Source organism: Prenolepis imparis, unplaced genomic scaffold, assembly GCF_030444845.1.
Source record: "Prenolepis imparis isolate NDT839.2.m4 unplaced genomic scaffold, iyPreImpa1.0 SCAF_16, whole genome shotgun sequence".
Taxonomy (NCBI): domain Eukaryota; kingdom Metazoa; phylum Arthropoda; class Insecta; order Hymenoptera; family Formicidae; genus Prenolepis; species Prenolepis imparis.
This window is the reverse complement of record NW_028141174.1, coordinates 1764250-1836338: the sequence shown is the minus strand read 5'-3', so window position 1 is coordinate 1836338 and position 72089 is coordinate 1764250. Positions and strand designations below refer to the sequence as shown.

Below are 72089 nucleotides of genomic sequence, written 5' to 3'. Positions count from 1 at the left end.
CCTTTGATTTACTAGCGATACAAAAATTAATTATTATTATATTTATTTTTAAATTTATTTAAATTTTTAATATTTAAATTAAATTATTATTAATCTTCACATTTACAATATATTTACTTTATTATAACTTTTCTTAAAATTTATGACTTACTTTTGGCTGGGGAAATTTTTCGGCTTTCATCAAAATAGTTCTCAGCAGTTTGCAACGGTCCTGAAAACAAGGCAACAATGTTATTATAGCGATACATATTTCGATACGTGTAGTTATTATCATCAAAGGACACGGAAAAAAAATATACTAACTTTTCGCATTTGTGGCCAGTATTCGCGAAGTCATACTTAATGGCGTTTGTGGAGAGACGTTTCTGGGTGTTGAGGTCCTCGGAGGAACGAGAGTTGGTGTGGGAGTCAGTAACGGTGGAGAAGCATCAATGGTAGTCTGCATCAAAGGAGAATTATCAGTGAAAAATGCCCCAAAGCACTGTTGCTATCATCCTCGTGTGGCTCAAATGTTTCATAGTTTTCACTTTCAGCAACGTATGGCAATGAACTCACAGTCCTGAAATAAATATATATTTATATATACATACCCAGTGAAAACAGAAAGTCAATGATATCAATTTGACGTCATATTGACCAAAATTTGATCAATATGACGTCATATTGACATCATTTTGACTAGGCTGTTTTCACAGGGTATAGCACCCTATGTGAGTGTATCGAACATGAAAAGTTGTCTTCTATATCTATTTTCCTTGACAAAATGACAAAAAAAAGTGAAACATTTTTGCACATTGAAGAGAAAGAACTTACTGCCGTGTCTCAAGAAAGTCGTTTAAAAATGTCATGAGGTCGTAAAATCTGAACTTGGGCTTCTTTTGTCCACTAGCAGCATTGGCTGCCGATCCACTGGGAATGTAGCCTTTGACTTTCTTGCGAGCTTTTGTGTAATTATCTCTCAAATATTTCCAGCGAGCCTTCGCCTCCTCTGGATTAAAAGCCCCTAAAAATTTAATTTCATTATTTAATTATAATATATAAAATATTTGCATATGTATTCACAAAAGATATTAATAGTACTTCCTAGAGTGTTAGACACTTCTGCCCACAACGCATTTTTCCGCAAATTGCTCCTTTCATTAGCAGATATGCGATAGTCGTAGAGTCCCTTCCTTGCCTTCACTGCTTCGATCAAAAGTTCGTCCAAAGAATCTGCACATGCAGAACCTTCTGCAGTCTTTGTATTCTCTTGGATTATTTAACAAATAAATACATTTAATTATTATGATACAATAAAATAATACAATAAAATATTTGCAAAGAATACAAGAATGCAGTAAACATACTGTCATAACATATTGTCACAACATAATTGTCATCTACAAATATGCGATCCTTATCCTCTACATAATGCTTGAAACATTCATGCTCGACAAAATTAGTAGTGAAATTGAAAAGCCATCCACAATAGCCGCATTTGTGCTAAAAGGATTCAGCATGCAATGTAAAAAATAATGCATTAAGATGTTCATATTGCTTAAAATTCTCAAAAATTCATGCATATTAAACAAGAAAATAAATATACGTTAAATATTGGAGAAAGAGAAAACAGATTTCAAATGCAAAAAGTGCGAACCTACTTATAGACAATTGTAACCTTGAAATTTTTTATCACATGCCGTAAGCATAGATCGGTTATTATAATCGAACGCTATTAAGCTTTATATAATAAATTCGATATTTGTTAACTTACCCTGATTTGATTATTCTTGTTCATATATTTATCTTAAAACGTTGACGTATGTAATAAATAATTGAGTATGGGATAAATAATTGACGAACGCCACACAATACGCATATATCAGCGTTTCTTCCGCCAAAAATTGGATTCGGCGTAACGATCATAGCGTAAAAAGCATAAAATAACTAGGCGGAAGCTGATACTCAAATGAGACGATGTGATTGGTCGGCGCAAGTTACCGCAAGTTACGCTTACGCAAGTTACGCCCCATGTGACGGCACCCTAACAGAAAACGCGCAACACTTCTGATTACGCGCATTCGTTACGCGATACGCGATACGCGGAAAATAGGTGCCATGGGACGCCACCCTAAGACTTGATTTCTTTCCTTTATTCCTTGGCTATATTCTTCGTGCGAATCTTAATTTAATGTCAGGTTATTATATAAGGAAGTAACGGCGGTTCTATCAAGGATTTAATTGAAGAAAGACGTATCTCACTATTAGAAAATAATATGTAGCTTTTAATTGATTAATATTGACAGCATTTCAGAGAGTCACTATTTATTGGTGACTCTTGTAAACTTATCAATTAATGTTCGTATTTAAACAAAATCATATTAGCCTAGTTATTATAACTATTAGAAACGAATGTCTGTAAGACTTAGCCGAAATGTATTATTATACTGCAAAAGAACTTCCTAACTGATTTCGGAAGAATCAAAGAGCTAACATGGAGTGTTGCTACTACGAAAAGCAAAAGGGGAGGTTAATCCGCTGTTCTAATTTCTCTAGAGCGAATACGACTGTGTCGTCCGAATGGTAGCTATGCTCCTACTGCTCCATGATTCTTCCCAGGGTTGCCAGATGTTCTCGATGAGAAATAGCCGAAATCTTCGTGTAAAGTAGCCCAAAATCGCCTTGTATACCAACCAATCAGATCCAAGCTTGTCGATTGTCGTGCGTATGAAAACACTATTAGGGTCATTCCACATTAGGTTGCAAATGTTCTCGTTGTCAGTTGACAATTGCAGATTGACCAATCAGAGCAAAGCAACTTGTCAGCTGATTGGTCAATCCACAACTGTCAACTAGCAAATAGCAAAGAGAATATTTGCAACCTGGGTATCAATTCTGTAACTTTTATCAAAGTGAAAACGTAAAAAGTGAAAAATTTCCGCCAATCACGCATTGATTTCAAAATGAATTCAATGTGTGATTGGAGGAAATTTTTCACTTTTCACGTTTTCACTTTGATAAAAGACGAAAAATTGTATCGCGTGCCGTAAGCTTTACTATTAGGATTTTGAAAAATTCAATTAGTAGAAGTACATATGTAAAATTATACGTTAAAATGTTATTTGTTTTTGTCATACCACTAAACTCCGGCAAGGCTTGCCATGATTCTTTATACTTCTTTTCGTATTTGCCAAACTTTTCCATTGTATATCAAAACTCAGCTCATACAAATATACAATAATATGTAATATATATCTACGATCTTCCACCTATATTAATTGTTAAGCTATTGTTGCTAAACAACGGACACTTTCCGCAATCGTTATCGTGATCATGATTTCCGGCAATCCATTCGCCGAATCAAGCAACGCGATTGGTCGAATCTTTATAGTATGGTTACGTTTACAATTATGGAAAGTGTGTAGAACGGACCTCAGCTGATAACGGTGAAGTCCCGAGTCCCGTCGGTAATACGTATATGTTACCACACTCGAAACTAGATAAAACTCGAATAAAGGGTGTGTTCGGCATACAGATTTTCTAGGGATTTTCAACTTTTTAGTTAAACCCCGAACAAATTCCAAACGCATCCGTAGTTACTTCAGCAGACGACATGCCTTGTAACGAACATTTATAAAAATTAGAAAAAAATCTTGTAAATATAGGAGCCCAAAATCGTAAAAGTGAGATTTTAGATAGCCCATTTGGGCGACAGGCGATTTCTTAAATTTTTTGTCGTCATTTCGTTTGGCGAGATAGCCCAAATGGCGATAAATCGCCTAATCTGGCAACCCTGTCGAGGTGAATCACCTCAAAAGGTTTTTTCGGAGAGGGTTCGATTTGCGACTCTCCTTCAAATCTATTGACTGCTGAATTTGCTAACAGACAAACAACACAATTGTTGATATACTCTTATTTTTTTTCGCATTGACGGAAACCAATACGTTTCGTAAATACCTTGGTAGGTTTTTTCTAGTCCGCTATGCGCCATTTCGTCATGGTGTGTTTTTATAATATTATTTATCATCGATTCGGGCACCGCGAAGCGAGCACGTTCTGTTTCTTTTCGGTAAACTAAACCGTCGATAAGTTCGAATTTTTTGTTTTCACCAAACTCTAATTGTTTGGCAATTTCTTTTAAACGCGGATCTTCTAATTGATGAAATTCTAATTCCCTTTCTAGCGGAAGGATTTCTAAGTAATAAATCTGGCGGCTCAACGCGTCTACATAGACCATCTTTTTACCCGCGCGATGCTCTACTTTAAAATTATAATTTTGTAGCAACAGAGTCCAACGTGCAATTCTCGGATTTAAGTTAGCTTTAGTTATTGCGTATACCAAAGCGTTGCAATCCGTAACAACCGTAAAACTTAGACCATATAGATATATGTGGAAACGCTCGATTGCTCGTACTATTGCGAGCATTTCTAGCTCGAAGCTATGATAATTGGCTTCTGCTTTATTTGTAGCTTGGCTGAAATACGCTACAGGAGCCCAATTATTATCTTTTTGTTTTTGAAGCAGGATTGCTCCGAATCCCTTCGAACTTGCGTCTGTGTGGAGTTCGGTCGGCGCCGAAGGATTGTAAAGTCGCAATACTGGATAAGCTACTAATTCGCTTTTCAAACTTTCAAAAGCTTTCACACATTCATCGTTGAAATCAAACTTTACTTTTTTTAACAGATTATATAAAGGTTTTGCCTTTTGTGCGTAATTATGTATGAACTTTCTAAAGTAATTACTTAGACCTAAAAAGCTTTGTACTTGATGTACACTGTTTGGACGAGGGAAAGTTTTTATTGCGGTTACGTGACGATCACTCATCGTGATTCGATTATGTGAGATCACGTATCCGAGATATTCGATTTGTTTTTTCAAGAATTTACATTTTTTGTAATTAAGTTCAAAGCCGTACTTTTTTAGCTCAAATAAAACTTCTTGTAAGATTGTTAAATTTTCATCGACTGATTTTGATGCAATTAAAATGTCATCTATATATATTAAAATTTTATCTTCCCTCAACAACTTTTGTAGTATTTGAACTATACGCTTTTGAAATTCTGCCGGTGCCTCTGAGTAACCGAAGGGTAATCGAAGATATTCATACTGCCCGTCGGGCGTCGCGAACGAAAAGAATTTGGTCGAATCTGGATGGACTTTAATTTGATGAAATCCATCTTTTAGATCTAATAGCGTAGAAACCATTTTATCTCCGAGTTTCGTGAGACAGTCCTCAATTATCGGAAATGGGTATTTTTGTTTTATGACTCGTGCATTCAGTGGACGTAAATCCACACACAATCTCAAATTGCCGTTTTTCTTTTTAACGGGCACTATACGTGCACAGTACGGGGATACGCTTGTTTTAATTATTCTGCGCTCTAACAAGTCGTCAGTGATTTCTCTTATCTGTTGCCTCTCGATAAGTGCAAATTTTCTCGGCGCGTATGCGTACGTAGTCGTGTCTTTTAAGTTCACTGAAACGAAATAATCATCTTCGACACGCGGTATCATTGCATTTTCGGCCTCGAGTACAATATTTTTTAATCGCTCTTTAGTCGGTGGATCAAAATCTGTTTCAGTTTCATCGATAATTGATTCGGCGCAAACATCGGTATAACACACATCGGTTTGCATTAATAATTGCGTAAAAGTAGGGCCGGTTTTTTCCGCGTAATAAATCAGCGTTAACTCGTGATCTTCGAACAGATCGCGTTCAATTACTATATCAATGTCCGCGAAATCCGGACCAACGACATGTAATGTTATTTCAAACGATTTATCCGGGAAATTTTCAAAACTAATATTAGATTTTATTTTTCCTAAAATATTTATCGGAGTTTTTGTTAGTGCATTGAATTTACGCTCGACCGGTTCTAAAACGTCTGCGGATAGACCAAAAATTTTTTCTAAATTGCTAGTTGCAATAAACGAAACCGGGCTCCCCGTATCTAGCAATGCATTTAACTCACACGCGATATTGTCAATGCTATTTATCTTAACTAATGGACCATTTATACATAACTTGGCTTTACATTTCTCCGTCTCGATGACTGTCGCAGAGGTGGTCTGCGCAGCCGGTGATGTCTTCGCCGTCGGAGCCTGGTATGCGCTTGCCGTCGGCGGGCGGTCCTTCTTCTTCAGCTTCGGGCATTCGGCCTTCCAATGACCCGAACCCTTGCAATAGTTGCAGACACGGTCTGCGTTCCGGCAGTCTTGTTGAAGGTGCCCCTTTTTGCCGCACATCTTGCAAGTGATTTCCATGCCTTTTCCATTTTTGTGTTGATTGAACGTCTTCTTTTCGCAATCGGCCATTCCAGCCGTTATTCTTCGCCTTTAAAAACTTGTCAAGAGAATGGGACGTCAGCGTTAAGGCAGCAGCCCTTAAAGAGCTCTGCTGGATTCCTCCGATGAGTAGGCTAACTACATCGGTTGTTGGCAGATTCAATCTGTGTATTAGCGTCAGTTTGTCCATCGAATATTGATCAAACGATTCTTTGTGCGAAAGCCATCGTCGGGCTTCAATCTTCTGCATGGCAGAGGTAAAGGAGACTTGTCTATCGAAAATCTTGATAATTTCCTGCTTCAGCCTGATCCAGGATTCTAACACATCTCCTGCTTGCATATCGTACCATGCTTTGGCGGTTTTCGTCAACTTACTTGAGGCCGCTAAGAGGGTTACGTCGTCCGTCGCTCTGTGGATCCGTGCGACCTTGTCCACTCTTTGCGTCCACACCAGTACGTTCTCGTCGTCCGTACCTCCGTATTCCGGGATTTGCGGCGTCAATAATGTTACTGCTTGAGCAGGAGAAGAGGTAGTTAATGCCGGCGGACGTACCGGCTCCATGTCTTCCCGCTCTTGTGCTGGCTCCGTAAGATTTGATGTGGATCGACTAGCTAGTGTCCTTATTTCCTCCATCATATACCGCTGTTGCGCTAAACATATGTTTAGCGTCTCCGCTATTTGGTGTATGGTGCTTTGCTCCTGAGTTTGGGAAGCTGGATCTACACTCGCCGACGTAGACCGTTCCGACGGCCCACTGTTCGTTTTGGATTTTGAGCTTGTGGTGGTTCCTCGTGACGCTTTGGATTGTGTCAGCTTCTTCATGGGGCTGTTCTGCTCCAAATGCGTCATGATAGAGTCTATCATTTTATTCCGATCCGATACAAGATGTAGCTGGTACTTTATTGCTTCCTCTCGTAGTTGGTCGTTGATCAACGTTTCTAAACGCTCGCGCTCCATTTTTGCTGTCTGGTTCGCCTTCGCTCTGGTGTTGACCATAAACGATCACTACTGTTTTAATTCTCGATAGCAACGAATCTAAAGTCTCTGCTAAACTGCACGCACTCACTATTTTTATTTATTTTATATTTAAAGAAAATGCAAAGTACGTCTATGGCGAGGGCGAATTTGCCTCGGAGCAATAGTCAATGTTCACCTGAGGAAAGAGGGTCGTAATCCCACTTCTGAATTTTGTAAGACTTGATTTCTTTCCTTTATTCCTTGGCTATATTCTTCGTGCGAATCTTAATTTAATGTCAGGTTATTATATAAGGAAGTAACGGCGGTTCAAGGATTTAATTGAAGGAAGACGTATCTCACTATTAGAAAATAATATGTAGCTTTTAATTGATTAATATTGACAGCATTTCAGAGAGTCACTATTTATTGGTGACTCTTGTAAACTTATCAATTAATGTTCGTATTTAAACAAAATCATATTAGCCTAGTTATTATAACTATTAGAAACGAATGTCTGTAAGACTTGGCCGAAATGTATTATTATACTGCAAAAGAACTTCCTAACTGATTTCGGAAGAATCAAAGAGCTAACATGGAGTGTTGCTACCACGAAAAGCAAAAGGGGAGGTTAATCCGCTGTTCTAATTTCTCTAGAGCGAATACGACTGTGTCGTCCGAATGGTAGCTATGCTCCTACTGCTCCACAATGATTCTTCCTCGAGCCTCTTCGAGTTCGATAATCTCTCTCTCCGGCAATCGATGTGAGCGCTGTAGTAGGGGTACAGGAGCGTAGTTAGGCCTATTTCTATCTGATTTCTTACAGTAACTCGTTAGCTCTACTCCCCAGACAGCACAGAATATCCAATGGACGTCCAGTTTTGGTTTTTATTTAGTCCAAATGTCCATGGATATAATATGAATGTTTTAAGAATATCCATTATTAGACGTTCAAAGTATATTATATTTAGACGTTTTAAAAACATTCATTTTACGTACAGCACAGAACATTTCATTTACATTGCAGCAATATTATAATCTTACAAGTTGCAACGTAATATTGGAGAGACATTATAAGAACATGTAACTGTAATATTTTAAACGAAATATTGCTGTAACATTCCAAAAATATTATAAAAACAGTATTCATTAATCATTAGTTCTTTTATTTACCGCTATGTGACGCACGAGGCGCTATCTTTCCCGTATTTAAGATTTGTTATGAGAATTATATATAAAGCTTGCAAATATTGAATATTAAGATTATATAATACGCGAATATCTAAGTATTACGGATAAACAAAATGAACTTACATAGTTTCAACAATTTTTTTTCTTGTTTCTTTTGGATGTTTGCAAGATTTCTGCAATTTTTTGATGCTGTATGTGTACTAAAATAGGTATATTCAGTACTCTAAACTCTAAACATATAAATTTACATATATACCTACACCTATCTACTATAAAATATACGTTCAATGTTCGAAGCAGGTCCAATTTTAGTTCGTTTAATCCTTAAAATGGCCATGTTTCGATTGTCCAGAAAAATAACACTGGACATTTCTAAAATGTCCTAAAGATGTCGAAGGCTCTAATATGGATGTTATAAATACGTACAAAACGTCCAATATGTACATTTTTAATACGTTTTTAAAACGTCACTGTGCTGTCTGGGTCCAATACAGAGCCGAATCGATTGGAGTAACAGCAGCTCAAGCACCTTTTGTTATAAAAATTTAATATTTGCTCTTAAAAAGTTCAAAATAAATATTTTCATATTTTAAATAAAATTTTATAAAATAATTTTTAAAAAAAATGTAAAAAAATAAATTATTTATATTTTATTATATAATTTTTGGCAGTTTCGATTTTATATTACATTTATATTTGACGTCGACCGTCAGGATGCTGCATTGAGAATTTAGCATCTTATTCATGTTATTTTATATTAATTATTTTAGTTGTTATAATATGTCAAATTTCTGTATTTTCACCTATAATGGTCGAATCTTGAAATTAAGAGTTTTGACATTTAATGTAGGTATAAATAACTTGGATCTTATTAATTATATAAGATTATATACTGAAGATTCAGTTTATTATTCTTTTCCATTGATAAATTAACAATATTGACTTATGCGATACATGATAATTTTGAATTTAGACCTATTTTGGTCGAATTATGAATTTCGTGTATTTGGCACTTTTGGATAATATATAATGGCTCTATTTAATTATTTAAACGAGATGCTGCAGTAAGAATTTAGCATCTTATTCATGTTATTTTATATTAATTATTTTGGTTTGTAGGATATGTGAAATTTTTGTATTTTCACCTATAATGGTAGAATATTAAAATAAAGGGTTTTGACATTTAATGTGGGTATAAATAACTTGGATCTTATTAATTATATAAGATTATATACTGAAGATTCAGTTTATTATTCTTTTCCATTGATAAATTTACAATATTGACTTATGCGATACATGAGAATTTTGAATTTATACCTACTTTGGTCGAATTATGAATTTCGTGTATTTGGCACTTTTGGATAATATATAATGGCTCTACTTAATTATTTAAACGAGATGCAGTGAGAATTCAGCATCTTATTCATGTTATTAGATATCCATTATTTTAGATGTTGGGATATGTGAAATTTCTGTAATTTCACCTATAATGGTCGAATCTCGAAATTAAGGGTTTTGACATTTAATGTAGGTATAAATAACTTGGATCTTATTAATTATATAAGATTATATACTGAAGATTCAGTTTATTATTCTTTTCCATTGATAAATTAACAATATTGACTTATGCTGTTTGGCGCTCACTTTAGTTAATTAATAAGTAATTAGAAATAATTTAGATGTAAGGTTAATAAATATAGATTTACTATATGTTATCGATTGTCACGAGAAGTCGATGGATCGCGATCGGCTGTGTAATCAATAATTCGACTCACTTATCGGTGCTGCCATCGTCGATCCACCGATGATACCTCGTGAAGAATTTGCGAGCTTTTTGCTGGGTCTGCTACACGCTTGCAGGAAGACGATTGGAACTCACTCTCGCACGGACCGCTCTCGTACTCACTTGCGACACGGAGCTCTCGCATTGTGGATGTCCGCTCTTTAGTCTACGACAATTACGCATAGAATTCCTGCTTGCTTGCTTGCCTGTGCTTTTACCTTGCCTGATAGCATTGCTGCATGGACTCAAAGCAAAGAAGGACGAGAATTCTAAAGTTTCGAAAAGCCACGAGGACCGAACAGCGAGATCCCAGGTATGCACCGTGCGGTGAGTCGCAATCGCTCGCTAATTATTTGCTATATATTTAACAATTGTCGCGCTTTGTCGCTTGTCGCTTTTGCTAATTCTTACCGAAAGTTATTCTCGATTTACTATTCGCGAGCCGCTAAGTCTTATACCCTTCGCGTGTAAAATTGCTCGATACAGTCCATGATTTAAATAGAATAAAATCGCAACTATCGCTTTAGGAGGAGACTTGAACACACCCTCCAAACATTGGTCCTTCGAGCCGGATTTCTTCACTTAAAAAAAAAAAAAAAAAAAATTGATTTTCGAATGTTAGTACTATTTAACACCGACCTCTCGTTGCTCGATTTTACCTTGTATTTTCTTCTCGCTCTCTCTCGCTCGTTTTTTTTGTCGCGGCATTCCAGAGTTTTGAGTGTGTCAATATTTTCGTTGAGAGCTACACTCGGTTCGCTCTAATATCGAAATCTTGCTAACATAACTTGCGATATCATAAATCACTGCGTTCAACTCGATTGTTGCGTGCGTTTATTATTTGATCCTTACATTATTGTTGCTAGATTTGCTACTATTTTTCGCCACTATTATTGCTATTAATTTTGCTATTATTTTTTGCTACTATTTGCATTATGAGTATTATTCGCTCTAAATTCTCGCTATTATTACGGGCTATTATTTTGCGATTTATCTGCTAGTATTTTTTTGCTACATTTGGATGCTATTTGATACGGCTTGATATCTTGTGTATTACTTTAAGTTTATTATATATATATATATATATATATATATATATATATATCTTATATTTATTGCCACTGCTATATTGTGATTATTACTTGCTATCATTATCTGCGCATTTATTGTATTGTTACTTGATCGGATTGCTGTTATTATTTGTTGCTTTTGAAAAATTATTGATTCTTATATTATTATATTATTGATTATTACAATTGTTAACTGCAATTGAAATTGAGTAAGAATTATAGAATTATATCGATTATTAATTTGATTGCTCTGGCATTCACTGGTATAATTACTTTCGCATCTCGGGAATTATATTTTGGAAGCGAATTCCAAAGAATTGATTTTGATACTCGTAAATCAGTCCTGAACATTTCGTCTATTCATGTCTTGCTTTTGCGAACATTCTTAGTGTTATTTGCATCATTGTAAAGAGGCATATCTTCTATCCAGAGTATTCATGAATTGTCATCAATTATAATATTCTCATAATATATTGCGCACTCTTATAATATAATATTGTTGTATATTTATGTATATATGTATCTCTATATTTTCTTGTGTTAATTTGTCGTTCTTTACAGCATTCTTATTTAGTAGTTGGAATTTTCCAAAATTTGTTCTGCTCGCTCGACGCCTGTAATCTCGCGTTCTCTCGAGCCTCGCGCGCGTGTTTACGTTTTTTCTATCCTTTCTCTCGCCGTAGTCTTCACCGTGCAAGAGCTCGCTCGTCCAGGATCTATTATCTTACAGTTTATATTATTTACACCGCATATATTTCCGAGATCGTTCTCGTGAATTCGGTCCTTTCTCGCTTTCATTCGAACTGAGATAAATTTCGTAATTTGTGCTCCTGAATCTCGAACGATAATTACCGAACATCTATCTGGTCGACTTCTTGGCACGAATGTTTATATTGGACTGTCGATTGATTTTGATTTGGGTCGAAAAATTGAGTCGATATCGTCGCGTGATACGTTGACTTAAATATTTCTAATTCACGATGACAAAAAATGCTCAGATCAAACGCGAATTGTGCGTTAGGCGTTTGTCGGAAATTTTTGACACCGCGGTAAAGGCTGAAGCGGACCCTCTGTATAAAACCGCATTTTTTGCGTGCTATCCGGATGTAGACACCCTTATCGAGGATTTCGAGATCGCTCATTTGAAATTGCTTCAGGATGCTACGGCAGATTTCGAGACTGAGGATAAAGTTCGGGCGCGCTTTGATAAAATGCGTTATCGCATAAAAACGGCATATCACACGTTCGTAAGTGAGCCTCGATCCTCAACAACTGAAACTCCCTCGGCTAATTCAGCATCAAAAATCAAGCTACCTAAGATATCTTTACCGCGTTTTTCGGGAGATCTTACGCTTTGGCCCTCCTTTTTCGCGCTTTTTAACCGGTCGATTCATAATAACACGCAACTCGACGCGATTGACAAATATCAATATTTGCTTGCCTCCTTAAGCGGGGACGCGCTTAATGTGGTTAAAAATCTGCCTCTATCTGCGGACCACTATGAGATCGCGTACGATTCTTTAGTCGGTAGATATCAGAATAAACGTAAGTTGGCCAGTCATTACTGGCGTTCAGTCGTAACTGCAAAATCGTTGAAGGCGGATTCGTCCGACTCGCTACGTCAGCTCTTAGATACGTTTAATGAAAATTTGAGAGCTTTGCAGTTAATGTATTTCCCTACGGAGACGTGGGATTTTATATTGCTAAACCTATTGTTAGACAAAATCACTCCTTCGTTGCGCGAGAAGTTCGAAGCAGAGCATCGCGAAGTTGAAATCCCACGATATGAGCAGCTAACTACGTTTTTGAACGATTACTGTCGAGTTTTCGCGTCTTTATCGAGTGCGCCAATAAAGACGGGCAAATCGGAGGGAAGGTCCGCGTCATCTGTTTCCTCGTTTGTGACTAGTACCGTAGATTGTCTTATTTGTAAAGAATCTCATGGCCTTGCAAAATGTCCTGGGTTTTTGAAATTGTCGGCCAAGGATAGATACTCCAAGGCGAAGAATCTGAGGTTGTGCCTGAATTGTCTTCATTCGGGGCATCAGGTAAGCAAATGTCCATCTAGTTGGACCTGTCGTTCGTGCAAAGCAAAGCACCATACGCTTTTGCATTTTGAGCCTCGTTCTACGGAGGCTACTATGACCGCCGTCGCCTCTTTATCGGAAACAGCATCGTCCTTCTTGACTGCTACGACTGCCACTGAAACAGTACCATCGCTCGTGACCATGGCTAGCATCTCCTGTTCTAAACCTGTCGTTCTATTATCGACTGTTAAAGCTGAGATTGCTGACGTACATGGCAATTTTTCTCCGGTCCGTATTCTTTTAGACTGCGCGAGTCAATCTAACTTTATTACCGAGAGTTGCGTCCAAAGAGGCGGGTTTAGTCGTACGCCTAGTCAGATGGTAGTGGTCGCGTTGAATGATGTCAAGGCCGCCACCACCAAGGGTAGCACTTCTTTCGTGCTTCGCGTCAGAGATCGAGATGATATCCGGATTCCAATAGAAGCTACGATACTCTCTCGTATCTCTTCTCAGTTACCTAGTGGCAAGGTAGAGTTAAGGTCGTGGAAACATTTAGAAGGGTTATCGCTAGCGGATCCCGACTACTATCGACCAGGTCGAATCGACATTTTGCTAGAGGCCGAAAATTTTGTATCATATCTTCGAGATGGCCATCGTAAAGGAAAGGTAGGAGAACCAGATGCCCTTAATACTATATTCGGATGGGTATTGATGGGCGCGGTCTCTTCGGTGGCATCGCAGCCCGTGCATTCCTTTGTGACCTCGCTGGGGACTCTGGATACTACTATCCGAAAGTTCTGGGAGGTAGAGGAGATTCCGTACAACGCGCCGGCATCAAAGGAGGACCAGTTTTGTGAAGAATTGTTCGCGCATACTACTCGTAGAGATGGTCTCGGTAGATTTGTAGTTCGGTATCCCTTTTCACAGAAGTCACCTTGTTTCGTCGATTCGCGCCAAATTGCTCTTAATCGATTTCGATCACTCGAGCGCCGCTTCAAATCCGACGAGGCCTTCCAGTTGCAGTACTTGGCGTTTATGCGAGAGTATTTTGAATTGGGCCACATGGAGCTTATTCCTCAACCGTTTCCGGTGGACGGTGAAGTTTATTACTTGCCGCATCATGGTGTCATAAAGCTTGATAGTGAAACTACTAAATTGAGGATAGTTTTCGACGCTTCCTCAAAGGGCTCTAATGGGTTGTCGCTTAATCAGACACTTTTGAGTGGACCAAAGTTGCAGCAGGATATCTCGGCCATCTTGATTCGCTTCCGCATTGGATCTGTGGCCCTGACCGCAGATGTCAAACAGATGTTTCGACAGATCCAGGTTGAACCTTCGCAATGTGACTGTCAGCGGATCGTGTGGCGATTTTCGGATTCCGAACCTATAGCGGATTATAGATTACGAACCGTAAATAACCTTCGGGATCGCTTCCTCTCCGTATTTAGCGATTCGATGCTTGCTTCAGTTATCGGAGGAGAGCAAGGAAAGTCACCCTTTAGCGTCTCTGGCCTTGCGATCATCCTTATACGTCGACGATATTGTGTTCACTCCATCGAGGAGGCTCTCGCGCTTCGAGATCAATTACAGGACTTGCTCCAAGTGCGGGTCTTTCCTTGAGAAAGTGGGCTACTAGCCATCCTGCCGTGTTAAAGGATATCGCGTCGGAGCATTGCAGCGATTCGATGTTATCTTTCGACTCTGGTGAAAATTATTTTCTGAATGTGCTTGGACTTCGATGGTATGCGCCTTCAGATTGTTTTGCATTTCAGGTTCACCCCTTAAATAGAGAGTGCTCAAAGCGGGTCATCCTATCGGAGTTGGCGCGAATTTTTGACCCCTTGGGATTTCTGGCGCCTCTCACTTTCGCTGCCAAGCTGCTCATCCAACGATTATGGACGCTAGGCTTGGACTGGGACGTTCAACCTCCTACTGATATTTGTCAATAGTGGGCTAGGTATGAACTTGAGCTGGGGGAGCTAGCCTCTTTGCGGATACCTCGATCTCTCGCGTTTGATGGTGTGCTGCGTGGGGAGATTCATGGTTTTTGCGACGCCAGTGAACGCGGTTACGGGCCGTCGTTTATTTGCGTGTCGATACGATCACTCGGGTCATTATTCGCCTGCTTACCGCTAAATCGAAGGTCGCTCCGCTTAAGTCTCTCACCATGCCACGCTTGGAATTATGCGCGGCTCTATTACTCTCGGAATTGATTAAGTATTTGCAACAGGTACTCAAGGATCGGTTCACTTTGGACTCCGTACACGCCTGGTCGGATTCAATGGTGACCCTTGCTTGAATTCGGTCATCTTCACATCGGTGGAAGACTTTTATTCGTAATCGCGTGGCACGGATACAGGAGAATCTCGCTGTTGCTGCTTGGGGTCATGTCGGGACTGACTCTAATCCCGCTGATCATTGCTCACGTGGATTGTTTCCTCGGGAACTTGTGGCCTGCGACCTATGGTGGAAGGGGCCCGATTGGCTGAGGGATTTTCAACCACGCAATGAACTCGATACTGATTCTGTTGTTTTACCGGAAGCTGCGACGGCTTCGGTTGCATTTCTCACTAGCGTTTTGTCGTCTCCATTCGAACTCTTGTTGTCGAGATTCTCGTCGTTGGAGAAGATCTGTCGTATCGTAGTTTACTGTCATCGTTTTGTTAGTAATTGCCGAAAAGTTCCGATTCCAAGTAGTGCGGCTGTCGATCAATTGGAATCTCATTCCGCTCTACTCTTGCTGGTTAAGTACGTGCAAACTGAAAGCTTCTCGGTGGAGCTACAAGCGTTGGAAAGCAAAAAGAGGGTTTCCCGGGATCTTCGCAAACTTGTTCCCTTTCTTGATTCGCGCGGAATCCTCAGGGTGGGCGGAAGGATAGTAAACTCGATCTTGCCATACGATCCGGCATTGTTACCGAACCGACATCGTCTTACGGAGCTTCTGATTGAGAGCACTCATCAACAGCATATGCATCCTGGCAGGCGTACTCTGCAGTATCTATTAGCTCAAAACTTCTGGGTGTTGGGAGTGCAGCGAGCGATCAAGCGAGTTCTCTCGAAATGCTATCGTTGCTTCCGGGCAAGCCCTCGTATTGCTCAGCCTTCCATGGCCTCTCTACCCTCCGAGCGAGTCAATCAGGTCAAGCCTTTCTCCATTACGGGCGTGGATTTCGCTGGCCCCTTTTTGGTGTCGCCTCGTCGAGCTCGCGGAACTACCTCGTTTAAAGTGTATGTTTGCTTGTTCGTGTGTTTTGCAGTTAAGGCCGTCCATTTAGAAATCGCCTTTTCTTTGAGTACGGACTCATTCTTGGCCGCCTTGCGGCGTTTTGTTGCTCGGCGCGGAAGGTGCTCGCTCATCTTTAGTGATTGCGGTACCAATTTTGTCGGTGCGCACCGCGAACTGTTAAGATATATGGAATTGGTTACCGAAAGTGAGAAAATCAGGTGGTCATTTAATCCGCCTTCGGCGCCTCATTTTGGAGGCCTGTGGGAGGCGGGAGTAAAATCATTCAAGACACATCTCAAGCGCGTAGTGTGTGATCAACTCCTCTCGATAGAAGAGTTCTCCACCATTCTTGCTCAGGTAGAAGCTGTTCTTAATTCCAGGCCTCTCTGCCCAGTGAGTACCGATCCAAACGATCTTGCGGTCCTCTCGCCAGGACACTTTCTGACCACCGAACCTCTCGTTTCACTTCCGAGTCCCGATCTAGCATCTGTGCCATTGGGTCGATTAGATAGGTGGCAACTCATTCAGCGGATGCATCGAGATTTTTGGAAACGATGGCATCTCGAGTATTTGCAAACTGTACAGCAGCGTCCTAAGTGGCTCAATCCTGGGGCGCCCGTTTCGGAAGGCGCTTTGGTTCTCTTAAAGGAGGCCAACGCGTCTCCGTTGCATTGGAAGCGCGGGCGGATTGTATCTCTGTATCCCGGTCGCGATGGGATATCTCGGGTAGCCACGGTGAGGACAGCGGACGGATTATTGACTCGTCCTCTGGTGATACTGTGCCCTCTGCCGATGGGCAACTCACCGGAGAAAAATATAAATTGAGAGTTCTTAAAAATAAGTCTTATTTTGGTGGGCGGTATGTTTGGCGCTCACTTTAGTTAATTAATAAGTAATTAGAAATAATTTAGATGTAAGGTTAATAAATATAGATTTACTATATGTTATCGATTGTCACGAGAAGTCGGTGGATCGCGATCGGCTGTGTAATCAATAATTCGATTCACTTATCGGTGCTGCCATCGTCGATCCACCGATGATACCTCGTGAAGAATTTGCGAGCTTTTTGCTGGGTCTGCTACACGCTTGCAGGGAGACGATTGGAACTCACTCTCGCACGGACCGCTCTCGTACTCACTTGCGACACGGAGCTCTCGCACTGTGGATGTCCGCTCTGTTGTCTACGACAATTACGCATAGAATTCCTGCTTGCTTGCTTGCCTGTGCTTTTACCTTGCCTGATAGCATTGCTGCATGGACTCAAAGCAAAGAAGGACGAGAATTCTAAAGTTTCGAGAAGCCACGAGGACCGAACAGCGAGATCCCAGGTATGCACCGTGCGGTGAGTCGCAATCGCTCGCTAATTATTTACTATATATTTAACAATTGTCGCGCTTTGTCGCTTGTCGCTTTTGCTAATTCTTACCGAAAGTTATTCTCGATTTACTATTCGCGAGCCGCTAAGTCTTATACCCTTCGCGTGTAAAATTGCTCGATACAGTCCATGATTTAAATAGAATAAAATCGCAACTATCGCTTTAGGAGGAGACTTGAACACACCCTCCAAACATATGCGATACATGAGAATTTTGAATTTAGACCTATTTTGGTCGAATTATGAATTTCATGTATTTTGCACTTTTGAATAATATATAATGGCTCTACTTCATGATTTATACGAGATGCTGCTGTGAGAATTCAGCATCTTATTCATGTTATTAGATATCCATTATTTTAGATGTTGGGATATGTGAAATTTCTGTATTTTCACCTATAATGGTCGAATCTTGAAATTAAGGGTTTTGACATTTAATTTAGGTATAAATAACTTGGATCTTATTAATTATATAAGATTATATACTGAAGATTCAGTTTATTATTCTTTTCCATTGATAAATTAACAATATTGACTTATGCGATACATGAGAATTTTGAGTTTGTACCTACTTTGGTCGAATTATGAATTTCGTGTATTTGGCACTTTTGGATAATATATAATGGCTCTACTTAATTATTTAAACGAGATGCTGCAGTGAGAATTCAGCATCTTATTCATGTTATTAGATATCCATTACTTTAGATGTTGGGATATGTGAAATTTATGTATTTTTACCTATAATGGTCGAATCTTGAAATAAAGTGTTTCGACATAAAATTGATGTATAAATAACTTGGATCTTATTAATTATATAAGATTATATACTATAGACTCATATTATTATTCTTTTCCATTGATAAATATACAATATTGTATTATGCGATACATGATAATTTTGAATTTATACCTATTTTGGTCGAATTATGAATTTCGTGTATTTGGCACTTTTGGATATTATATAATGGCTCTACTTAATTATTTAAACGAGATGCTGCAGTGAGAATTCAGCATCTTATTCATGTTATTAGATATCTATTATTTTAGATGTTGGGATATGTGAAATTTATGTATTTTCACCTATAATGGTCGAATCTTGAAATAAAATGTTTCGACATTAAATAGATGTATAAATAACTTGGATCTTATAAATTATATAAGATTATATACTGTAGACTCATATTATTATTCTTTTCCATTGATAAATATACAATATTGTATTATGCGATACATGATAATTTTGAATTTATACCTATTTTGGTCGAATTATGAATTTCGTGTATTTGGCACTTTTGGATATTATATAATGGCTCTAATTAATTATTTAAACGATATGCTGCAGTGAGATTTCAGCATCTTATTCATGTTATTATATTTCCATTATTTTAGATGTTGGCCCACCTAGCATACCCACGTCAAAATAACGTGAAAAACTGGTGATTATTGGTCCAATGACGTCAAATGACAAAATAAAAACTAAAATAAAACGTCTTTTTTGTAACGTTTTAAAAATGTACAAAATGTGACGTTATAAAGACGTTCTATTTTTATGTTAAGTCGCGCGCGCAGCTTTAAGACGTACAGCGCTACCACGCAGAGCATTCTGCGCAACACATATGCGCGACTTTCAATTGTTGCGTATGTTTCCCTCTCTGTTGACTGGCGACAGTTCTGCCGAGTCATTAATTTTGCTTTTTCTTCTATCTCACACATTGTATGGTGTTTTTTAAGTAAAATAATAAAAATTTGTGATAGTGTGTGTGAATAGTTAAAGCTTGTTAGGTAAGTTTTGATAAAATAAATACTGTCATTTATGTAGCGAGAAACGATGACCTAACCTAAATAGTATGGAATCTATTCTGGGATCTTAAATATATATATATTTTGATGGCTTGATACTATTCTGAAGATATACACATATATCTATGCCCTCCGTTTTGTGCTATTTGGATGAGATCAATCCTCCATCAACATGAAATCATCAACGTCAATATTTTATTGTTACATCGCACTTTTGAATCAATATACATTTCTGACTGAGTTTTGTATATTTTTTTTATTTATATATATATCTCTCGCTTTTAATTAAACCTAGCTTTTTTACATTTTTGCACAACAAATACTAATTATTTTATCTTTTTATTTTATTATTAGCCATGACATTTATTGCAGTTGAATTTATAACTAATGACGATGATTTTGTAATGGGTATAGCCCATAATTCTTGGCTGTCAGGAGCTCAAAATAAAGTTTGGTGGCCTCCCTACAAATCAGGTCAAAGAATAAATAAAGCTTTAATAAAAGCCGAAATACCAGATAAAGAGAAGTGGGAACTGTATGCAATAAGACGATTACTTTTTAAACATGGTTTGTTGTTATTAAATTTTTGCTAGTGTTTTCTTTTTAATATTTATATGCTTTCTATAAATGTTTAATTTTTAATTTTTATCAATATTTTTTGTTTTTACTTTATTAATATTTATTATATTTTTAGATGATTTAGATAGAGTAAACAAAAAACTGCAAAAAATTGAAAATAATAATGATACAGAAGCACCATCTTCATCAGAAATAGAATGCAAACGAAAAAGGAAGCCTAATAAGCGGTACCAAAGTATTACATCGAGTGAAGATGAAGAGATTCCATCAATTTTGTCTCGACCTGAAAAAATTTTTCGATCTGAAAAAAGAACGAACGATGTAACTAGATTAAACGATATAGTTTGTTCTTCCGCATCTTCGAATTCATTCGAAAATATCGACATTGCAGATGATCATGTTTCTCATTCAACTTCAAATCTTGAAACAGGTTTGCATGCATTTTGTATATTTATAATCCCCAAAATTAAATATTATCAATGATTTATAATAAATAAAGTTTATATAATATTTTTATTGCATTGGAGCACACTTTTGAGATTTTGATAATTTTTAGATTTTATTACAAATGGAAAGGCAAACCGTCCTAGTTTAGGTTTGTATTAATAATTTTTTTTATAAGAGATGTCACACAGATATAACATTCTAATGTTTTGTAGATAAAATTTACTACCAGATCTTTAAACTCCAAGAACAAGTAAAAGAAGTTGTTGGGCTACTAAAACAATCAAAAACTTCGGGAATATGTAATACTCTTCTTGATGATATTCCAGTACAATTACCATTAAAAACAAACAACGAACTTCAAATATTGGAAAATTATTTGAATATACGTAGCAATCAAAACACTCTAGTATGATTTTTTTGTTAATTATGATATAAAAATTGTAAAAAAAATACTGTATATATTGTTATACTCTATATATGTATATTAATATACTATTTTGTTAGGCCTCTTTTTTATCTACTTTGAGTGGAAGTAACATCACATCACAAACCAACAAAATTTTACGTTACGTCTTAACAAATGAACTGGCATGCAACTACAACTTTGCCGGACAGAGGCAAAATAATAAAATTGCTTTCTTTAATCTTACGTTAAAATCTGTGATAATTTGTGTAAATTTCTTTAAGTGATAATTATATATAATTGCAAATATGTTTAACGTTTAATAATTGTTCAATGTTTAATATTTTATAGGTGCAATACAGCTAAGGTCAACAAACGCTACAACAAATGATATAGAGAATGCAATAAAAGTGTGGCTTAAGCATGCAAAGCAGCGCTTGGAGGATGAAAGGAAAAGACGGGTTTGTTAAGCAAGCTTTTTTTAACATTATATATTTCTAATTTTTATTCTTTTTACTTTTATAATTCTAACAATATGCCAAAGATTCATAAAGAAAAAGAGTTTGTTGGTCGCCGACAACAATATAGAAGGGCTAAAAATGCATTTATTAAAGAAATAATAATAAGTCAACACGTTGAATATAGTGATTTAAATGTTTCTGATAATAGTAATACGGATAATAATGTTTCTGTAGTGAAAAATGTTAATATTCAATCACTTTTATCTGAAAAAAGTTTAGTTTGTTATGAAAACATAAATGAACCGTTCAGAAATGATTTATCAAATGTTGTGTGCCTCGAGCAAGGCACTGGGGTTGCGCCGAATTAAGGATGAGGATCCTCGGGTCGATCAGGACTTCGCGGGACGTTAGGAGGATTATAATCTCTTCTTTTGTTTAAATACACTTTTATTTCTGATTAAATTTGGTTTCACTTTATTTCTCGTCCTTTCTTTAAATATATATATATATATATATATATATATATATATATATATATATATATTCGCGTAACATTCGATGTTTGGCTAACGAGCGTTTATTAGTAATTCTTCTTAATGATTCAGATTTTTATTAGTGAGTCTCGTCCTGATGTTCCGGATTCTTATTAGCGACCACGTCTTGATGTTTAGGAATTGTATTCGAGACTGCCTTCGCGGGCGGGCTCTCCGTCTTATATCTTCTTTTGTTCTTTGATTTTCAACGGGCGAGGCCCTTGGAAACAAGTCCCCGATTGGTTAACAATACTCACGCGTTTTTGGTCTAAATGCAAGCGAAGCAGGTCGAAGTCCCTGGCCTTCGCTTGCAGCTCGCGATTTCCGTGCTTCGTGCGTATTTCGCTGCGTTAGCATTTTCGTTCGACGAGCGTTTGGCGAGAGCGCTCGTTTATAAGTAAAAATGTTTTACAATATTATTATTCCTAATAACTACTGGTTATAGTTCGGGCTATAACACAAATAATAATGATGATATCATCAATAATGATAATATTGATATTAATGATATTGATAATGATAATATTAGTAATAGCAACAATAGTGATGATCTGAAATTAAAGCTAATACATTGGGCTACTGTTAAATATAATATTAGTCGATCAGCTCTTACGGATTTACTTCATATATTAGTATCATATCACCCTGAACTCCCATTAGACAGTCGTACATTACTAGAAACTCCAGTTTCTACTCAAATAATATCTTTAGGTACAGGTGAATTTTGTTACATTGGTTTAGAAAATGCACTAAAAAAAGTTTTGAGATCTGTAAACTGCCAATTTAAAAAATTAGAACTTTGTTTTAATGTAGATGGAATTCCATTATTTAGAAGTTCGAAAATACAGCTGTGGCCTATTTTAGGCCAAATAAAAAATTTTAAATGTAGACCTTTTGTTGTAGCTTTATTTTCTGGAAAATCTAAGCCAAAACCAATTGATCAATATTTAAATAATTTTGTGACTGAATTGAATACCTTTCTACAAAATGGATTTGTTTTTAATGGAAAATTTTTTGAAATTAAAGTGCATAGTTTTGTCTGTGACGCACCAGCACGTGCATTTTTAAAAAGCATTAAGTCACATACAGGGTATTCTTGTTGTGAAAAATGTATTGAGGGTGGCCAATATTATAAAAATAAAATAGTTTTATTGAACACTAATGCTCAAAAGCGCACAAATGAAATGTTTCGAAAACAAGACGACAATGAACATCATTTAGGTGAAACCCCCTTATTAAAATTACCCATTGATTTAATTAAATGTTTTCCTATTGACTATATGCATAACATTTGTTTAGGTATTATGAGGAAATTGCTAAATACATGGCTTAAAGGTCCCTTACATGTCCGATTGTCACAACGTAGTGTAAACATTATTTCTGATCGAATAATTAATTTAAAAATTAATGTGCCAATTGAGTTCAACCGTAAACCACGGTCATTAGACGAGCTACCACATTGGAAAGCCACAGAATTTAGACTGTTTCTATTATATATAGGACCTTTTGTATTACAAAATATATTAGATGCTGCTGTTTATGAAAATTTTTTGTTAATTCACTTTTTCGTATCTATATTAATATCGGATATTCATATAAAAAATTTTGGAATTCCTTTTGTACAAAATATGATCAATGTTTTTATTGAACATTGTAAAAATTTATATGGTTTAGAATTTCTCGTTTATAATGTTCATATTATGTCACATTTATGTGATGATGTTAATGTGTTTGATTCTTTAGATAAATTTTCAGCATTTTCTTTTGAGTCATATTTAGGTCAACTTAAAAAACTTGTAAAATCTCCAAAAAACGTTCTTCAACAAATTCATCGTCGTCTTGCCGAAATAAATCTTGCCGAAATAAATTTACCTATTAATAATTTTACCCAAAATAATATAGAAAAATTAGAATATGAACATGTATTAGGTCCTTTAATAAATTCAAATCATTATAACTGCAAAAAACAATTTAAAAAATTATACTTTAAGGATATAACTTTAACAATTTATTCATATAATAATTCAGATTGTTATTGTAGCTTTGTTAATGGAAATATAGTGGTTCAAATACATAATATAGTTGTTACAACAAAAGGTCAAATTTATATTATTGGAAAACAATTTCTTGAATATAAAAATTTATATTCTTATCCATGTCAGTCTTCTGAATTGAACATTTTTATTATCAAAAATTTGTCTAATACTTTTAAACTTTGGTCAATTAATAATTTCTTTAGTAAATGCATCGTTTATCCTTATAATAATATTTCTTTTGTATCGTTACCAATAATTCATAGTTTGAGTAATTGAATAGAAAGTAAATTAAGTTATAAAAATAGTACAAAAACATATTTTGCTTTATAATACTTTTATTTTTACATATATCTGTATGAAATATAGACGGCACTATTATAAGTTTATACTTTTCATTTCTTTTTCTATCCCTAACAAATAATGTATTGTTTTTAGTTTTTTATGTAAATCATATAGATATATAATATATACGATAAGAATATGTCTTTTGTAAAAATTTGTTTTAAACGTACAAAAAATATGTTTAAATTTAAATAGAATTAATATATTTATAAATGTTATTAATATGTATTTTATTGCTCAATAAAAATGTATTTTATAGTGTCATTTTATATTTCAATGTTTTAATCCTTCACGTTATTAAAATGTCATTAAAACGTCACTAAAAAATCAAAAATGGGTCACAATATCACGTTTTTTTTACGTTTTGAAATGTCGTCATCGGTCCGTGACATTAGTCCGTCATTTTTGTGTCATTTTCACGTCATTACATTGGTCATTTTTGGTCATTCCCTGACCAATTTCTAACGTCATTTTGACGTATGTCTGCTAGCTGGGGGGTTATGTGAAATTTCTGTATTTTCACCTATAATGGCAGAATCTTAAAATAAAGGGTTTTGATATCTAATTGAGGTATAAATAACTAGCATCTTATTAATTATATAAGATTATATACTGAAGATTCAGTTTATTATTCTTTTCCATTGATAAATATACAATATTGATTTATGCGATACATGATAAATTTGAATTTATACCCATTTTGGTCGAATTATGAATTTCATGTATTTGGCACTTGTGGATAGTATATAATGGCTCTACTTCATGATTTATACGAGATGCTGCAGTTAGAATTCATCATCTTATTCATGTTATTAGATATCCATTATTTTCGATGTTGAGATATGTGAAATTTCTGTATTTTCACCTATAATGGTCGAATCTTGAAATAAAGGGTTTTGACATTAAATTGTGGCATATATAACTTTGATCTTACAAGTTATACAAGATATTATATGTAGGATTCTGTTATATATTCATTTTGACTGTTTCATATATAAAAATGATTTCTGCGTTACATGTAATTTATAAATTTATACCTATATTGGTCGAATAATTAATTACAAGGATTTGATAATTTTTGAAAGTATATAACAATCAAATCTTACTATTCATATAAGTAGTAATACTATGCCGGTTCTAACACAGTGGCAATGAGGGGGGGGCGAGGGGCGAGGGGAACCCATGGCGCGGGGGAATGACGTCACGCGGGAGGCGTCCGCGATGTACCGCGAGGGGGCCGCGGGGAGGGGGAAGCGTCCGCGATTTTGGAGCCGAGTCCGCGAGGGGTCCGCGGGGAGAAAGGAACCCGCGAAAGACCGCATGAAGCTTTATTGGTGAGGGGTCCGCGGGGAGAGAGGAACGCGAAGGAGAGCGCGAGGCGCACGCGAGAGAGATGACGCAAGCGAGGCGTATACGCAAGAGCGAGAGAGATAGCGGTCGCGAGATGATGCGGCGATGGAGAGCGCGAGAGCTGATGCAGCGAAGGAGAGCGCGAGAGGCGGACGCGAGAGAGGTAACGCGGCGAAGGAGAACGCAAAGAGAGAGGCGTTCGTAAGAGAGAATTTTTTTTAATTAATATTTTTTTTCTTTTCATATTTTTTTTAAATTAATATTTTTAGGATGAGGAAGGGGAGAGGACCTATTCTAAAATAAATACATTTATTTAATATTTAAAATAATGTTTATTATATAACTGTGTGTGTGTGAATTTAAAATATAAAAATGAAAATATAATAATACAATAATAATATAAAAATATAAATTAATATAAAATGTATAATATAATAATACAATAATATAAAAATATAAATTAATATAAAATGTAATAAAGTATATAAAATTTAAAATATGAAATATAATAATACAATAATAATATAAAAATGTAAAATGTATACAGCAGCGCGATGGTGGCTGCGAGGTGGTGGGTGTCGGCGGTGGCTGCGAGGCGGATGCGGTTTCTGCATAACAAAGTTAATTAATATTTTCCTAATTTTTTAATTTATAAATATTTTAATTTATTTATTATTATAAAAATAAAGAGACTTACATGGATTGCACACTGGACACATGTTTCTTGTAAAAATTTGGTCCATCGGAGCCTGACAACCGGTACACCACTGTCCCAAAAGCTGCTCGTATTGCGCCGTTTGGTGAGTGCGCACGACGTAAATTTCAACGAAAAGATCTTGCATTCGCACAAAACACCTTGTGCACAACTTAGCACCACCCCATGGGATAATACAGACGTATCGCGCACATTCTCGTCGTATCATCCATGGCGATGATGTCCGCTGTGTACAAGTTTTGCACTCTTCTTTCGCGAGTAACACCATCGCACTCACTGTCATAGTCCGAATCGTTTGCGGGCTCAATTTCAACGTCCAAGCCCATTTCGTCGTCTGATATAGCATCAACGTCTGATCCAACTTGAACCACTATCACCTCATCATCACTATCATCAATAATTATAACCTCGTGCTCCATTATTAACAGTCTGAAACTTTATGATGGATGTACGAACACCACGGGGTTAAAAAGACTCACGTTAAAAAGAGTAGGGTATGTAAGACATAATAGCTTGAACGCTTACTCGGCACATGAGATAAGAAAACAGATGGTCCGAGACAAAGATTCCATGATGAGAAAAAGCATATGAATAATATTTAAAATTGAAACCACAATCGAACGTCAATAGAACCACGTTCGAACCACAATCGAACCTCGATCGAACCACGTTCAAACATCGATCAACCACAATCGAACCTCGATCGAACCACTTTCATACCTCGATCAACCACGTTCGAACCACAATCGAACCTCGATCGAACCACGTTCAAACATCGATCAACCACAATCGAACCTCGATCGAACCACTTTCATACCTTGATCAACCACTTTCGAACCACAATCGAACGTCAATAGAACCATGTTCGAACCACAATCGAACCTCGATCGAACACCAATCAACCACATTCAAACATCGATCAACCACCTTCGAACCACTTTCGAACCACGATCAACCACCTTCAAACCATTTTCGAACCACGTTCGTACCTCGATCGAACACCAATCAACCACCCTCAAACCACTTTCAAACCACGTTCGAACATCGATCGAACATCAATCAACCACATTAAAACCTCAATCGACTACATTTAAAAATTATAACATAAGAATGCTGTCGCATACTAAAATTAATACGAGCACGTGCTGACATATAATTCTTGTATGCATATGAGGAAAAGGAGAGATAGAGAGAACAAAGAGAATATTATTTCAATATTAATTTATTCAAAAAAAGGGTGTGGCGAATCATTGCGATGATTTGACCACCAATTAAATATTTTAAATACATTTTCTAAAGCGCAATTTTTTACATGTTTATCGCAACGTAGGCTATAGGTAGTATCTAAGTTGTTTAAGGTAGGAATATCTTCATAGTCTGCATCCAAGGTCTCAATAATGAAACCGTTTCTCGCATCGTCCATTATATCGGTCAACCATTCTCGCTTTTCATGGCCTTTTACGTACACGAGAGAGAGGATGACTCTTCTTCTTCTTGTATCATACCAGCGATAGCTGTTGTAATCAAACGCTGAGCCATGCTGTATGGAACATTTCCATCTACCCATTGCAATCCATGATGATTTCGAGTCAACCATGAGGCTTGACGTCTCTCCAATTTTATGAGCACACCCCATGGTACGGGGCATGCGAAAAAATAATGTGAAACAATGAATCCTCTTCTGAGGATCGCCGCTTCCTTCACAATAAACTGTTTATTGAAAATAAATCCTTGTAGATCCACAAACGTTGGTACAACCATATTATTGCAAGAATGTTGGACGACTGATGTCGATTGTTAAAAATCTCAATCTTTTATATCGGAGGATAATTGCTGGTTAAGTAATTTTACGAACTATGTTGGTCAACGGACAATATTCGACAACACGATCATGCAAAATGAGACAATAGGCGGTAGTATTTGCCGGTACATCTTCCTTACATTCAAATTCTATTCTCACGTCCACGGTAGAATTTTTGACAGATTCATTTTGTCGCGAACAATCAATAACTGCGAGAGGACCGCAATGTAGAAATTTTGCTTTAAATAGTTAGTACATTCTCAATATCACACCCGTAATAAGATTTGCGAAAACGAGAGTACATATCATACAGAATCGACCATCTGTTTTTATCGAAATCTAAATTTAAATCATCGTAGGGATAAGATTCCGAGTTTAGATATAGCTTAACGTTGGCTAATTTACAATGATCGAATGTAGTATTATCTTTTGTCATAACATTCTTTTTACCAGTCTGCAGTGCAAAGATCACATATCGCGGCTTTTCCAGCTGAGAGGCGGTTTTCACAGTCCACGAATGCTTGGTCGTACTATGTAACAGCGGAAATTCATACAGATCCCAAGAGCGAAAACTCATGTTTAAGAATCGCCCGCTTTCCAATGCTCGTAACAAGGATAGTTTATTGATTTCGTTCAATATTACATGCGGCATACGCCATTGTATCTTGATCAATTCAATATCAGCTTCCGCACGTCCATACAGACAATTGTTGTCGTTGCGCGAACGTATCAAAATTAATTCATGGCGAGCGTTAATCACAACTTGCTTGTAATCTTCGCAAAATCCCAACAGCATGTTGAGCGGTACGCAAAAGTTAAACATGCAACTATCACCACATGATCCATTATGTGTCATATCCCACCCGGCATTCTTCAAGATTTTACTTCTCTCGGTAGTTAAAGAGATATAATTTTTCAACGTAGAAGTTATTCCAACATTTCTGTTGCGATCAATCTCCACACCATCGAGTTCATATCGAATTTCATCAAACATGAATGCAACGCAGTTATTTGCCAATACCAGCGTTTCATTTGCATCTATTTTAGATATCATCAACTTTCCCTCAACATACAGAAAGCTTTCGCACGGTAACGTGTACAAATCCTGGTGGTGTATAGGTATCCGTATCTCATCGCTATGTCCAAGCGATGAGTTGGCATATGGATTGTACGTATATGTCTCAACCTTGACGATACGATCATCAAAGACTGGTTCACCACCAATATTCAAAATATCAATCATCTTTTCGTACGATGAATCCCAATGATTTTAAAAATTCGCGATTCAATGCGCTGAGTTTCTTTTTAGTGTAACGAGATCTCTGATTATTGTCGCTCACTGCCGCAGTTGCTCTCGCAAAAGTATTGTCCCTCGTAATGTCCCTCGTAAAATTATTATCTCTCACGTGCTCCGTATCATTTAGCACGAGCATCACACGCTAATTTTGTCGACGCCGTACGTGCAATCTTACAGTAACTTCCTCTCCTCGAAAATCCAACAATCGTCCTTCTTGATCAACAATGCGTATCGTTAGATCAGTAATGCTCCGTACGACGATCGGGAGATAAATGATCTGTGCAGGCGTTTCCGATATCTTATATCCTGGCGGCACGCTCGGTGAAAATTCATGTATCGTGTGTACGCGCTTGTCATTACTGTACGCACCAGTGGTGACGCTACATTCTATACGGATAATATTCACGCTAATAATATTTATAGGTAAATCCGAATCATGCCATTTGTGAGGTTGCAATATACGATTCGATGAGAATCCCAACAACGATCCTATATTGTGTGGTTTATTAAAGTTTATTCTATAGATGCATTTGATTTCGCTCTTTAGAGTATTATGATTGGCGCGAAGCGCTATTGCATCTTCATTCTGCTCTTTATTGGAAGGATATTGTGAAATTGCACGTCTCAGATACTCATCTATAGCATGTATTTCGTATGATCCTTCGGGTATTGTAATTTCCTTGTCATCGTTATCAAAGTAAAATTTATTATTCTTAGAATTTACATTCGGAATCGTATGATAAGTTTCAAAATCTGTTAAACCGAGCTCATAATCACCATTCGATAAATCTATAGCTGGAAAGTAGCTTACAGCGAGAACGCTACTTTTGCCAGTCAACGTTAGTGTTAGCGACATGTTGTCAAACTGAATCGTGATGATGGATTGACAGGTTTTATATCAACCGTTTGAAGAAATCATAAACACAATTGTCCACAATTATTCTGATTATAATTTTGATAGGATGTGTGATTGTATTCTATTTTCGTAACATTTAAATATTGCACCAATTCTTTGGGTGGTTGAAGATTGCCAAAACTATCGAAATATATTGCTCGATTTCCTCTCTTTACATATGCCACCCAATGAGTACCGGAACCATCAACGTCATCCAAATTTACAATACCGCTTTCATTTTGTCGTATACCGCTTATCGGTAAATTATTGCGCATGAAAACACCTCTAAAGAATGGTATACGCATACGTCTTGCCAGTTGTTGCAATTGTACATTAGTTGTTACACCCACAGGCATTTTTAGCGTTTTTTTGACGTTTTTTTTTTCTTAGTTGAGAATCCCTGTCCATGCTTGTATGGAGCGAGATAAACTCCACGACCTTCCATAGCGCGATTATGAAGTTGCATTTCTTCAAGCTGACATTGCGCAGCCTTGCTATCATTCACAGCCTTTGCGACTCCCGCTGCTCCACCGGCCAACGAACCGAGAACTCCCAACAATGGTAAAATTGGCAAGATACCACCACGCTTCGCCACAGGCAGTATTCGTTTCTTCTTCTTTTTCAAAGATTTTTTCGTCTTCATCCCCATACCGAATTTTGTCTTTGCTTTCATAGCTGCCCAAACAGTCGTAGCGGTTGCTCTTTCACCAAGAGTCGAATCTCTCGCAGTAATACGTTTTCGCGCTTTCGCAGCGAGTATATTATCAGCAACGTGTCGTTCTCTGAGGGCGTTGCTTTGAGAATATGCAATGTCGTGCTCACGACATGCGGCATCCAATGGATTAATACCTCGATCACCTCTAGCCAATCGCTTTTCCAAATGAGTCCCCGGACCGCAAAACTGATAGCCGGGGATATGGAATTCGATCGGCGTTTATCGCGCGATTAACGAGACCACTACCTATTTTCGTTGATATTCGCTGCAATCCTTTATCATCGGCGCTGGACCGTCGATGTGCGTTTACTGCCACGGTCGATTGTAATGTTTGAAACAGCGGCGACAGGTCTGAATCTCTGGATCCGCCTTTATGTGTTCCGGAAGCTTGTCCCACACGTAGTGGATGTGATTTTCATATCTCAATAAAAATGCTTTTGGCACAAATTGCAGCTGTTCGGCGCTTAAACCGTGAATATCGGAAGCACTTGTTAGCAGAATAAACATTTTTTCGGTACTGAGCGATTCATGGTTCCGCGCAGCTATAAATAGGCTCTCCGTGACTCATTCATTCATTCGAGAGAAAACATGCGGTTCGTTCAGCAATCGACGATAATCAAGGTTACAAATTTCGACGATAAAACACGGTTAATGTTGGATAAAGAAATACGCAGACATGGAAACATGCTACCAAATACTATACGCGATATCATCTGCGGCCCCTCGAATTGCGGTAAAACTAACACGTTGATTAGTTTGATAGAAAGCCCGTATGGTGTTCGCTTTGAGAACATTTACGTTTACTCGAAATCGCTTCAACAACCGAAATATCAATATTTGGAAAATTTGCTATCACCGATAGAAGAAATTGGTTATTTTACATTCTCTAATAATAGCGATGTCATTCCACCGAGTGAGGCGCTTCCGAATTCCATTTTTATCTTTGATGACATGGCATGCGACAAGCAAGATATGATAAGAGAGTACTTTGCAATGGGACGACACTCGAGCGTCGACTGTTTCTATCTTTATCAAACGTATGCCAAGATACCCAAGCATCTTATACGTGACAATGCAAACTTATTAATTTTATTTAAACAAGATGGGACAAACTTGAAACATGTGTACAACGATCACGTAAATACAGATATGTCTTACGATAATTTTCGCGCTTTTTGCCAGAAATGTTGGCAACATAAATATGGATTCGCGGCGATTGACAAGGACAGTCCGCTGACTAATGGGCGATATAGAAAAGGATTTAATGAATTTGCAATACCGCAAAGCAATTAGTCGCTTTCAACACATTGATCGAGCAACGTCTAAATTGCAACATGATGAATATCGATCGTGAAAAGATTGTGAGAGAGATTGCGAAAACGAGCGATTCAATCCGTAAAAAATATCGTTTCTTGAAAACTGGTAAAATGGAGGAGGATGATGCATTGGAGAGGCATTTTAAACCAATCTCTGAACCTCTGAAACAGCTTGTTGAAAATACAGTCGGTGTTGAGTCTGGTGAAGAAAAGATTGAACCATCGAGTATGCTCGGAGAGAAAAAAGAGTTTAAAACAAAGCGATCAAATATATCATTGAGCGGTATAACTTCTACTCCAAAGCGAATCAAAAGCAGGCGAATGCAACAATTATTGGATGCAACTACTTCTACTCCGATACAAGATGTACAACCAAGGCAATTATTGCATGATAAGACGTCTATCGAGGAAATTTTCGAGACTTCACCTGAATCGCTTGTGACATCAATTCAACATTCATTACAAACATCTGAGGGTCAAAATTCATTGCGAAATCACCTGGGTCCACTTGCTCAAAAATATGTGGCAGCTATATTGAGACAAGATAAAAATTCCAAGATGGATTACGTATACGGTGTTAAATTTATCGACAAAGGAATGATGCTCGGTAATAAAAATTTTGATGTGGATAAAAATGATAATATAATTATCGATGGATCAAAATATGTTGGAACAGCAGGTCTTTACGAGTTGGTTTTCAAGAGAATTCCCGACGATGAAATATATACTGCAAATGACTTGCAGAACTACAAAAGTATATTAATAAGAACAAATGCGCACAGACGAAATGGTAATGTGAATCAGCCAGTATTAGGTAACAAGGGATACAAATATAAATATATAATTGCACCATTATTCTCTGATAAAAAATCTGGAAAAGGTATACCGCGTGCTATGATCTTAAACAATAATAAGATTGATTACGTGCATTGGAATGATCCCAACGAGTTGGTAGATCGTCTGCGATTGCTCGAAGCTTCACGTCAAGCCGGCAACAACGCCCACGACAATGAAATATTGTCGATTATCGAGGAACTTTACGAAGCTGGTATTATTATAAAATAAGTTATACATCCACGATACGAGTCAGTCTGTCAATATTAGTGGTATCGAAATGTCGATTAATAAATTTGGATTATCACTTGGAACGTCAAATAATAATTCATATTATCAATGGAATGGATTACTAAGAAATTACGTGAGCGATAACACTCTGTGTCTAACAACCTCCGGCTATGACGCAAGGTCGGGCAAGATACGACGTGTAGTGCAACCGGAAGATGATAATGATGCAGCCAACAAACGATATGTCGAAGCGAGTGTCAAGCTTTTGAGAGATCAACAGAAAGAAATTGAGAAAAAAATAATCAGGCTTGAAAGGAATATGCAGGCGCTATTATTAACGCTGGATAAAATGGCTGTAACGCAGCCTACATCAAAAGATATATAAAGAACTGTACGTGAAAATTATATCACATTATTACAAATATGCCTCGATCAAACACCTCTGAAAAGCAGCTACTCGTGGAGGAATTGCACGCTCCAGCGAGAAGAAATTTTCCGCGTAGACGCGTCATAGTACGTGGATACGACGACCTGTGGCAAGCTGACGTGGTCGAGATGCGTCCTTATGCAAGAGTCAACAAAGGATACAATTACATACTCACCGTCATCGATGTATTGAGCAAGTATGCATGGGCCGTGCCGCTCAAGAATAAGAGCGGACGCGAAACAGCTGACGCTATCTCCGAGATAATTCGAGATAGCAAGAGATGTCCGAGAAACGTACAAACCGATAGAGGAAAAGAATTTTACAATGCAAATGTGCAGAAACTCGTAAAAAAACACAACATCAATCATTACTCGACGTATTCTGTTATGAAAGCCTCAGTGGTGGAACGATTTAATCGTACTTTAAAGAACAATATGTGGAAAATGTTTACACTTAATGGCAATTACAAGTGGATCGACGCGTGTGTGTAAAAATTGCTGCTCCGGGAAGATTCAAAGTAGGCTGTCAGGTACGCGTGAGTAAATTCAAGACCGTCTTCGAAAAAGGTTTTACACCACATTGGACTACCGAAATATTTAAAATTATCAAAGTGCAGAAAACTAATCCTGCGACATATATACTTGAAGATTTGCGCGGAAATTCCGTCGCCGGAGGATTCTACGAGTACGAGTTACATCATGTTGCAAATCCCGATGTATATCTCGTGGAAAAGGTTTTGCGGAAAAAAGGCGATGATGTTTATGTGAAATGGTTGGGACTGGATAAATCTCACAACTCATGGATTCATAAAAATAATTTATTATAAACATTTATTTAAAATATTGTACACTGTTTATTTTACAATATATTTATCTAATAATTTTATAAATACAAATATACATGTAATATACATATTTATACAAAATATACATATTTTACAACAAATATTATTTACAAAAGTATTTTATAATGCCCCATGGTAATGTATCAGTAGTTTCAGGTATGATATACCGCTTGTCATCGTGAGGACTTAGAGCAATTTTCGTCTCGCGAATGGTGTATACTTCATGCAATTTCGATCTTATACATGACTGACTACGTGTCATTTCAATCTCTTCATTCAAGCAACGCGTGTAATCATCAAACGTTATCGTTCTCGCGACAACGTTACTCTTGACACCTTTTACCTTTTTCATATCTTTCTTGCCATCCACTCGCAAGACATACATTTTTGCTCTAAACCCTACAAATTCGGTCATAATCACACCGTTGTTTTCATCTTTCATTAGCCCGGGTACCTTTTTATTCACGAGCGGTATACCGTACACATTGCCTGCAGTGTAATCGCTCGTATCAAATTTGTCGAGGTTGTGCTTTATATTCTCGTACACATCTTCGCATTCGATGTGGTATATTAGGCTGTCTGTATCGGTGTACATTTCGGCATCTGTCATGATACAGCGGTGACATGTACTCATGATGAAATTCATATAAACATGTTTTGGAGATGTCGAGTATGCACATGTCAACATAGATTGGTTTATAAAATTTTACCTCGAGTTTGCATAATTCGACAGCGATTAGATTTTCAGAAAAGATGCTTCTACTGTGGAAATTTGGTTTCGCAATTGCCTCTGCACCGTATCTTCCTTCCCAATGTGTGATAAGTTTTACATCAACCCGATTACGCACATTTTCCATCGTTTTGCCGAATACTGCATTATTCATCAATTTATATAAATTTTTTTCAAAATCATTTTTTGCTTGCGTTCTAAATTGCGTATTAAGTTCGATATAATTTCGAAGCCATGGAGATTGCGCGAATTGTAATATGCGATGTATTTTTGCAACGCGAAGGCCGTGACGCGTACATTGCTGCAGGTTGCGGTAGTGTATCACATATCGCTTCTTTTTGTATAGCGTTGCGAGAAGGTTATCTTCCCGCTTGCCTGGCGGCTTGTCGCGTGTCGGGCAAAACGGTAGGTCAGTGTGCGTGTCGTGAAGATGTCGCGGATATTCTAAATCTACCTCGAGGATGTAGCCTGTGGGTGAATCGAGCGCGATAGATGATGTGTCGAAATTAGATACATCGTCGACCCATTGAAAATCAGCATAAGGCAATGGTTGACACATTGCCCATCCATACAAATTATTTACATCGAAATACATTAGATATGAAGATGGTTTCAATGGATCGTACGACTGCATGTACTTGTTATTAGCGTGTGCATATCTGTTTGAACATTGACTCAGACCGCCGCGTATACCCCGTTCGATAAACATTACCATGTCAACGTCTGTAAGTAATTCGAACGTAATTTTTGTGTGCTTTAACATGGCGTCCCACGTATACCCGGGGAGAATATAGTAATACGCGGGGTCGAGCCCATAACTCTCGATACATTTATCCCGGAAATTTTCAAAAATGTCAGCTAATAACATAACATCAGTTTTTAAATATAAGTCGTTATATTCGCCCAGCGTCCGAATGGAGAACCGCTCCCAGACGTTTTCGGCGTGCGCGTAATCGTTCTCGGATACTGTATCGCCGGTCAAGGAACTGTAAAATGATTCGCGCGGTGGTAGACATGTATCATGCAACCTTTCAAAACAGTTGATGTATTCGTATGGAAAGACATCTTTCCGTGTTAATAATTCGAAATTTTCGGTGGATAAATTTTGAAATTTCAATTGTAAATTTTTGAGTTTATCTTTACTTAGAAATGATGCCAATTTGTCGAGACTAGTATTGAGAAATTTATACGAATCGATAAAACGTAATTTAATATTTCTGGATTTGTCTTCTGCAATTTGAACATTTTTTGTAAATGATATATAGTTTTCTTTAGTTATTGGAAGTAATTCGATTCCCCCTTCGAACGCTGTAGCTATTTCCTTAATTATGAAATGTGAGTCGTAACCGGATAAATTATGAAATACTATTGGAATACAAAAAGAGTTTTTATAATTTTAGTTGCAATTTGAGTGTGCTGGACCTCTGTACCGCCCGGTCAGATGGCAATGATCGCGTACGCGTGTATCATCATCATCTTGCGTGAATGGTTTCTCACATATATGACAATGCGTCGCGCTATGAAATTTTTCCCACTCGTCTAATGTTAAATTTATCATGGGGACGTTCGTTGCTAAAATATTCTTTACGCGTATCGCTAAATTTTGTAGTTGTCGGAAAACCACGAAACGCAATCTACACTACGACGAGAATAATACTCGGATAATGAATCGTCATATGAGCAATGTACATAATATGCTATACTAAATACTTGGTGATGTTGATATAAATTCTTTTCTTCTTCCTTCTTATCCGTCTTTGTCAGCACACATTCGAGGTCTGCGTATGCGACAAAAGGAAGTCGCTCTTTCCTGGTGTAGTTGGTGAACCTGAGCCACTTGTCCTTATCGCTCGGTAACCGGATAGCGCAGTCATTCATCTTTCCGCAGTCTACTGTATGTGACTGCAACTTGTCTTCCGAACCGAAATAATGCAGACATCTGTAAAATAACAATTATAAACAATTGCACATTTATTTATATAATTTGCAATAAATTTACATACCGATCGCAGATATATTTCTTGTGATCATGTTTGCACAATTGTGAGCTGACAAGCCGGGAGAGATTCTTGATCCAGGCGAAATGTCCAATGTTGTTGCTGTCTTCCACATACAGCAAGTTGACGTGTCTGTCTTTCTTTTGCTCCGAAAGACGTATCGAGACAATGTTCTTTTCTTCGATGCTGTACACATTTATCGAAATGTTGTTTGATAGTTCAAACTTTTTAATTTGATTCACAGTCACTGGAAACTCAATGTCCTGGATATTCAACACTGTTGTGTAGTGCGGATATGATGATTCCCGTTCCACATTTCTTTCTGCGGGGTACAGAGCAGCGACACATAATTCTAACATTTCATTTGAGGATGATGTCATAGCAGCCGCGCATCGGCGCTTGAAAATTTTGAACATGTTGCATTTTGCACATTTTGACCTTGACAATAATTCTAACATTTCATTTGAGGATGATGTCATAGCAGCCGCGCATCGGCGCTTGAAAATTTTGAACATGTTGCATTTTGCACATTTTGACCTTGACAATAATTCTAACATTTCATTTGAGGATGATGTCATAGCAGCCGCGCATCGGCGCTTGAAAATTTTGAATATGTTGCATTTTGAACACCTGGGACTGATGTCATAGCAGCAGCTGTGCATCGGTGCTTTGATTGGTTGAAAATAATATTGGATCAGCAATAATCCCCACCCTATCACAGTGGATATTATGGATAAAATTTAAAAATAATTTAGTATCACATTGATCACTCGATTGAAAAGGTTCTTTTAAAATGTACTCCGCCAGCATGAATTATTACGTTCCAGTACAAGAGAGCAATGTTTTGTGCAAGAAGAAATGTGACGAGTAAGTTTCAATATTATCTGTTAAATGAATTTTTCAATAAACAACTTTTTTTTTTGTTGTTAAATAATTATTTTCAATAAAATTTTTGTAGCGCTTCATCTCATCGTGCGGCTCGTATACTTGGAAGAAGATACGTCTTAACCCCAACATCATACAAATATTTGGAAATAGGAATCAGCGTCGGAATAATATCCTATGTGGAATTGGCTCTCGGTGATAATCGAGGCAATCAAATAATATTACCCATTGAAACATGGAAATCTCTAATGCGGAAACGAGTAGACATTGAGCAGCTAACTGAAACTCCGCTATGGATTAGTGATCTGACACTCGAAGCGGTTAACATGTATACTTCAAAAATTATAACAATTACATTATCTGATAATTCATTGTACATGAAACCATCAACGTTACTACATTTATTCGATTTCGACAAATGTATTGATCATATGTATTCCTGGCTGTGTGAGAATACTCATAGTGTTAATGAAAAATTTAAGCAATTTGTAAATATTTTACAATGTTATAATATCCGCGATGTGAGCAATGCCGCAAAGGCGATAAGTGATAGTAATATGTTTAATAGCGAATCACTTATAGATTGTGAATTGATAACTTGTGCTATAAATGAAATTATTTATAATGCTTGCAACAAATAAATTATTTTACTGTTAAACTGTGTTTAATTATTTCTTTCCCGCCCCTGTTCTATATGTATATGAATAGTATGATGTGCACATGCATTATCAGCAAAACTCTTTGGAGATGTAGAAAAATGATGAGCTAGATGATACTCCAGTTAGAACAGAGAGATGAAGAGATGAAGAGAGATGTGGAATTAAAATCAAGAGGGGAGCAACATTATAATATATGCATCGTGTCATAGAGTAGTAGACTTATACTTGCATGCTCGTGCTGCGCGGTTGCATGAAACTGTAAGATATACTCTAATTGAAGGGAAAACGTGTTGCAACTGTAGATGCTCCCTAAATCAGATTTTATCGTGCAGTGTGTCCTATTTGCACATATTAAACTGTTAAAAATTAAAACACTTAAAGTGTGAATTCTGCAAGTGCTGTGAAGATGGTAACTCTGATGAAATATATTGCATCACTGGAAAAAGATGTGTTAGAAATTGCTGATGGAAAGAGAAAATTTTGCAGTGCGTCAGACTGAAAGTGGTAAAGTGAGTTATCTGTTCTGGGAGTTAGATTGTGATGAATGTATCGACTTGTTAGAAGGACAATGCTCACAAGAACTATTGACATTTGTAGACCTGACAATAAACCCGAAAAATTTTTTAATTAAAAATTTGCAATCACGGACAGCTCGAATCGCGCGACTTGAAAGAGAAAGAAAATTTCTACGCAAATGTTACTTAAGCGTAGATACCAGTGTTCCTGCGCTTTCGACACACACTCCGGTGAATTCAATCGTCCAGATGATACATGGACGAGAAATAGGTTTGAGAAAACGTCATACAGCTACTCTACATATTCAAATATCTAATAATTTCCTAAAACCCACATAACCCTAAGTTCCGTCGGTTCTCCGCGGAACCAGGGGTCTCCTTGGAGATTTCCCCTGCGATATAAAAAAAAATAAAAAAAAAATAAAAAAAAATAGATATCGCAATTTCCTTGTGAGCATGGCGACTTCTTTGAGAAGGAATAAATGTAGTAAGTATCTCTTTAAATTTATAATAAATAAAAAATTTTAAAGATTATTAATATTTTTTGTGTTATACAGGAGTCCCGCCCAGCCGTCGCCTCCGCTTGCTGCTTCAACCATCATCACCTCATCATCACCATCACCATCGCTCAACACCGCTCCACATCCCCCTATATATTTTATTTTTTGATTATATATTGTATTATTATATTTTCATTTTTATATTTTAAATTTTTAAATTTACACACACACACACACATTTTGTAAATACACACACACACACAATTATCAATATTACACATACTCATTTTAAAAATAAACATTATTTTAAATATTAAATAAATGTTTATTTTAGAATAGGTCCTCTCCCCTTCCTCATCCTAAAAATATTAATTTAAAAAAAATATAAAAAGAAAAAAAATATTAATTAAAAAAAATTCTCTCTTACGAACGCCTCTCTCTTTGCGTTCTCCTTCGCCGCGTTACCTCTCTCGCGTCCGCCTCTCGCGCTCTCCTTCGCTGCATCAACTCTCGCGCTCTCCATCGCCGCATCATCTCGCGACCGCTATCTCTCTCGCTCTTGCGTATACGCCTCGCTTGCGTCATCTCTCTCGCGTGCGCCTCGCGCTCTCCTTCGCGTCATCTCGCTACCTAGCCATCTCGCACTATCTCTCTCGCTCTTGCATATACGCCTCGCTTGCGTCATCTCTCTCTCATGTTCGCCTCGCGCTCTCCTTCGCGTTCCTCTCTCCCCGCGGACCCCTCACCAAAAAGCTTCATGCGGTCTTTCGCGGGTTCCTCTCTCCCCGCGGACCCCTCGCGGACCCAGCTCCAAAATCGCGAACGCCTCCCCCTCCCCGCGGACCCCTCGCGGACCCTGCATCTAAATCGCGGACGCTTCCCCCTCCCAGCGGACCCTTCGCGGACCCGGCACCAAAATCGCGGACGCTCCCCCCTCCCCGCGGACCCCACGCGGACCCGGCACCTAAATCGCGGACGCTCCCCCCTCCCCGCGGACCCTAAAATCGCGGACGCTCCCCCCTCCCCGCGGACCCCTCACGGACCCGGTACCTAAATCGCGGACGCTTCCCCCTCCCCGCGGCCCCCTCGCGGTACATCGCGGTACATCGCGGACGCCTCCCGCGTGACGTCATTCCCCCTCCCCGCGTGACGTCATTCCCCCGCGCCCTGGGTTTCCCTCGCCCCTCACCCCCCCTCATTGCCCCTGAGTTAGCCCGGCATAGCCGGCATAACATTACTACTCATATAAGATACTGCACTGGGAATCTTGTATCTTATTTCTAGTAATAGAGATATTAATTTATTTAGTCTCTAAGATATGTAAAAATTTAGTATTCTGGTCGAATCTTAAAATAAAGGGTTTTTACTTAGAATTGTGGCATATATAACTTGCATTTTACTACCCAGATAGCCAAATCTGTCAAGAGCATGTATTAAAACTGTGTGCTATATATTTTTGCCAGCAAAAAAACTGCAGATTTTATACAAAACTTGTTATATCAGATAATGATGGCAGAACGTTGGCAGAAATGTTATAAAATCTGCTGACATAATTTGGCAGCAAGTCAGTAGCAGAAATCAAGCAGGATTTGTATAGAATTATCATAGCAGATTGGTAGTAGAAACCGAGCAGGATTTGCGCAACGCAGTTTGGTGTCAGATTGACGGCAGAAATCGAGCAAGATTTGCGCGCGCACAATCTGATGGCAAATTGACAACAGGATCTGCATTTTGCAGTTATTTAATAGTTCCTTCACCTACCGCTATGTGATGTATTTTCTCGCAATCAAATTTGTGTTAAAAATAGATATAAAGTCTGCAAGTCGTGGCTATTAATAAAAGATCAAAAGTATATTTTTCTATCAGTTTAATTTTTGATATCTGACAAGTCTAACATGAGAATATTAAACTTATTAGAATCAATAGGATATACATGAAAAATTATCCATTTACTTTCTATTTAAAGCATAAAGCAGAATTTAATTCTCATATAAATTATATCTTAAATTTTATAAATTATATAAATTTAATTATTTTTACAATTTATTTTATTAATTTAATTAATAGATTAAATTGAACATTTAATTGCTATGTGAGATATAACTACATACAATATAATATGTTATACATTAAATATATTTATGAAAAAAAAAATTATAAGTAGCGGATAACACGTCTTATGCATCTGTTATATTCATCGAAAAATATTGAATTTTATTATACTTATATATTCAAATGGCAAGGAACTGTGCAGATCCTGCTCGATTTCTGCCGCCAATCTGCTATTAGATTGCGTTTGACAGATCTGTTCGGTTTCTGCCGCCAATCTGCCATCAAACTATATGTGCAGATCTGCTCGGTTTCTGCCGCCAATCTGCTGTCAGATTTTGCTTACTAACTATGCTAGCAGAATATCATCAATTGCGGACACAGTGGATAGGAATCTGCTGTAAAGTCATGATTAGATCTGCTGTCATACTGCCGACATGCTGCTAACATTTTGCTATCTGGGTAGTAATAAGAAACGACACGCAACTGCGCGATAGTCGTATATTTTTTCAGTTATTCGTGAGAGAATCGAACCAATTTATGTTGTTTAATATTATTTGACGCTCTGTAAATCGCGGAGAGAGCGCTGATGAAAGGTAGGCGCGTAGTGCAAGAAAGTGCACAAATTTTATTAGAAACCTATGTGCGAGAGTTGCATCCGTCTACATTTGTGGGCGGATTTACTTTGTATTATAAATTTTGTTTTGTACGAGTCGCGTACGACGCCCGAGAGCCGCAAGGAAAGCGGAGGAACGTCAAAAACGCGAAAGTGTAGAAAGGAATACACTTTGCTATACTGGGTTGTGTGCACTTTGGTGCACTTTTCGGTTAATTTGCATTATTTCAAGTACCTGAGTTATTATTATATTATAGAACGCGCAGGCAAAACGTTCGAGACGCGCGAGAGCCAATCGGAAGGAAAATATACCCGGACGAGTGGAGAGCGTTAGTTATTTTGAATATTTAAATTATTTACGTTATAACATTTATTTACTGTGCAAATTTAGTCTGTTAGAACCCCGAGAGAGCAGCGGCACACGCTTATTATTATTAGTTATGCGAAAACTCGGTACTTGACAAACGCGCATGCGCGAGCGGCGAAACACTGCGCACGCGTCGAGCCGCCGAATGTGGGGATGGCGGTATATAAGCGAGCGACAGGAGCGCTCCAGGCTTCTTCTTCTTCGTCTTCGAACATCGTCGGAACGTCTTCGAGATTTTATTCGGAAATAGTTGAAGAATAAAGTTTCGGTTTCGCGATAGATAAGCCCGGTGGGTTATTCCGACAAACGAATCACGGCACATGTCAGCGCGATCGGATGTAACAGTCAAATAAACGAATCGCGAACGCATGTGAAATAACTTCGCATATGCAAGTTTAGCAGAGTCTGAAACTAAACGCGTCTCAGGATTCGCGAGCGGAATAATTTCTCGGCCTGTCGGGAAACCGCTAAACAACACGGATTATAAAACGCGTCATTCTCTCAAAGCTATTGTCGCGGCGTGGACCAAGAGTCCCTGTGTAACTTCTGTGATACGGGATATTCCTGTAAAGTGAGAAATAAATTATATTTATTATATATTACTAAAATCAGAAGTGTTGTGAACTTACCCACTGTAAATCCACCGAATCCTGTATAAGTCCGTGGCGCGGCATCCTCGTTGAATGGTTGTCCTAGGAAACCTGAAACAGAGAAAAGGGAATTAGTACGAGTGGAAAATAAAGCCTGGAAGGGAATCAAACATCCGGAAAGGTGATTGCGTCATACGACGCCATACTACGCAGAAGGACGGTTGAACAAAGGACCGTTACTGATTGCGTCATAAGGCGGCCATCTTGCCGCTACACAAAGGAATTGATACGCAGCAGCGGTGTCATCCGATATCCTTGTTCGTTGGGTGGTAAAACGAACTGGCGACCGTAATATCAAAGGTAAAGGTACGATTTCATGGTGTCGCTTGTCGCAGCGATGAGTGGTCACGTTACCGAATTCTTCACCATTTTGTTCGCTTTCTTGTCGCCAGCGACGCCGCTGAAAAGTTGGATTGAACCCAACTTTTAGCGACGTCGCTATCACGTAATAAATTTGAAAAGAAAATAAGTTTGAACATGGAACTGCAAGATGTAAGTACAATAAATAAATAAATAAATATATTTATTAGATTAAAATATTGGGATTAAAAAATCGAAAATGATAACGATAAACGATTAGTAGAATGAATGATCTAATTTGTTATAATTTTGAGGTTAACTGTGATCACACATCTCATAACTGTGTACAGCAGATTGTTAAAATTGCGATAATTTCACGCAATTTTCAGATAGCTCTTGTACATACTTGTGGAATATGTGAAGAAATCATTGATAAAGAAATTATTCCGACTCATAGTTATGTGGAAGGATACACCCGATTGTTCATTGACGAAAATTTGTATTTCTATCCATTAACAGGTATAATATATGTATATTTACTTAATTTTTGTTTTATTATCGAAAAGAATAGTAAATTTCTACTAAAATTTCTACTATTATTTGTAGAGAATAATCACATTATTTGACGAAGCCTTGTTAACCACAAAGAAGTCGTCTTGCCGGTTCGTGAAAACATTCCAGGTAAATAGAAATTGATTGAAATCCTGAAAGTTGCAATAATAAAGGCCAATGTAAATTGATTTTAGGAACTATTAAAATACTTTCTGCACTAAACAAAGAAACATCATGGGGGGTAAATGAAAGATCTACCAATAAAAGAGATTATCGAAGAGCCATAAAGTTCACGTTAAATTACGACAATGAGGAACTCTTAATTTTATCCGTTCAAGAAAGAAGACCTCTCTGGGATTTTACTATTCTACTAGAGCAGCGATGTCAACGATTGACAAAAAAACTGTAGGATGAAGTGTCTGAAGCATTAGGAGGTAAAGAGAACATTAAAAACATTCGCGGCTGAAATACTTAAAATACATTTCTCTTACAGGTAAACTTAGCGGGGAAGAAGCAAAAAAAATTTTAAAATTTACACGACGCCTACCGACGGATAATTCACTCCGAAAATCACCCTAGTGGATCGGCTAGACCTCCCCCTACAAAAAAATGGCATCATTACGACTCTATGGAGTTTCTGCGCGACCTGTGCCTTGTCAAAAGGTAAGAATTAAATATTTTGATTATGTACGTTTTCGAACTGTTTCGTTTCTGACTTGTAATTTTTATATTTCTAGGGGAAAAGCTTCTAATATTGATGGTGATGATTCTTCAAGTAGTATTAACGACCTAATAAGTCATGGTGATGTAATTGGCGATGACAATGATCAATCAGAGTTAGAAGCAGGTACTTGACCTACATAATAATAAAATAAAAATTAATTAATAATAATAAATAAATTAATAATAAATTAATAATAACCAATAAATTGCAGGTGCGCCAATTAAAAGAAAGAAGAGTTCGGGACAGCAGTCTAGTGCACTAGAAAGAATTGCTGATTCACTCTGTCAACCACCAACTCCATTTGTGATACCGGCAGCACCCAAACTCGATGAAATTGATTCAACTGTAGGAGTTATTGGAAGCAGGTTGAGACAGATGCATAAAAAGAATCAATTATATGTTATTCAACAAATAATGACCTTAACTTATGATATACTTAAAAAAGACGAGCTTATTGATTAAGTCTATCATTCTATTTTTCCAGTCGAGAACGTTCAGTTTTGGTTTGTTTATTTAATGTTTAGTTTTGGTTTGTTTATTTAATTCTATTATTTAATTATATATTGTTTCGGTCATATAAATATATTAATATATAGTTTATAATAATGTTTATATATATTTCTGATAAAGTTGATGTTTCTGATTAAAAAAAAGTTGATATATGTTTCTAATAAAGTTTAAATCAATTTCACTAATATTTCAGTTTTTATTTTATTACAGATTTTTAAACAAATCAAATTACATAATACAAATATATATACTGTTACGTCCGCGGGACCGAATCCGCGAAAGATCGCTATTGACCGCGACACGCAACCGCCGTTCACTCGTACACCGTGAAATAAACGTGCTCTCGTTTATAAAGGAAAGACCTTTATTATAGAAACGATATGAAGAAATATAATAAATGGGAATTGGGAAATATTAGACCGAGAGAACCGAATATGTCCGCTCGTGACAGCCGCGGAACTCGGACTCAGCAGAAGACAGCTGCTGACAAACAATTCATAACGACGCCTTGACAACGCGATGTTCCTCGATCTCACGGAAGACTCGATGATCTTAGACGGATACAGGGACGTATCGCAATACAGACGTAACACTTGCTCCCCTCTTCACAAGATTGTCGTCCCGACAATCAATCCAGTAGGACAAATCCAAATTCCTCTCAGGAATCCTGTCGATTTACAGACCCCGATGTGACTCCTTGTTCTTCCTGAACTCTTGTTCCAGGTTACCGAACTGCACACCTTCTTGGGTCCAAACGACTTTCCAGGAATCTTCTTCAAAGTCCCAATTTCAATAATCTTCAGGCAAGAGAGGGGTAACATTCCGTGGACCCAACGTCCTTCTAAGAGGACTCCTCAAGCCCCTGCCTCGGCCCAAGCCTCCGGGAAAAAACCACGGATCAAAATAACCATGGAGTGAGGCAGTCTTCGTCCCTTTGAATAATTCTTTCCGTCTTCTTCTTGTTCTTAAGATTTCCGTTTGCTCTCTCTCCCTTGTTGTGAAAAGTAAGATGAAATTTCTTCGTGTCGTTGTCAAGTGGAAGATGAAACTTCACTACGTCGTTCAGAAATCGAAGATGAAACTCAACTCAACCTGAAAAATAACTCACGACAGGAAATTCGAAAAATATTATTCTTTTAAAAATTAAGTTATATCTAATCTATCTTGGGCTCCGATTTCTAATTTAATCTTCTATTATAAAAAGGAGCTAATCTATCCGAATGAACGATTTTACATTTATGTTTACTCGATTTCCTAATTCCAAAAACTACATCGCTAAGCTTTTTTTTTACAATCTTATAGGGCCCCTCCCAATTACTCTGTAATTTAGGAGATTTACCCCCTACTCTATGAGGATTATAAAATCAAACCTCTTCATCAATGTTGAAATTAATTTTTCTAACTTTTCGGTCATACCGAATCTTAGAATGAAGAGATTGTAGATTCTCTATTATCTTTTTTGAGATTACCAAATTGAGATTCAAAAATCTTGTCTAAGTTTATTTTTTTAAGAAAATCTATTCCTAAAATGCAATCGTCAGAAATATTAGCAACAATAATAGGAATCTCTACTTCATGTTTTCCTAATTCAATCAAAACGTTAACTTTATTTTTGACTTCAATTAATTCTCCCGTAGGATATCTAAGACAACAATTCTTTGCTTCGAAAAATTCTTTAGGTCCTTTAATAAATTTTTCACTAAGAATGGAGACATCGGAGTATCTATTCTAAACTGACAGATTCTTCCATCTAAATTACCCTTATAATAAAAATTATTTTTAATTCTACTTATCCTAGAACATTGTGAAATATGTGGGGCAATCACGCAATGAGTCAAACCTGCCCCGCGAAGTTCGACTAGTCCTTGTTTTCCGAAAGCGATGGACATTCGGAACGGAAGTGACCCTCAGCGCCGCATTGCCAGCATTCTTTTTTAGCTTTCGGACCGTTTTTGTAAAAATTCTTATTTTTATTCTCAAATTTCTTTTTACCAAATTCTTTCTCTTCTGTTTCCTCGTTTTTTTGTTTATTTTCAAATTTGTTGAATTTATTGAATTTATCAAATTTATTAAATTTATTATATTTGTTAAATTTATTGAATTTATTATAATTTTCTGAATTTTCATTTTGATAATTTTTATTTTTTGTAAAACTATTTTCTTGGATAACTTTAACTGCCATTGCTCTTTCTATGACAGATTTTAACGAGGAAATACTTTCTAATTGAAGAGTTCTTTTTAGGAAGCCATCAGATAACGCGGCTATGAATTGTGCGCAAGCAATTTTGTCCCTAACTTCGTGGGAACATTCCGGGTATGCTAAACGCGATAATCTCTCTAGATCTGCACCGAGAGAAACTAAATCTTCCGAACTCTTTTGTCTACGATTAGTAAATTGTGTATAATAAGTCTGGGCTAAATGCCCTTCACCAAATCGTAACTCTAATTTCGATTTTAGATCCGCGAACTCTAAATTTTCGATTTCAGAAATTCCATCTAAAACGGTCCGCGCTTTTCCTCTCAAACAAGCCGCGAGAGCCAACGTCTTTTGGAACGAATTCCACCCGTTAGCCCGCGCTATGAGATCGAACTGAGCAATAAATTCGCGCAAGGGAACACTCCCGTCAAAATTCTCCGGTTTGAGCTTATACCCGAGCTCAAAATTGTTATTATTATTACGCGGAGAATTATCGCGCGCAGAATTTCTAGTTCTAATTTGGAGAGGACTTAGCTGGTTTTCTCGATTTTGATTTTCTTGCTGTCGCTCTCGCTCGAAGAATCTTTCCTCCATGCGGCGCAGCTCGTCGTCTCGTTGTTGCAACATCGTCTCGAAGCGAGTCTGATCCTGAAGACGTTCCTCTCTCAGCTGTCTAATTTCGTCCAAAGCGGCTTGTAGAATATCTGTTTGCTCTGGAATCTCTCGAGCTTCTCCGCTGGTCGTTGCTCGAAGCGGAGCCTGAGATCGGGTGATCCTCGGAGAATGTACCAAGGACATGATGTGCTGATTGTCTGGCACTTTTCACTTTACAATGTTCGTGTTTTCACTACGGCTCGTAGCTCGTCGTTCAAACTATCCCGGACGAGCCCCCAAAATGTTACGTCCGCGGGACCGAATCCGCGAAAGATCGCTATTGACCGCGACACGCAACCGCCGTTCACTCGTACACCGTGAAATAAACGTGCTCTCGTTTATAAAGGAAAGACCTTTATTATAGAAACGATATGAAGAAATATAATAAATGGGAATTGGGAAATATTAGACCGAGAGAACCGAATATGTCCGCTCGTGACAGCCGCGGAACTCGGACTCAGCAGAAGACAGCTGCTGACAAACAATCCATAACGACGCCTTGACAACGCGATGTTCCTCGATCTCACGGAAGACTCGATGATCTTAGACGGATACAGGGACGTATCGCAATACGGACGTAACAATACATATATATAATATTATTATTATCTTTACGATTTTAATAACTAACAATGTTGGAATTGCCATGGTATAGCACCTTCACTATTAAAATATTTACAAAATTCTTCACGAATCTGCATTGCTCCACGAGAATTATTATTGGAACCACACTGAGTTATGTCTACGAATGCACTATTATCTATGCAACCTCTCCAAGAGCCTGGAACAAAGCCGTCATCATCTTCCTGATCAATTAATGTTGGAGTAACATATTGATTTTCTCCAATATCCCTCCGACGAATCCAATTATGAAGGCACACAATAGATTTAATAATTGAAATTGTTTTTTCAATACTACAATTGATCGGTCGCTTCAAAATTCTCTATTGGCTGACTAGGATACCAAACGTATTTTCGATTGTTCTCCTGGCTCGACTCAATCGATAATTGTAAATATTTCGCTCGTCATTTAAACCGTCTTTTCCTGGATAAGGCCGCATCAAATAATCCGTCAATTGAAAGGCTTCATCGCCCACCAGAACATATGGCAAAGACGGTCCACCTGGGCTAAGAGGTTCTGATGCAGGTATATTCATTTCCTTTGCATTGAATTTTAAACCCATCTTTGAATCTTTGAAAATACCACCGTCACTGCGACGACCATAGACTCCTATATCAACGAACGTGAACATATATTGTGCGTCACAGATTCCAAGAAGCACAATACTATGATTATTCTTATAGTTATAGTAAGATGATCCTGCGTTAGGTGGACACTGCAAAAAGAATAATCATTTAGACATCAAACTTGTAATCTTCAATGATAAATGTAGCATTGATCATAGATAACATTACCTCAATAATAACACGTTTGCCATCAATTACTCCTATATAATGATTGAAATCCCATCTCTCTTGAAATTCTTTAGCAAAATATAGCCATTCTTCTGCAGTTTTTGATGATGGCATCACTTCCTGGCGGATAGAGTTCCATATAGCATCGCATGTTTCACCTATAACGTGGCTTATTGTTGATACTCCAGCGAGATAATGAAACGACATCGAATGCATCGAATCACCAGTTGTTAAATATCTAAATACATATAATTAGATCAAATATTATTATTTTTTGAATTTATGTAATGCAATTATAAATAAAGACAAACAAACCTCAATGTTATGGACAGTCGCTCTGCAGGAAGTAATGATTCTCTAATCACTGTTTGTTTAGTGATTGCAGGTGCTACTGAATGTAACAATTCTTCAAATTGTGTAGCTGTCATACGATAATAATTCAGGAACTTCTCTGGTGTTAGTCTCGATACAGATGCATAATAAAATTCATGTTCATGTCCTTTTTCAAATAATGGATCAATCCAAAATCTCTTTTTTTTATATATTTTTTTTTAATTTATACGTTCATTTATGCATACAGCTGCTATTAGTTTAGTTCGTCGTTGTGCCTCCTCATTTTTGTTGTGCACAATCGCGACAAGTTGACAGGCCCACTCGTGATATCTTTCTTCATATGACATTTTGGAGTATTTATTTTACACGACACAATCAAATAATCGTCAAAAATTTATCGCTAGCCCATTTACACGAGCGACAGTCGAAGTCAGCGACATATGAAATCACGACTTGTTTGTCGCTGAATATGAGCGACGAGCGACACCATGAACACGTACCTTAAAGGATCTGAAAATAATAAAAGAATAAATTATTATTAAGCCGAAATTAGAAAGTCCGGTCACAACCTAACCTTGAAACCGGAGGTTTCAGTCACTCTCACACCGGAGCGCCCGCCAACCCCTAGGTGCTTGATTCCATCGAGGACGAGCGAGGACGGAGGCGACCCGAGAAAACTGACAGCAAGGAAGGAGCGACGCACAGATCCTGACGGAATCGAGCGTATCGTATTGGTCCTGGAGGAGCTGACAGGATGCCAATCACCAATGGCATCAACGAGCAGCGCGGAGCAGCGCTAACTGTAAATATGTTATAATAGGTTAAGAAAAATATATAAGTTTATATTAAAACCGCGGAAAAAGCGCGAAAGTGCAACAAAGTGCACAAGTCCAAGAGCGGTTATACGTGCAATAACTGCACTTCGCTATACTTGTAAGTTCCAAGCCTCCTAATGAGCGCGTATCGATCCGAGGCACAATATCGGAGGGTATTTTGTCGAAAGACGTAGGTCTCGCGATTGTTAATTTTTTTATTTAATAACACGTTATTCTTGACAAGTATCAGTTTTTTTTGTATAGCGTCGGTTAAGACGGCAAGAGAAACGCGTAAAGCGAGATCTAGTTTTATTTGTAACGTCCGGGAAGACGTAGGAGTCGCAACGTGCGATATCATTTAATTTTGTAACATTTTGCTCTTGCGACAGAAGTCATTTTTTAGTTATAACGAGCGCAAGACCGGAAGTAGCGATTTCCCGTTATATATTTTATTTTGTTTTTAATGTCCGAACGAGCGTAGGACGAAATTAACATTTATTTCTCTAACAATAACACACTTCACTCTTGTAACCAAGCGGCGAGGGGCGGCGCTACAGTTGAGCCGCCGAATGAGAAGTGGTGGGGATGGCCCCAGAGTGGGGAGCGCTTATAAGTGGGCGAGCGCGAGGGAGCTCGAGGCTTTTTGTTCACCGGCAGTCTCGATGTACGGAGCACGTGCGAGAATAAATCGAGATACGAACATAAGTCGTTCGCGTGCTACAACCGGTATCAAAAGATATATCGGATTGCGAACCGAAAATTGTGAGTCGCGTCGTAACAAGGATACGCATCGATCGGTCTGTACGTGACGGTAGCAATTGTAAACGCCGTGATTATCAAGTGCGTAGCGACGCACATTGTAAATGGGTAATAGCGCGTGTGAAGATAATCTGTGAAGCCCTGTTGGGAAAAAGAAACAGTTTTATAATAAATATAATATTTATTTTGATAAAATTGTGTCGAATACTTACCGGGAGAAATACCTGGTGAAATCCCACGAAGTCCTCAGTCATCCTGGTACCCATCTGCGTCGTCGTTGATATCCGTGCTGACCAGCGAATCCTGTTTCGTGCTCGGAAGTCCAGCGGTGATCCCTGAAACAAAGAAAAAGGGAATTAATAAGCGGAATATGGAAGAGGGAAATTAGGATCGGGAATACTTAACTGCGCGGTTAGGAAATTGCGTAACGGGCGGCAGACATCTGGTCGTACCATTCACCGTCGTCATCGAGAGAGGTGCGGCGTCATTCGGAAGCGTCTGCGAAGGAAGCGGCTTCTGAAAACAAAAAAATCACTGTGAGTCCGAAGGATTAGCAGTTATCCTTGACTGTTGAAGGTCAAACAATCTGGCGACCGTGTTAACAAGGTAAGAGAAACCTACCAAAACATAATTGTATATCTCGCCAACATAAAGTCCGGTTAGAACCAAACCTAACATTGCGACCGACCGTAGAATCGGCCAACCCGGACAATACCACGCTGGTCGCTGGTTCGGACGACTAGCAGCAACCGGAGGACGAGCCTGGAAGTCAGCGGGAGCAGACCAAGGCACGGCAAGTTAGCGAGCATACCTGTAAATAAATTAACACATATATTAATTTTCATATTGTTAAAACATACTTAGATTTATAATTACATATTTGAATTACATTAGTTTAAACACAATAAACAAAAAGAAAACAAAAAAATATAATATAATCAAGATAAACCAAAAATATAGAGTTAATAGCAGAGATAAGATCTATTATTATTAGCGGTAAGGTTAATATAGAAATACGCATAGCGCATCTCGAGAAACACGCTGACACCAAAATTATAACGTTTGGAAAAGATTATTATAATTATGTTAAAGATTTTAGTTGATTTCAATTCTAGTTTTGAGAAAACATTTATTTTAACGACCAGAGACTTTGATTCACATTCAAACAAGTGTAAAAGGATGTATGCATGTAACGACATCCAAATATATAAAGTCTAAACAATTAGTAGGTTGACTGGTTATTCCAAACTTAAAAAAAATAAATAGATTAAATTAACAAGCATTGGAATGCACATATAAAGGTCAGAGAGATGCAGCGCAGCGATCAAATATAGAAAAATAAAATTAAGTTAAAATAACTATAGATAAGAATGTATATATTGTATATAATAGGATAATTAATTATAGAGCGCGAGCGCGGCACGCGACGAGGAATATTTTAACTTAACTTAACGAGTAATAAGAAGGTTTTATTTTATTTTGACACGCGAAAGACGCGGAAACTATTAATTTATCTATTCAAGCAAGTTGAGTTATTTGAAGTTATATTCTATTTGATTTTGACACGCGAAAGACACGAAATATATTATTTTAATACAAAGTCAAAATTCTATTCAATAAACGTTATGTTAATAAAACAAGTTTTAAATTATTGGATTATTCAAAGCGAAAGATAACGACGCGAAGCGAGTATGCAAGAAAGAGCGAGAATAGAAATGTACGCGAAGCGAAAATCAAAAAGACATATAACACCAGTAGTAAAGCATATAGAGAGTCAGACAAGACCGAAAACCGACGCGAGCGAAGCGAGCGAGAGAATGACGAGATTGGACGATGGATACGGAGTGGGGAGACACACGCGATTGGCTAACACCAATGTAGCGGGGCGCGAACACGCGATTGGCCCGTACTCAAGTGGAGGGGAGAGCCACTATAAAAGGCGACGCTCCCAGGACTCGAAAGATATTTCGAGCGAGTCTCCAAGCGAATTCACGTCGGATCGGGAGAGAACAAATAATCGCGACGACGAATAAGCTCAAGTTACACAACGGTCGTGACTGAACGCGTAGTGCGGCGAAAGACAAAGGCGAATTTGTTGAAACACGCCAATGCGACACGGTGCGAACGCGATTTAATAAATAACGCGATTCCACGAATTTATGTAACGCGATTAAGGTACGCGACGTGACATCGCGAATATCTGTCGTAACACGTAACCGTTGATATTGTATGAACGCGAAGTAACCGGCAACGCGATTCAACAATAAATTGTAACAGTGACAACTGAATAAATTCTGTGATTCGTTAAAACAATTACGAACCCTTCAGTTAATTACCTTACGTGCGATCCGTGATCCCTCGAAGTCCCACGACACGATCCTGTAGACGAACGGTGTGGCTGCATCCCACGGCGACCTGAAACCTAAAGAAAAAAGGATTAGTGGCGGCTGAAGAAGCGAGAGGTGAACCGCTTGAGAGACGGACAGCAGCGCGTGTTGGTTGTCACAAACAACATCCACAACCTTGGTATTTGGCGGATAAAATACCTGGCGACCGCAGCAAAAGGCGAAATCATCCCGGCCTGCTGATTTAGGGAGCGTAGCGTGAGTACACTTACGACTATCTGTCCGGTCACAACCTAACCTTGCGACCGACCGCAGAGTCATCCGTTCCGGACGACAGTACGACGGTCACGGGTTCCGACGAGCAGCGACGTCCAGACGATCGTCCCAGAGAGCAGCCTGATCAGTCCACGGGACGACAAGGTAGCGGATGAATCCTGAAAATAAAAATAGAGGAATTAGTATAAGTAGAATTAAGTTAAATATATATATTCATAAAAAATAAAAAGCAGAAATAAAAATAAATAAAATCCAAAAAGCAAAAAAGATAAAAGTATAAAATAGGATAGGACAATATATTAAATAATCATAGTTAGTAAGAATTATTTGAATACTTATGTTCAATGACAGACAAGCGTCCAGAAGCGCTTGAGTTAATTTACTTTTATTTCATTCATGTTAAAGAACATATATATTGAGTTATTTATTTTGAGGATTTTCAGTTCGCAATATCTAATTTCATAAAGGTATTGTTTGAATTTATGTGTTGGTTGCAATTTAGATAATTAAAGACTGTTTAATTTAATCTTATTTGATTTTGTGTGTTATGAGCATTTGATATAATAACCAAGTTAATTGTGGACAAACCCAAAAAGTTATATATTGTTTTTCGCTTAACTAAGGGCGAACAGTTTATTGTAAGCGAAAAAGCCGAGATACGCGACGCACGATTTAGTGCAAGGTTACAGCTGTTAGGCGAACGCACGCGACGCGGGCGATACTAACTCTCACACATTGGAATACGCGCAGGAGAGAAAAAGAAACCGAGACGCGTAATAAAAACACAAAAAATCAAATAAAATATAAAAACGAAAAAACAACTAGAGTAAGTTTAATATAAGCATGCGTTTATTCAATCGCTACGCGGGTCATACTGTTAGCTATTTTTGTTTGGCATTGCCAGTTTTATTTGGATTTGATTTCGTGCGACGAAACGCGACGAAGCACGGGAGTGTCACACGCGAGGACTCGACGTAACACAGGCGGGTTAAATCAAAATGAACGCGAACACGGAGATTACACGAAACCGGAGATACCGAACGCGATCGAGAAACGCGGAAATCGCGAGAGAAATACGCGCGCGAGTAATCAAGCGAAATTAATAGATTTAGCGATCGCGGAGCGGCCAGCTGATCTCGAGAAAGGTAAACCAATCATCGAAGGACATCCGGTGATGCGGCATCCGGTCGAAACACGACATTCGCGAGAAGTAAAATTATCTAAGAATAGATACGTGTTGGAATACGCGAAACTGCGAAAAAGACACCCGACTACACGATTGAATATAATAAATAATAAATATTTATTTTGTGGAAACAAGATCGAGTGAAACGCAAAGAACGCGGCGCGATACGACAGAACACGCGCGAATAAGAAAATAGATACGAGAAATAACGCGGAAAGATATACGAATAGCAGCAATAGACTTAGAAACATTGTAAAGCTATCGAAAAGCTATAGGATAACATCTAGCGAAGCGAGCGAGATAGAGAACCGACGCGAGCGAAGCGAAGGAGAGAATGAAGCGATTGGACGAAGGATCCGAAATCATACGGTGCGTAATAGGACTACGGAATAGAGAGTGCGTCATTGAAGCAACCAATCAGCGTTATTCCGCAATCCGCATCCTGCGGAATAGAGAGTATCATTGCGTCCTGTTGTGTCCTAGTCGTATTTGAGGTTAAAGTAAACGGCATAGAGTAACCTAAGTAACACAATTAATTTTATAAACATTTTTTAAACGTTTATAAAACGTTAGATACGTTTCATAAACGTTTAAAAAACGTTTATAAAATCAGCTCTGCTACTTGGGAACATATAAAAGATGGATATGATGGAGTCGCGTGATATTGTGATGAATGAAGCAGATTCTAATGTAAGTATATATAAAAAACATTAAATATTATTTAAAAATTATTTTTATATCTATAGACCTATATAGTAATGTTGTTTGTGTTTTTTGTTCAAGTATTACAAATGCACGTATTGTAGCTACATGCTACCAAAAAAGAACTATAATTATTTGAATCATTCATGCTTCGCAAATATTGATGTTATAAAAGAAGACATTTTCGTCGACAAATTTAACTGTTTATTTAGAGGTTAGTTTATTCTTGGTTTATTTAAATATGCGTGTGTGTCACTTAATTTTTTCATTAGACATAATCTGTAGTTACTAACAGTTTGTCATAAAAGTAAGTTAATTATTACAGGTCCAGCAGATACGGTTCAAGAGTCAAAGGAGGTGGCTAACGATGACGTTAGTGAGAATGATGAACAATCTTGCTCATCTGTTGGAAAGAAGAAAACCAGAAATAAAGAGGATAAAGCCTGGACTGAGTATGATGAATTGCTAATAAATGCTGTTATGAAAAGACCTTATCTGTGGAATCACACCATCCCAGTGAAAAAGAGAAGTCCATTATCTGTCAAAGAAGCATAGCTTGAAGTTAAAAAGGAAATAGACAGTAATATTTATTTTAATATTTAAAATATAGGTATACTTTTTTGTAGGAAAAATGTTTTATGTGAAATATGTATTTATTTATAAAGTTTTAGATAAGTTTGAAGTGGAGGTAATAAGCGCTGGAGAAATCTTCGTGACTCTTACAAGAAAGCCAGGAATAAAGTGACCGAGTATATACCCAGTGGTTCAGAAGCACCAGTAACCGAGAAAAAGAAAGATGGCTTTCGGTACTATGACCAAATGGAATTCTTAAATGACTTGATGATTTCCAGGCCGTAAGTCAACAATTCTACAATTTCACTACCAACAGTTTACAATACATATAAAATATAGATAATTATTTTTAAATATACATATATTTTGCAGTTCTAAAAGTAACGTTTCAGAGGACACGTCACATGCTTTTGATCCCAACGAAGCAAGTTGCAGTAATTTCAACTTCGACAAACGTTTAGTGGAGAATGAAGAGAATAGGGAAGAGAATATATCGGGAATAAACTCAAGTATGTCCGATTTTACCAGCTTCTCAGAGCACACTAAACGTAAGTAGATAAGTTTTACTTTGGCATTGAGAAGTAACTTATATCTAAATTAGGATTATCTACATTTTTTAAATTAAATCTGAATTATTTTTATTATTGATTACTTCGATTATTATGCTGTATGTAATATAAATATGTAATAATATACAGGGCTAGTCATATTTTAAATACTTGTATTTGAAATACATTATTTGAAATATTTGTAATTTGTATTTCAGAAAGATTATTTAATATATTTTGTATTTCAAATACTTTAATAATGTATTCTGTCCAGCCCTGAATATTATACATATAATGTATATAGTGAATTATTTGTTATTAAACGAAATTGACGAAATATATATTATATTGTTCAAACACAATAAGTAAAGAAGGACATCTACGGAATATTATTAAATACCAAGATCCACTTTGACCGTAGACCATGTACGATCAAAGCGGATCTTGATGCTAAATAATATCCTGTGTGAATTTTTTTTTATTTTTCTCTAGTCCAAACTGCACAAGATTTTATCGATCTTGAAACACAATCTCAAAGTCAGAGTACGTAATTTCACAAATTAAGATAAGCAATTTAATAATATTGATGCTAATCAGCTTATTATATTGTTTTAGGTCCAAGGAAGCAGTCATCTGATGCTGAATTCAAGAAGGACTTATTAAAACTATTATCAGAAAGTAGCAAAACTCCTGACGGTGTTGAAGGATTTTTGCTTCAACTGGGCGATATTTTAAGAAAATTGCCATATAAAAATAGAAGGCAATTTGAAAATAAAATTTTGATGGATGCATTAAAAGTAGAAGAAGAGGCGGGGCTTTTATAATTTATATTTATAAAAAAACTTATATTTCGATGTAAACATTTCTTCTTTATGATAAAAAAATTATAAGATACAAAACTGTGTAGAATAGAATAAAAAGATTTCATGTTTACTTACAAAATTATTTAAGTAGTTAATTAAAATATACATCCACTTGTACATTTCTTACAGATTTCATTTAAAATTCATTATTCGCAGCTTTCTCCCACTGCCATTGAACAGCGCCTTCATTTACAAAATAATTGGCAAATCTTTCCCTATAAACCCTGGACAAATTGTGCGAAATAACATCTCGGTTAACTTGATTTCGTATATTTCTAATGCCAAGCGATGTTTGCTGCCTGTCATATCTATTATATTGTAAGTATTGTCTTTCTTGAGGACGCTTTTCAAGTTCCTTAGTGATGATGAAATTGTGTAAGCAGATAGTGGCCAACACCATCTTTTCGGCTTTCAAGATGTAGGTATTAATTGGTCTTCGAAAAATTCGCCATCTCGCTACAAGTATGCCAAAAGCACTTTCGATAACTCGTCTGGCCCTGCTGAGACGATAATTTAATATTTTTTTCTTCAAATCTAGCTGTGAACTTTTTGGATAAGGTCGCATCAAGTATGATGATAGTAGGTATGCCTCATCGCCTACCAAAACGAATGGCAACTCATATTGACCAATTACAGAAGGTGGAGGCACATTTAAAGTGTTTGCATCTAGTCCTGATTTTATTTTGCTATTAGCAAAAACTCCAGCATCGCTACGGCGACCCTCTGCTCCTACGTCTACCAAAATACACCGATAGTACGGATCTGAAATGCCAGTAAGATTGAAGTTATGGGCTTTCTTGTAATTGTAATAGAAGGAGCCACTATGAGGAGCCTGTAATTTGAATTTTAAATTAGTCTATTTCATGAATGTTAAATACAAAAAATGTCTGAATAAATTATTATTATACCTCTATTACAATGTGTTTCCCATCTATTGCTCCAATGCAGTGAGGGAAATTCCACATTGCTTCAAAATCTTCTGCAATCTTTGTCTACGCATCCTTGCTTGGTAGTGGCATAACTAAATCCTTTAATTTCAGCCAGATTTCATTACAAGTTTCATGAATTATTTGCGAAACAGTGTTTGAAGAAACTCGAAAAGCATATCCTATTGATCTCATACTGTCTCCACTGGCTAAATACCTTAAGCAAATTTGCAGCCTTGTATAAGAAGGAATCGGTTCTCTAATATTTGTTTCTTTTTCAATTCCAGGGCCTACTATTGAAAGAAGATGCTCGAAGATGTTAACATCCATTCTTAAATAATTAAAATATAACGAATGATCAGTTTCCCTCAGCATAGTAATTAAATTGTCGCTATCACCTTGGCGAAACCGCTGCTCTACTGAATAAATGGGCCTGACCCATACACTTCTTTTGTGCGAATTTTTTTCTGATAAGGCAACATAAATTGAATATAACTTGATTAAAGTTAATCTCACTTTCTCCTTTTGTGTTTTATATAATTACATAATAGAAATGGCACTAATAAAATTATGATAGTCCAATCAAATTTGTTACATAAATCTAGGTTTATTCCAAAAATAATTCCATAAATCTAGGATTTATTCCAAAAATCCCAAAAACAAAGTAATTTAGTTTTATACATACTGTTTTGTAATGAGAGTATCCTTTAAAAACAGCATTCTGTCAAAGTGCTTCCACTTTTTTTTCATTGATCCTGCAACTCCGCTGGGCTGCTTATCTTCGGCTATTTTGCGGCAGAATGTGTCTCGCAATGTTTTCCATTTCTTTTGAGCTTCTTTTGCACTCAATCGGCCTATTAATATTATATATATACAGGGTGTTTCAGACCACCCGTACCACCCATTTAAAAACTAGAGAAGTGGTTATTTCAAAAAAGTAAAAACATTTTCTTTATAAATCGGGTGCGCTCTATCGAATGGTGATATTTTCAACTTCTGGTTCCGGCCGGAAATAGGCGATTCAGACCGGAAGTGCATTTTTTTAAATGGAACATGGTATGTTTATTGCAGATTCGGATTCTATGCGAAAAAATATGAAACTTTTGTACGAAACATTTTTTCGAAAAATGTCATTTATGTTCCTTCAAACAACCTTCAAAATGTGTGTTGGCAAAAATAACGTTTTTGCATTATCTGCTCTCGGCATAACCCAGGATCTACGACGAGGACGTGGCAGATATCAGATCCCGTGTGTTTGTGTGTTTGTGTGTTTGTGTGTGTGTGTGTGGGTGTGTGTGCGTGCGCGCGCGCACACACACCCACACACACACACACAAACACACAAACACACAAACACACAAACACACGGGATCTGATATCTGCCACGTCCTCGTCGTAGATCCTGGGTTATGCCGAGAGCAGATAATGCAAAAACGTTATTTTTGCCAACACACATTTTGAAGGTTGTTTGAAGGAACATAAATGACATTTTTCGAAAAAATGTTTCGTACAAAAGTTTCATATTTTTTCGCATAGAATCCGAATCTGCAATAAAAAATACCATGTTCCATTTTAAAAAATGCACTTCCGGTCTGAATCGCCTATTTCCGGCCGGAACCAGAAGTTGAAAATATCACCATTCGATAGAGCGCACCCGATTTATAAAGAAAATGTTTTTACTTTTTTGAAATAACCACTTCTCTAGTTTTTAAATGGGTGGTACGGGTGGTCTGAAACACCTTGTATATGTATGTATAAGTATTAATGTATGTATATTGCATGAAACATTGCTGTTGTTTTATTTTTGATAATAATCATAAAATTAACGCCACATACCATTTAACATTGTTGATACTTGTTGCCACTGCTCACTGATTGCCAGTCTATTACGCTGTGTGATGGGAAGGTTATAATTATAAATGATTTCTCTTTGAGATACTTCTTCGATAAGTACGTAATTCCTCTATATCCTCAGTTTCTTGAGTACTAAGTGTACTTGTGGATGGTTCATTTTCAACGTTGATGTCTTCTACAATGGCTTCTGTGTTATTGCCTATATCACTGCGCCTTATGATAGTCCCATTGTCTATGTATAGATAACGTATCCATTAAAAATTATTACTTCACAATATGTAATAAAATCTTTACTTGTCTTACCACACACTGGATAAAAATAGCGATTGTTATCGATATGCACACGATTATAATTCTCCAGACAAGAATGTTGACGAATTTCATTTTCATCAACAATAATTTCGCATACTCCACATGTATTTACCATTTGTATCTAAAAATTTAAACATTAAAAATTTTTAAATAAGAATAAATAAGTTAATTGTTATTAACAAGCAGGTAAGCATTGTCAATATAAATATATTTATATTAGTGTTTCCTTTTTTTTTTTTTGTGACGAGTGATTCGGCCAAGGGGAACAAGGAGTCCCACATAACTCGTACCCTCTACCCGGAGGGTGTGTGGTACCCATGAGTGTTTCCACTGCGTCACAAAAAAAAGGAAACACTAATATAAATATATTTATATTGACAATGCTTACCTGCTTGTTAATAACAATTAACTTATTTATTCTTATTTAAAAATTTTTAATGTCCTCCTCTTCGCTACTCTGTCCGTCCTCGTCCGTCTCGGTGTGGCGGGTATTCCTGCCCGCCTTTTCTCGCTCTCTTTCCTCCTCCTCCTTCCGTGACATCACCGTTTCACAGAAGGAGGAGAAGGCCTCCCACTTCTCCTCGCTGGTGAGCATCTCTTTTACCACTTCCCTCAACTCCAAGTTGCTGCCAATTATCCTAATTAACTCTCCCTTTTCCTCGTGCCACGCAGCACACCCTTCAAGAGTGTGCTACGTGGTATCCCTTCCCGTATCGCACTGGGCGCATCGAGCTGATTTCTCCCTCCCTATTCGACTCAGGTACTCACCGAAGCACCCATGTCCGGTGAGCACCTGAGTCATCCTGTATGAAACTCCTCCCCCGGCCCTGTTTAGCCACTCTGCCAGACAGGGCTGGATGGCCTCGACGGTCCGCCTTCCCGGAAGCACTGGGTTTTCCAATGCCTCCGACCACCTTGTTACTGCGGACCGTCTCGCCTGGACTCTTATTGCACGCCGGCATCCGTCGGTTACAATCACCCCCCTTTGTTTTAGCTCCCGTGCACGCCTATAAACATCGGCGTACATGATCGCCAATATCTCAAAGGGGGGTATCCCAGCCAGTATTAAAGCTGCCGTCCAACTGACTGTACGGTAGCATACTCTCAACGCCACTCGCTTCTGTATTTGATGTATACAGTTTTTGATATCACGAATGGCGTTGGCTTCCTTAACCCATACAGGGGTCCCGTACATCAGTATTGAGTGCACGGTGCCGACGTACAACTTACGAGCCCTTCCGTCAGGCCCGCCTAGATTAGGCAGCAAACGGCTAAGTGCCATTGCTGCCCTTTCCACCCTAGGGGCCAATTGACGGAAGTGCTCCCTAAATGTCCATCGGCCATCCAAATGGAGCCCCAGGTATTTCATCCGAGGCCCCACCAGGACAGGAGTTCCATCCACCTCGATTCGTGCCTGAGGTGGCACCCCATGCTTGCCTTTATGCATAAAGACAGCTTCTGTCTTATGTGGTGCCACCCTCAAGCCCATTCCCTTGATCGCTCTAACAATGCGCCCAGTAGCGATATTCGCCCGAGCTACGGCCTTCCCCCAGTTCTTTCCCCCGGCTACAACCAATGTGTCATCCGCATAACAAACCACGTCGCAGCCAGGGGGGAGGGCAGTCCGAATCACCGCGTCATATGAGGTTCCACATCAGGGGGCCCAACACAGACCCCTGTGGAATCCCACACGTGACCTCCCTCCTCTACAATACCGCCTTTCTGTCCACATATTCGATGCTTCTTTCACGGAAGTAGTCCCGCACTATTGCCGTCAGGTAGGAGGGGACACCGTGATAATCAAGGGCCCCCCACCCGACCCCATGGCAGGGTATTGAAGGCGTTCGATATATCTAACGATATCGCCAACAATACCCTGCCCTCCTTCGCATTGGCCTTCGCAATCGAACGGATCCTGAGTATTGCGTCTACCGTGGACCGTCCGACGCGGAAGCCATACTGCTCGTTATGTAGGTCGGGACCCTCCCGGGTCAGATGCTGTGTGAGGCGGGTCACTATAATTTCTAGGATTTTGCCCGCCTCATTCAGCAGACAGATCGGCCGGTAAGCAGACGGTGTATCCGGCGACTTGCCCTCCTTCGGAAGAAGGACTATTGTGGCCTTCTTCCAACTGGGGGGAAACCTTCCCTCCTCAAGGCACTTGTTGTATAGTGACAGCATGGGCTCCCCCATTTCGCGATAGGCGAGGGCCCATAGCCTTCCATGCACACCGTCAGGACCCGGTGCTTTTCCATTCTTAATTTTCCTGACGGTGCGCAGCATCTCCGCTCCCGTGATCCTAAATTCGTCCTCCCACTCGAATTCCCTGGCTGGAATAGGGTCATCACATCTGTCCCTCTCTTGAGGAAACAGAGTGTCTATAATATTTTGGACGAATCCAGGATCTAATGTCTCCATCAGCGGGGACGCCCCTCCCTTTAATTTCTTCATTACCATCTTGTACGGGCGTCCCCATGGATCCCTATCAATGGAGCGGAGAAGTTCCTCCCATGCCCTTGCCTTGGCTTCGCGAATGGCTATCCTTAGCCTAAGCCTTGCCTCTCGATAGGCAGCCCATCTGTCACTATCATCGTGCCCATCTCTTCTTCTTCTGATCCTCCTCCTCGCCTGATTGGTGGTCCCCGCCTTAACTCTGCTATTTCATCGGACCACCAATAAGCACACCTGCGAGGACGGTTTTTTACTCTCGGCATGGAGGCCTCGCACGCTTTTTTCATCGTGTCGGCCATCCATGCCATTTGTCCTTCTAAGTCCCGTTCCTCGCCAGTGTGCTCCCCTTCTTTTATCATCATGGCCGTCTGTATTGTGGCCATGAAGATATCGCTATCTAGCTTTTTGAGAGCCCATCGTGTCCTTTCTAACTCCCGGACTCGGCGGCGTTCCTGAACTATTTTGGGGATGACGGAGATGTCGATCTCTATATATCGATGATCCAACAGTGTCTCCATCTCCGTCATCACCCTCCACTTCCTGACTAACCTCGCCGCCGGGGGGGTAGCCCATGACAAGTCAATTATCGACTCCCCCGGCGGACGTACGCACGTACTGTCTCTCCCCTTGTTCAGTAGGGAGAGACCCATTCCCGCCGCCCAGTCCAGGGTCACTTTTCCCCGCCCGTCGTCTCGCGGGGAACCCCATGCGGTGGCTTTCGCGTTAAAGTCCCCCGCAATGACGACAGGCTTAGGATGCATTCTCTGCACACACTCCCCCAGCTTTTGAAGCACTTCCTCGTATTCCGCTACACTTCTGCTGGGGGAGATATACACGCCTATCACCACGATGGGCCCCCATTCAGCCGCGATGAAACTCTCTCCTCCTTCCAGACGGAGGGCTGGAGGTGAGTTCCTTGCTCCTCTCCAAACGATAGCTACGGAGCCATTGGTACTTTCCATCCAACCTTTGTTGCCTTCTGGTACCTGATATGGCTCCGCAGCAATCCCTAGTCCACAATCACATTCGGCAAGGCTTTGCAGGAAAAGGTCCTGCGCCTGCTTAGCGTGATTCAAATTTGCCTGCAGTATTTTGCAGCTCATTTTCCTGTGGTTTCTGGTTCCTCCTCGTCTATTTCTGCTTCCATTTCTGAAGCATTTCCCTCTCCAATTGTTTGCTTGAGCCTCCTTCTCTTGCCTGAGCCTGTCTGCGGCTCCTCTTCGCTTCTTTCTTCCCTTTCTCTGTTTTTCATGCCCTTTCTGATCTCTATCTGCACGTTCTGTACATCCTTCACAACGGGCTTGGATCTTCTCTCCTCTGTCTTTTGCCCCACATTTCTCGGCATATTTATGGCCAAACTTCTCCCTCTCGTCCCTTTGCGCACCGATGCGCAGCCTTCGGTTCCCGCTCTATGATTAACGGGAAGCCCCTTGTCGCTGCACACCGGGTATCTGACTTCCGCTTCACATTGTCTGGAAAGGTGCCCGCTTTCCCCGCATCTGTAACATCTGTTACTTCGATCCTGGGTATTTGGGCACCTTTCTCTTACATGTCCTCCCTCTAAACACCTGAAGCATTGTAGAGGTCTATCTTCTAAGACCTCTACTCTTGCTCTCGTCCACCCGATTATGATTCGTCCCTTTCCACTGATGATTTTAGCGGCGGTCAGGGGACAGCGAATCCATGCCGTCCTCATACCGTTGGGGGAGACCCTGATGTCTCTCACTTTAACATCCTCTTTCTCACAGTTACCATCTTTACAGATGGCCTCCTGTATTTCCTTCGGAGTGATGGACTCAAATAAGTCCTTCACTCTCAGCTCTGCCATCTTCTTTGGTCTCCTGATTTTGACCCCCTCTTTTCCCGAAAGGGCCTCACGAAATTTATTCGCTAATTGATCAGCAACAATAGGAGCCGGGGTGGTGACCTTGCCCTCTTTGTCCTTTATCGAGGGAATTTCAAGTTTTATGGCGCCTGTTACCGCCCTATTAACTCTGACCCCCTCGGTCAATCCCATATCTTGCATTTTAACCTTGCTTCTCGCCTCTCTCATTGTTTCGTCATACTTCCCTTCTGGGCATGTAATCACTACTGCGGCAGTCCTTGGTAATCTTCTTTTAATGGTACCATTCTTGCTGCTCTGTTTAGCACTAATTGCCTCCTTGGCATTTGATCTCTTATTGTTATCATCTGTCCTTTTACTTGGGGACACATTGGGTGTTACTTTCTCCTTCTTTCCCTTTTTGGTTACTTGTACCCACCCATCTTCATCTTTGGGTTGTTGGTTTGGGTTCTTCCCTTTCTTTACATTGGCGACTTTTGTCCCCTCTCCTCCTTTACTCTTGTCTTTAGTCACCGTTCTGTTTTGAGTGGCCGGTCTTGCTGGCGGGTTCAGTGTTGTTACTGTCCCCGCTTTCCTTACCTCTGTTTTCTTATTTACATTTGGAGCTGGTCCCTTTTGACCAGTATCTTTCCTTTCCTCCTTATTTCTTCTTTTTCTTATTTCCTCCTCATGAGGATTCCCAAACCTTTTGTCCATGGCACGTTCTACTATGCCCTCGATTTTGGCTACCCAAATTGCCTCCTTATCAATTTCTTCACTCTCTTTTCGAGCTAGAAGCGGTTTCTTTTCACTTCTGTTTTGGAGCGGTTCCCTTACATTTCTCGTACCAGAGGGTCCTGGTTTCTGCTTATTTCCTTCTCTGTTCTTTCCCTTTTTCGGGGGCGGGAAATCCCTCTCCTGAATTTCAGGAATTGGAACTGAGACCGTTTCTATATCGTCCTCACATTCCATCTCCTCGTCTTCCTCCCTTTTTCCGGTTGAGGGGGTCTTCCCACCTTCTGGTGGAAGAAAGACTCTCCCAACTTTCCTTATTGCGGAGGCTTCCCCACTCTTCGTGAGTGGAAGTGAGGCTTCCCATCCCTTTCTCTCCTCGGCATAATTGGCTTCCCCATCATTTGATGGCCGCGGAGCCTCTGGTGCCAGTCCCCACAGGATATTTCCCCATTCATTTCTGCCCTCGTTATCAGCCACAGTCCTTCTACTCCTTCTCTTTCCCATTCTCTTCATAGCTTTTTTCAACCCAAAGTTTTCAACCTCGAGTCTTCTTATTTGGGCTCTGAGGATTTCAAATTGTTGATTGACCAGAACACTTTCCGGATTCTGAGCCCTCATAGCTAATTGAGTGGCAGCAGCACTCATAGACGAGGCTGCTTCCTTTGCACGCTTGATAAACGTGCCCTTCATATTCTTTGAATCAACTGCTATGTTATATATGGCCTTTATATTTTCGTCCACAATTGCCTCCAGCATCGGAATTGGCATTTGCCTAAATTCTCCCTCCTTATCATGGATTTCATCTACAAAGTCCCTATATGACTTCCCCTCCTTTTTTTCCTTCGGCGTAGATAGAGGGTCCATGCTATCTCTCTCCTTTCTCATCTCTGCCACTTTGACCTTTTCTTTATCCCTTTCCTCCTTCTCCGATTCGCCAGTTGATAGTGGCTCTCCTCTCTTTCTTTTGGTACCCGGAGTTTGGAGATCGCCCTCTTCTTCCGATTCATGCTCCTTATCAGTTGTTGTCGCCTCTTCTTTGTTGTTTCTAGTGAGCAACGCATCCCTCTCTATTTTTCTCTTGGGTTTCGCCTTTTTCCTCTGAGGCTTAGGTTCTTCCATTTGTACGGTGGCTGTACTTGAGGAGCTAATGTTGCCTATTGAGTAGCATCTGTCCAAACACAATATTGGTGTTCGAGACAAGATGTTGTCTCTTGTCCCACTATTGTTTTCAGCTGTGCCGTTCAACTCTGGCGTGCTGATATTTTCCACCTCCCTGACCTGTTTAAGTTCCTCCTCCTTTTTCTGCCCTCTAGTTTTTATATGATTTGTTTGTGTATCCATTCTTGATTTTTTCCCCATTCCCCACCGCGGCTCCGTCCCCCAGGGTATACCCCCACCGGCCAAGGGGTGCTCCGAAACATGACCGGCCACACCCCAAGGCCGGGCCCCAAGTTCCCCCGGGGAGGGGACATACGCCATAGGCCGGGGGGATACCACACCCCGGCCAGACCCCGAGCCCCTTACTCCCCCATGAGGGGTTGAGTCCCCCATGAGGTTTCAGGGGTCCCGTACCTCCGACTATGCGGGCACCGCGGTGGGTGGCGCCACCCAGGGGGCCCCACGAACGCTTCGGACAGGGTCGCCGCTCCCCGGCCCTGCCCTACACGCCGTGGCGACCAGCATGTCCCCCCGCCGGTGACATCACCTGCCAGCGGGGGAACAACACCTCTCCTGACCGGCCGGTTCGGAAGGGGAAACGGTCCCGACCGGCCAGGAGTACATACTCTCGCCGCTGGACTCTCGGAAACGTCCGAGCGGCCCCAGCGGCAGACCCGCGTGGCACCCTCCGGGCAATGCCCCTCGGGGCAAAGCCCCTTGGGTAACCATGCGTGGCTTACTCCGCCGTCCCGGCCCGAGCTCGGAATACGTCCGAGTGGCACGGGAACGGCAACCCCAGGGACGCTGGAACGGGGACCCAGGCTACCCAGCCTAGAGACCCCCAACCAGCACCCTGGGGCTCTACTCTCGTCGCCGGACCCCGCCTCGGAAACGTCCGAGCGGCCCCGGCGACTGACCGCCGTGACTCCCTCCGGGCAATGCCCTTTGGGTAAACCCTCCGGGCAAAACCCCTCGGGTAACCACGCGTGGCCTTCCGCGCCGCACCCGGCCCGAGCTCGGAATACGTCCGAGTGGCCCGGGCGCGGGCAACCCCAGGGACGCTGGGACGGGGACCCAGGCTACCCAGCCTGGAGACCCCCAACCAGCACCCTGGGACTTCTCTCGTCGCCGGGCCCCGCCTCAGAAACGTCCACCGTGACTCCCTCCGAGCGATGCCCCTCGGGAAAACCGTCCGGGCAAAGCCCCTCGGGTAGTCACAGATGGTCACCCAACCCCGCGGCCCCCGCCGCACAAGAACCCACCCCGAGATCCCGGGGAAACATCCCCGTGAGAAAACCCCCGAAAACATCCCCCCCGAGAAAACGGCACGAGAACCCCACGGCCGAGGCCGCAAAGTGCATGGAGGGAGGACAGCGCCAAAGGCGCCGTGCAATGTCCTCCCCTATCGGTGCCGTGCCACCGGGCGTTTGTATTCAAGGTCGCCATCCTCTACCACATACGAGCCGAAGCTCTGCGGGGAAGTGGGCCCCGTCCTCCCAACTTGGGAGGGCTCCCCGAGACTGGGGAGACTCCCCAGAACTCGGGGAGCTGGTGTACCCGATATAACTCGGGTACGGGATGCTGTTAGCACCCCTCGCAAGACTATTCTCTTGCGAAGGGTGAGCCCTCTCGCCACGGCAAGGCCGCATCCCACGAGAGGGATATTAGTGTTTCCTAACCTTGCGACCGACAGGCGCTCACAGCTCGAATATTCCCGTTTCAGCAGCAGAGCCGAGAGTAGTGATACTAGGCCGGTTCTAACCCATGGGGCAATGAGGGGGGGTGAGGGGCGAGGGGAACCCTTGGCGCGGGGAATGACGTCACGCGGGGAGGGGGAATGACGTCACGCGGGGAGGGGGAATGACGTCACGCGGGGAGGGGGAATGACGTCACGCGGGGAGGGGGAGGCGTCCGCGGGGAGGGGGAAGCGTCCGCGATTTTGGTACCGGGTCCGCGAGGGGTCCGCGGGGAGGGGGAGGCGTCCGCGAGGTTAGGGTCCGCGAGGGGGCCGCGGGGAGGGGGAAGCGTCTGCGATTTTAGGGTCCGCGGGGAGGGGGAGGCGTCCGCGAGGTTATGGTCCGCGAGGGGTCCGCGGGGAGCGTCCGCGATTTTATGATCCGGGAGGGGTCCGCGGGGAGGGGAGCGTCCGCGATTTTAGGTGACGGGTCCGCGAGGGGTCCGCGGGGAGGGGGAGGCGTTCGCGAAAGACCGCATGAAGCTTTGTTGGTGAGGGGTCTGCGGGGAGAGAGGAACGCGAAGGAGAGCGCGAGGCGCACGCGAGAGAGATGACGCAAGCGAGGATAAATACATTTTTTAAAAATATTTAAAGTAATTTTTATTTATAACTGTGTGTGTGTATATTTTACAAAATGTTTGTGTGTGTGTGTGTGTGTGAATTTAAAAATTTAAAATATTATATACATATACTTATACATATACTTATACATAAAATATATAAAGCAGCGCCATGATGATCGAACCACATGGGTCGATATGATATTCCATGACGATCGACCCATGTATCACCACTTGTGGTACGAGGCGGTGCGTGAGGTGGTGGTTGCGAGGTGGCGGTGGGGCGGTGGCTGCGAGGCGGCAGGGCGGAACTCCTACATGACAGAAATTTTTATTAAATATATTTATTTTATTAAACAATTTATTATTTTAATAATTTTTAAATGAAAAGAAATACTTACTAGGCCCATAATGGCTCCAGAACATGTTCGGGAGGATAAGGTTCCTCCCCGAACAACTGTCGAAGGCACCATACATCATCCCATTCGCCATCAGGGACCTCTTCCTCTATGTCACCCCACAGCAGATCGTTAAAGTATCGATCATACTCCCGACTTATCCGCACCCACCTCGCAGCCACAACCTCACGCACCGACTCGTACCATAAGTCATGATGATACATGGGTCGATCGTCACGAAATATCATATCGACCCACCTGGGTCGATCATCATGGCCCACTATTTCTTCAAAATTCATTTTAAAACTTTTACGATATTAACGCGTCAAACGCTAAAAACTTTATGACGAACATCGCGGAGACAGACCCGCTCTCGGTAGGAAAAGTAGGGGATGTATGACATAATAGCTTGAACGCTTACTCGGCACATGAGATAAGAAAACAGATGGTCCGAGACAAAGATTCCATGATGAGAATAAGCATATGAATAATATTTAAAATTGAAACCACCTTCGAACGTCAATAGAACCACGTTCGAACCACCTTCGAACCACTTTCGAACCATGTTCAAACATCGATCGAACGTCAATCAACCACGTTCGTACCTCGATCAACCACGTTCAAACATCGATCGAACGTCAATCAACCACGTTCGTACCTCGATCAACCACGTTCAAACATCGATCGAACGTCAATCAACCACGTTCGTACCTCGATCAACCACGTTCGAACATCGATTGAACGTCAATCAACCACGTTCGAACATCGATCGAACCACCTTCGAACCTCGATCAAACATCAATCAACCTCGATCGAACATAAATCGAACCACGTACATACATCCATCAACCACCTTCGAACCACTTTCGAACCATGTTCAAACATCGATCGAACGTCAATCAACCACGTTCGTACCTCGATCAACCACGTTCGAACATCGATCGAATGTCAATCAACCACGTTCGTACCTCGATCAACCACGTTCAAACATCGATCGAACGTCAATCAACCACTTTCGAACCACGTTCGTACCTCGATCAACCACGTTCGAACATCGATTGAACGTCAATCAACCACGTTCGAACATCGATCGAACCACCTTCGAACCTCGATCAAACATCAATCAACCTCGATCGAACCACCTTCGAACCTCGATCAAACATCAATCAACCTCGATCGAACATAAATCGAACCACGTACATACATCCATCAACCACCTTCGAACCACTTTCGAACCATGTTCGTACCTCGATCGAACGTCAATCAACCACATTCAAACCTCAATCGACTATATTTAAAAAATTATAACATAAGAATGCTGTCACATGCTGAAATTAATACGAGCACGTGTGGACATATAATACTTGTATGCGTATGAGGAAAATGAGCGAACAAAGATAATATTATTTCAATATTAATTTATTCAAAAAAAGGGTGTGACGAATCATTGTGATGATTTGACCACCAATTAAATATTTTAAATACATTTTCTAAAGCAC

General features: G+C 39.4%; 4 protein-coding genes and 2 pseudogenes across 4 annotated transcripts; 3 read left to right on the top strand and 3 right to left on the bottom strand.

The window, feature by feature from the left end:
- LOC145946495 (uncharacterized) overlaps positions 1-1777 on the bottom strand; it is a 2749-nt pseudogene extending 972 nt beyond the window's left edge.
- Positions 1778-12244: 10467 nt separating this feature from the next.
- Positions 12245-14911, top strand: LOC145946494 (uncharacterized). The gene has a single exon (XM_083056104.1). The coding sequence runs from the start codon at positions 12245-12247 to the stop codon at positions 14909-14911; it is 2667 nt and encodes an 888-aa protein (XP_082912230.1).
- Positions 14912-15458: 547 nt separating this feature from the next.
- On the top strand, positions 15459-17342 carry LOC145946493 (uncharacterized). The gene is made up of 2 exons (XM_083056103.1): positions 15459-15575; positions 15651-17342. The coding sequence occupies exons 1-2, from the start codon at positions 15459-15461 to the stop codon at positions 17340-17342; spliced, it is 1809 nt and encodes a 602-aa protein (XP_082912229.1).
- Positions 17343-44363: 27021 nt separating this feature from the next.
- LOC145946492 (uncharacterized) lies at positions 44364-45924 on the top strand (annotated as a pseudogene).
- Positions 45925-49767: 3843 nt separating this feature from the next.
- On the bottom strand, positions 49768-50667 carry LOC145946498 (uncharacterized). The gene is made up of 3 exons (XM_083056107.1): positions 50555-50667; positions 50240-50477; positions 49768-50160 (listed from the first exon to the last, which is right to left on the bottom strand). The coding sequence occupies exons 1-3, from the start codon at positions 50665-50667 to the stop codon at positions 49768-49770; spliced, it is 744 nt and encodes a 247-aa protein (XP_082912233.1).
- A 13607-nt stretch (positions 50668-64274) lies between these two features.
- LOC145946491 (uncharacterized) lies at positions 64275-65285 on the bottom strand. Its single transcript, XM_083056102.1, has one exon. The coding sequence runs from the start codon at positions 65283-65285 to the stop codon at positions 64275-64277; it is 1011 nt and encodes a 336-aa protein (XP_082912228.1).
- Positions 65286-72089: the final 6804 nt, after the last annotated feature.

Bases quoted from the DNA above. Each gene is read 5' to 3' on its own strand.
- LOC145946494 (XM_083056104.1), top strand. From the start codon at position 12,245: ATGACAAAAAATGCTCAGATCAAACGCGAATTGTGCGTTAGGCGTTTG.
- LOC145946498 (XM_083056107.1), bottom strand. From the start codon at position 50,667: ATGACAGCTACACAATTTGAAGAATTGTTACATTCAGTAGCACCTGCA. The intron at 50,478-50,554 runs GTTTGTTTGTCT...ATATGTATTTAG, and splicing joins CGACTGTCCATAACATTGAG to ATATTTAACAACTGGTGATT. The intron at 50,161-50,239 runs GTAATGTTATCT...TTCTTTTTGCAG, and splicing joins GCAAACGTGTTATTATTGAG to TGTCCACCTAACGCAGGATC.
- LOC145946491 (XM_083056102.1), bottom strand. From the start codon at position 65,285: ATGAGCTGCAAAATACTGCAGGCAAATTTGAATCACGCTAAGCAGGCG.
- LOC145946493 (XM_083056103.1), top strand. From the start codon at position 15,459: ATGCCACGCTTGGAATTATGCGCGGCTCTATTACTCTCGGAATTGATT. The intron at 15,576-15,650 runs GTGACCCTTGCT...GCACGGATACAG, and splicing joins ACGCCTGGTCGGATTCAATG to GAGAATCTCGCTGTTGCTGC.